Source organism: Salvelinus fontinalis, chromosome 29, assembly GCF_029448725.1.
Source record: "Salvelinus fontinalis isolate EN_2023a chromosome 29, ASM2944872v1, whole genome shotgun sequence".
In the NCBI taxonomy this organism is placed as follows: domain Eukaryota; kingdom Metazoa; phylum Chordata; class Actinopteri; order Salmoniformes; family Salmonidae; genus Salvelinus; species Salvelinus fontinalis.
Window position 1 is genome coordinate 17,009,255 of NC_074693.1, and position 60,948 is coordinate 17,070,202.

The 60,948-nt window shown below is 45.5% G+C and overlaps 3 protein-coding genes across 7 annotated transcripts in view; all 3 read left to right on the forward strand.

Moving 5' to 3' along the window:
- Positions 1-1,063, forward strand: part of lcp2b (lymphocyte cytosolic protein 2b) — an 8,706-nt gene extending 7,643 nt beyond the window's left edge. The window contains exon 16 of one of the 2 annotated variants that reach the window (XM_055888387.1): positions 376-1,063. In XM_055888387.1, the coding sequence (XP_055744362.1) occupies positions 376-624 (249 nt within the window). In that variant the 3' untranslated portion in view covers positions 625-1,063. The remainder of the gene's footprint in view (positions 1-375) is intronic. The other variant, XM_055888388.1, reaches the window with a different exon arrangement.
- Positions 1,064-27,350: 26,287 nt separating this feature from the next.
- Positions 27,351-38,842, forward strand: LOC129827489 (MORC family CW-type zinc finger protein 3-like). 4 transcript variants are annotated; one of them, XM_055888389.1, is made up of 16 exons: positions 27,351-27,554; positions 27,702-27,774; positions 30,171-30,303; positions 30,706-30,926; positions 31,178-31,325; positions 31,749-31,911; positions 32,194-32,322; positions 32,541-32,660; positions 32,976-33,079; positions 33,200-33,331; positions 33,552-33,668; positions 34,032-34,109; positions 35,853-36,317; positions 36,914-37,439; positions 37,658-37,827; positions 37,950-38,842. In XM_055888389.1, the coding sequence occupies exons 1-16, from the start codon at positions 27,516-27,518 to the stop codon at positions 38,107-38,109; spliced, it is 2,778 nt and encodes a 925-aa protein (XP_055744364.1). In that variant the 5' UTR covers positions 27,351-27,515; the 3' UTR covers positions 38,110-38,842. The 4 variants fall into 4 exon arrangements, with proteins under 4 accessions (XP_055744364.1, XP_055744367.1, XP_055744368.1 ...); XM_055888392.1 differs by having other exon boundaries at positions 35,853-36,272; XM_055888393.1 differs by having other exon boundaries at positions 35,853-36,272; positions 36,917-37,439.
- Positions 38,843-38,943: 101 nt separating this feature from the next.
- On the forward strand, positions 38,944-60,677 carry LOC129827491 (coagulation factor VIII-like). The gene is made up of 26 exons (XM_055888395.1): positions 38,944-39,490; positions 39,727-39,827; positions 40,525-40,647; positions 44,719-44,931; positions 46,003-46,179; positions 46,303-46,406; positions 46,595-46,715; positions 46,941-47,202; positions 48,167-48,332; positions 48,427-48,514; positions 48,789-49,006; positions 49,261-49,411; positions 49,532-49,741; positions 49,931-51,350; positions 51,836-52,001; positions 52,307-52,537; positions 52,724-52,952; positions 53,124-53,306; positions 53,625-53,741; positions 54,662-54,733; positions 55,143-55,228; positions 55,411-55,572; positions 55,910-56,054; positions 56,319-56,467; positions 59,583-59,765; positions 60,006-60,677. The coding sequence occupies exons 1-26, from the start codon at positions 39,327-39,329 to the stop codon at positions 60,159-60,161; spliced, it is 5,397 nt and encodes a 1,798-aa protein (XP_055744370.1). The 5' UTR covers positions 38,944-39,326; the 3' UTR covers positions 60,162-60,677.
- The last annotated feature ends 271 nt before the right edge of the window (positions 60,678-60,948 follow it).

Here is a 60,948-nt window from a genome sequence, read left to right on the forward strand (position 1 = left end):
TCTGGATAAGAGCGTCTGATAAATGACTAAAATGTAAATGTAAAAAAATATGGAGATAAAACGCTGTATTGGATCTTGAACACATCGCAGGTTGACGTTTATTGTCATGAATCTTGTCTTGGAGGCAGAACAGAGTATTTTCCTCTAGATAGGGTAGCTGCAAAGTCAAAATTGGCTATATCATAGAATGTTATGATACATTTTGTATTTTTTGGGGTCTTAATTTAAGGTTAGGGTTAGGCATTTGGGTTAGCAGTGTGACTACTCTGCCAAGCTGCCTCCAGGGAATGATTCATGACAATAAATGCCAATACATCATAAACTAACCAATGGGCCTTTCCATTCTATGCTGTTGCTGCTGTGTTGATCATGCAGTTTCCCAGGAGTGAAGATGATAGAACACCACACACACACCCCTCTGTTGCTCATAGACATGGAGAGAGGACCTGGAGCACAGAGCCAGTGCTGCCTGCTGCACCCTGCACCACTCTGACCAGAACCAGCAGCACAGGAGACACTGTGTGTGTTCTCAATGACTCTCAAAGAAAACAAGTGTATAAAGTAGCTGGTAGAGATTTGATTTTTGATTTGATTTGGATAAAATTTAGTCACCATTTGGACTAATCTTCCAAGAGTCCTTAAACATTACAATACAATTTATAATACGAACACAGTTTCACATATAACACACTATTACAAACATACATAATATACTAACATAATGACCCAATAAATACTCAATCTAAAAATAGTGATTATTCATCTACTATAGCCCCCAACATTTCTATGTATTATATTTAAATAGTTTTAAAATAATGTTTACATTTATATATTGACAGGTTTCTAGTTTGCTCAGTTAATTTATTCCATTTCTTTATTGCTCTAAATCGAAATGTTATTTTGCCTATTTCTCTTTTCTGTCTGGATAACGCATAGATGGTGGACAATCTATTCCTAGTATTTACGGAATGTCTGTCTCTTACCAACTGAACACCGTTGTGAATAGAACTTGGCCGTTTTAAATTATGTATATTATGAAATAAAATAAGCATGTTTTTTTCAATTATCTTGTCGATTCATGACCAACCAAGAACACTGCGCATGACTGCAACAGAAGAACCATATCTCCACCTTAAGCATGGGAAAAACAATCCTTGCTGCTTTGTTCTGTGCATTCTGCAGCCTCCTAACTTCACTTAATGATGCATTTCCCCAGACCACAGAACAGTAGTTCACCTGACTCTCAATTCATGCTTGTGTTATTTGCTGAAGAATTTTTCCTGGTAAATATTTAGCTATCCTTCTGATTATGCATGCTGTTTTAATATTTTTTATTTTTTATTTTTTTTTACATAGATTCGTTATTTGAGACGACCATGATAAGCAGTTGTCTAGCTGCACTCCCAATAGTTTGGTTTCTGCCACTTATTCAATTTGTACTCCTCCCATACTTAATTGTATCCCATGCTGTTTTGGCCTTTTCCTAGTTGAACAGACCAACATAACTTTGGTTTTTTTGGTGTTTAAAACAAGTTTGTTTTGGCAAACCCACTCCCTGATATTCTCCAAATCTCCTTGTAAAGCTTGCTGTACCTGTTGAACCGATTGTCTTTCTGCATAAATTGTAGTATCATCTGCAAATATAGTAGCTTGAGTTTCAGCTAAGGTATAGGGAAGGTCATTGGTATATATTAAATAAAGAAGTGGCCCAAGGCACATTCCACAGTTTAACACATGAGGGGAAGAAAATGAACCATTGATATAGGTGGACTGTTTCCTGTCAGTTAGATATGACCGTACCCAATTCAATGCTACCTCCTTAAAACCATAATGCATTAATTTTGTCAAGAATATTTCATGATCCACTAAATCAAATGCTGCACTGAAATGTAAAAATAGTACACCCACAAACTTGCCATTATCCATAGCATTGAGCCACTGGTCAGTCATGTCAACCAATGCAGTGGTAGTGGAATGGTTTTTGCGATAAGCATGCTGATTGGCTGTAATCAGATCATTCTTTTCCATGTACTCCCACATTTGTCTACTCACAATACCCTCCAATATCTTACTGAGTGTAGGGAGTAGACTAATTGGTCGACTATTGGCAGGAGTAATGGGTTCTTTGCATTTTCGCATGCTTCCATACATTTGCAAACATCCCCTTTTCCAGTGACCAATTAAATATGTATCTCAGTGGAACTGCAATCTGGGGAGCAGCACAGCGAAGCAAAAAAATTGTCCATAAGATCATAACCTGTAGATTTACCATCAGGTAATGACTTCAATAGGTTTAACACCTCCTCCACTGACACCGTTTGCAGACTAAAAGAGCAGATCTTGTTGCTCATAATATGATCATCAATCCATTGGACAATAGCTTGTTTGGAAGAATGTATGTTTACATTATTGCTCAGTAATTTAATTTTCTTTGTAAAAAAATCTGCAAAATGATTGGCTATCACCTGGTTTTGTTATTATTCTCCCGTCAACCTCCACACTAGATGGGCATGATGAGATAGATGTACCAACCTCCACACTAGATGGGCATGATGAGATAGATGTACCAACCTCCACACTAGATGGGCATGATGAGATAGATGTACCAATCTCCACACTAGATGGGCATGATGAGATAGATGTACCAAGTAAGCCCTTAACTGTGTTCCATACCTTTTAATAATCATTTTTACAATCAATAAAAGCATTGTTGTAAAATAACTTTATTTTCTTTCGATTCAATTTAACTGCATAATTACGTAATGTTCTATAATTCTGTTAATCAATTTCTAATTTTGACTTTTGCCATATTTCTTTGAGAAAAAGCCTCACTCAGTTCATCATCAATCCATGGAGATGGACGGGCACCAACTATACTCTTTCTTATAGGGGCATAATGGTCCATTACCTCAGTGAGAAAATCAATAAAACATTCTGTAGCATGATTTAAATCATCCTCTAGATAAATCAGCTCCCAGGGTACAGCAGCCAAATCATTTAGAAATAGCTCATGATTAAATGTTTTAAAATGTATTTTGACCACAATCCTAGGGGGTTTCTTTGGAACCTTGGTGTTCATGGTTATGGTCACAATATTATGGTCTGTCCAGCCCACTGTTATTGATCTGGCTTTTAAGCATTGCAAAGGTATATTACAGAAAATCAGATCAATGCATGTGTCTGAACGATGACCCAACTTAATTGATGATCTAGTAGTATCATTAACCATTTGTTTCAAACCACAGTTCTTGGCATATCTCGTCAATTTTGTTCTATTAGAATTATTGTGATCCTTACAATTTATATTAAAATCACCACTATAAATACATCTCTGTTGCTATCTGTGGCCTGGTCAAACCCAGTACATAAGTCATTTCAGAGAGAATAGAAGAGAGGAAAATAGATTTTTATTAGGAAGCCCATTCACAATGGAGGGTTTATTATATGTTGCATGTCGTAAGTTAAACGTAGTGAAGATGTATGTATTATACTGGTATTCTCCTGTCAAGTGTTTGATTACAAGTGTGAATATGTGGACTATTGTTGGTCCCTATCCAGTTCTATAACTCATTGGCTCTATGCTTTCCACACACTTCCACCTTTCCTCTCTATCCTCTCCTTCTTCACCTTCATTTCCTCTCCTTTTCCTCCTCCCACACTCCTCACCCTGAGGTCATGTTTGGCCAGGTCACCCCGTTCCACTGTTCAGAAAGGCCATCTTGTCTGGGTGGCTGAAGTCACACAATCAGGACACACTGTCTCAGCTGGGACCACACTGTGAACAGAAGAAAAAACGAACAAAATAAACACATTGTAAAATAAACTTCAAGTCAAAAGAAGTGCACTATATATGAAACAGTAGGGTACCATTTGGGGCGCACCAGCTGTCCCCGAGGCTGTTGAGTGTCAAAACATTATGGGGTCCTTGTGATATTATGTTGTAAATCTGTGTATCTCTGCCCTCTGCTGGGAGATACCCAGACACCTCACCCAATTTAAACTTATCCAGGACCATGTGGAAGAATTAGAAAAAGTTAGCAGTGTGACAAAGTTGGCCTAGCTCTGAGCACTTTTTGAAAGGGGTTCAAAATCAAAAGAACTGAGTCTACCAAAATGTAGGATGTACTATTAAGAACAGTTAATTAATTTAACCGAGTGTGGCACTGCAGTACTAGAACAACAATGTGGACTGTCTGAAGGTTCCCTAGGTAGGAGAGGGTTGGGGACACTGTAGTGGATAAAGGAGAGGGTTGGGAACACTAGTAGATAAAGGAGAGGGTTGGGGGACACCGTAGTAGATAAAGGAGAGGGTTGGGGAACACTGTAGTAGATAAAGGAGAGGGTTGGGAACACTGTAGTAGATAAAGGAGAGGGTTGGGGAATACTGTAGTAGATAAAGGAGAGGGTTGGGGACACTGTAGTAGATAAAGGAGAGGGTTGGGGAACACTGTAGTAGATAAAGGAGAGGGTTGGGGAACACTGTAGTAGATAAAGGAGAGGGTTGGGGAACACTGTAGTAGATAAAGGAGAGGGTTGGGGACACTGTAGTGGATAAAGGAGAAGGTTGGGGGATACTGTAGTAGATAAAGGAGAGGGTTGGGGAATACTGTAGTAGATAAAGGAGAGGGTTGGGGAATACTGTAGTAGATAAAGGAGAGGGTTGGGGAATACTGTAGTAGATAAAGGAGAGGGTTGGGGAACACTGTAGTAGATAAAGGAGAGGGTTGGGGAACACTGTAGTAGATAAAGGAGAGGGTTGGGGAACACTGTAGTAGATAAAGGAGAGGGTTGGGGAACACTGTAGTAGATAAAGGAGAGGGTTGGGGACACTGTAGTAGATAAAGGAGAGGGTTGGGGAACACTGTAGTAGATAAAGGAGAGGGTTGGGGACACTGTAGTAGATAAAGGAGAGGGTTGGGGACACTGTAGTAGATAAAGGAGAGGGTTGGGGAATACTGTAGTAGATAAAGGAGAGGGTTGGGGACACTGTAGTAGATAAAGGAGAGGGTTGGGGACACTGTAGTAGATAAAGGAGAGGGTTGGGGAACACTGTAGTAGATAAAGGGGAGGGTTGGGGAATACTGTAGTAGATAAAGGAGAGGGTTGGGGAATACTGTAGTAGATAAAGGAGAGGGTTGGGGAACACTGTAGTAGATAAAGAGAGAGTTGGGGACACTGTAGTAGATAAAGGAGAGGGTTGGGGGACACTGTAGTAGATAAAGGAGAGGGTTGGGGGACACTGTAGTAGATAAAGGAGAGGGTTGGGGGACACTGTAGTAGATAAAGGAGAGGGTTGGGGAACACTGTAGTAGATAAAGAGAGGGTTGGGGACACTGTAGTAGATAAAGGAGAGGGTTGGGGGACACTGTAGTAGATAAAGGAGAGGGTTGGGGAATACTGTAGTAGATAAAGGAGAGGGTTGGGGAACACTGTAGTAGATAAAGGAGAGGGTTGGGGAACATTGTAGTGGATAAAGGAGAGGGTTGGGAACACTGTAGTACATAAAGGAGAGGGTTGGGGAACACTGTAGTAGATAAAGGAGAGGGTTGGGAACACTGTAGTACATAAAGGAGAGGGTTGGGAACACTAGTAGATAAAGGAGAGGGTTGGGGGACACCGTAGTAGATAAAGGAGAGGGTTGGGGAACACTGTAGTAGATGAAGGAGAGGGTTGGGAACACTGTAGTAGATAAAGGAGAGGGTTGGGGAATACTGTAGTAGATAAAGGAGAGGGTTGGGGAACACTGTAGTAGATAAAGGAGAGGGTTGGGGAATACTGTAGTAGATAAAGGAGAGGGTTGGGGAATACTGTAGTAGATAAAGGAGAGGGTTGGGGAACACTGTAGTGGATAAAGGAGAGGGTTGGGGAATATTGTAGTAGATAAAGGAGAGGGTTGGGGGATACTGTAGTAGATAAAGGAGAGGGTTGGGGAATACTGTAGTAGATAAAGGAGAGGGTTGGGGAACACTGTAGTAGATAAAGGAGAGGGTTGGGGGATACTGTAGTAGATAAAGGAGAGGGTTGGGGACACTGTAGTAGATAAAGGAGAGGGTTGGGGAACACTGTAGTAGATAAAGGAGAGGGTTGGGGAACACTGTAGTAGATAAAGGAGAGGGTTGGGGAATACTGTAGTGGATAAAGGAGAGGGTTGGGGAACACTGTAGTAGATAAAGGAGAGGGTTGGGGAACACTGTAGTAGATAAAGGAGAGGGTTGGGGACACTGTAGTAGATAAAGGAGAGGGTTGGGGAACATTGTAGTAGATAAAGGAGAGGGTTGGGGAATACTGTAGTAGATAAAGGAGAGGGTTGGGGAATACTGTAGTAGATAAAGGAGAGGGTTGGGGGACACTGTAGTAGATAAAGGAGAGGGTTGGGGAATACTGTAGTAGATAAAGGAGAGGGTTGGGGAACACTGTAGTAGATAAAGGAGAGGGTTGGGGAACATTGTAGTGGATAAAGGAGAGGGTTGGGAACACTGTAGTACATAAAGGAGAGGGTTGGGGAACACTGTAGTAGATAAAGGAGAGGGTTGGGAACACTGTAGTACATAAAGGAGAGGGTTGGGAACACTAGTAGATAAAGGAGAGGGTTGGGGGACACCGTAGTAGATAAAGGAGAGGGTTGGGGAACACCGTAGTAGATAAAGGAGAGGGTTGGGGAACACTGTAGTAGATGAAGGAGAGGGTTGGGAACACTGTAGTAGATAAAGGAGAGGGTTGGGGAATACTGTAGTAGATAAAGGAGAGGGTTGGGGAACACTGTAGTAGATAAAGGAGAGGGTTGGGGAATACTGTAGTAGATAAAGGAGAGGGTTGGGGAATACTGTAGTAGATAAAGGAGAGGGTTGGGGAACACTGTAGTGGATAAAGGAGAGGGTTGGGGAATATTGTAGTAGATAAAGGAGAGGGTTGGGGGATACTGTAGTAGATAAAGGAGAGGGTTGGGGAATACTGTAGTAGATAAAGGAGAGGGTTGGGGAACACTGTAGTAGATAAAGGAGAGGGTTGGGGGATACTGTAGTAGATAAAGGAGAGGGTTGGGGACACTGTAGTAGATAAAGGAGAGGGTTGGGGAACACTGTAGTAGATACAGGAGAGGGTTGGGGAATACTGTAGTGGATAAAGGAGAGGGTTGGGGAATACTGTAGTGGATAAAGGAGAGGGTTGGGGAACACTGTAGTAGATAAAGGAGAGGGTTGGGGAACACTGTAGTAGATAAAGGAGAGGGTTGGGGACACTGTAGTAGATAAAGGAGAGGGTTGGGGAACATTGTAGTAGATAAAGGAGAGGGTTGGGGAATACTGTAGTAGATAAAGGAGAGGGTTGGGGAATACTGTAGTAGATAAAGGAGAGGGTTGGGGAACACTGTAGTGGATAAAGGAGAGGGTTGGGGAATATTGTAGTAGATAAAGGAGAGGGTTGGGGGACACTGTATTAGATAAAGGAGAGGGTTGGGGAACACTGTAGTAGATAAAGGAGAGGGTTGGGGAATACTGTATTAGATAAAGGAGAGGGTTGGGGACACTGTAGTAGATAAAGGAGAGGGTTGGGGAATATTGTAGTAGATAAAGGAGAGGGTTGGGGGACACCGTAGTAGATAAAGGGGAGGGTTGGGGAACACTGTAGTAGATGAAGGAGAGGGTTGGGAACACTGTAGTAGATAAAGGAGAGGGTTGGGGAACACTGTAGTAGATAAAGGAGAGGGTTGGGGAATACTGTAGTAGATAAAGGAGAGGGTTGGGGAACACTGTAGTAGATAAAGGAGAGGGTTGGGGGATACTGTAGTAGATAAAGGAGAGGGTTGGGGAATACTGTAGTAGATAAAGGAGAGGGTTGGGGAACACTGTAGTAGATAAAGGAGAGGGTTGGGGGATACTGTAGTAGATAAAGGAGAGGGTTGGGGACACTGTAGTAGATAAAGGAGAGGGTTGGGGAACACTGTAGTAGATAAAGGAGAGGGTTGGGGAATACTGTAGTGGATAAAGGAGAGGGTTGGGGAATACTGTAGTGGATAAAGGAGAGGGTTGTGGAACACTGTAGTAGATAAAGGAGAGGGTTGGGGAACACTGTAGTAGATAAAGGAGAGGGTTGGGGACACTGTAGTAGATAAAGGAGAGGGTTGGGGAACATTGTAGTAGATAAAGGAGAGGGTTGGGGAACACTGTAGTAGATAAAGGAGAGGGTTGGGGAATACTGTATTAGATAAAGGAGAGGGTTGGGGAATATTGTAGTAGATAAAGGAGAGGGTTGGGGGACACTGTATTAGATAAAGGGGAGGGTTGGGGAACACTGTAGTAGATAAAGGAGAGGGTTGGGGACACTGTAGTAGATAAAGGAGAGGGTTGGGGAATACTGTAGTAGATAAAGGAGAGGGTTGGGGAATACTGTAGTAGATAAATGAGAGGGTTGGGGAATACTGTAGTAGATAAAGGAGAGGGTTGGGGAACACTGTAGTAGATAAAGGAGAGGGTTGGGGAACACTGTAGTAGATAAAGAGAGGGTTGGGGACACTGTAGTAGATAAAGGAGAGGGTTGGGGACACTGTAGTAGATAAAGGAGAGGGTTGGGGGACACTGTAGTAGATAAAGGAGAGGGTTGGGGAATACTGTAGTAGATAAAGAGAGGGTTGGGGACACTGTAGTAGATAAAGAAGATGGTTGGAGAATACTGTAGTAGATAAAGGAGAGGGTTGGGAACACTGTGGTAGATAAAGGAGAGTGTTATGGGACACTGTAGTATATAAATGAAGAGGTTGGGTAACACTGTAGTAGATACATGAAGGGGATGTAGTGTCCCCAACCCTCAATTTATCTACTACAGTGATCCCCAACCCTCTCCTTTATCTACTACAGTGTCCCCAACTCTCTCCTTTATCTACTACAGTGTCCCCCAACCCTCTTCTTTATCTACTAGTGTTCCCAACCCTCTCCTTTATCTACTACAGTGTAGTGTTGTGTTGTAATAGGAATAGAGGAGGACCAAGGCGCAGCGTGAAAAGTATCCATTTTAATAGAATACGTTAAACAAACAAACAAAATAACGAGAAACGAGAATAACACGAAACGAAACCGTTCTGTCTGGTGCAGACACACAAAGACTGAAAATAACCACCCACAAAACCCAACAGAAAACAGGCTACCTAAATATGGTTCCCAATCAGGGACAACGATTGACAGCTGCCTCTGATTGAGAACCATATCAGGCCAAACACAGAAAACCAACACAGAAATAGAAAACATAGATTACCCACCCAACTCACGCCCTGACCACACTAAAACAAAGAAAATACAAAAGAACTATGGTCAGAACGTGACAGTATCAAGCTTGGTTTAAATAACACAATTTAGAGTACCTTAATAAAATCGCATTTCGCATTTCGCTTCGCTCCACAGGTAGTATTACATTTCATTTCATTTCATTTCATTACAGTACAACGGTTTGATTTGTTTGATCTTAGCAATTTTTTCTTAGCTAGCTACATAGCCGTCTTTGTATCAAAGATAATTGTGTAGTTTAGAGTAATTATCGAGGTTAGCTAGCCAGCTATTTTTGTCCTTCTAACGTAGTCCACACTGCTAGCTAGCCAGCTAGCCAACTTCTACCGAAACATTACAACGGAACGATTTGATTAGTGTAGTGTTAGCTAGCTACATAGTTGTCTTTGCTGTCTTTGTATCTAAGATAATTGTGTAGTTTAGAGTAATTATCGAGGTTATCGAGGTTACCTAGCCAGTTATCGAGGTTACCTAGCCAGCTACACTTTCAAACAAAGTCAGCTAGCCAGCTATTTTCGTCCTTCTAACGTAGTCAACACTGCTAGCTAGCCAGCTAGCCAACTTCTACGAAACATTACAACGGAACGATTTGATTAGTGTAGTGTTATTTTTTATTTTTTTTTATTTTTTTCTTCACCTTTATTTAACCAGGTAGGCTAGTTGAGAACAAGTTCTCATTTGCAACTGCGACCTGGCCAAGATAAAGCATAGCAGTGTGAACAGACAACAACACAGAGTTACACATGGAGTAAACAATAAACAAGTCAATAACATGGTAGAAAAAAAAGAGAATCTATATACAATGTGTGCAAAAGGCATGAGGTAGGCAATAAATCGAGTAATTACAATTTAGCAGATTAACACTGGAGTGATAAATCATCAGATGATCATGTGCAAGAAGAGATACTGGTGTGCAAAAGAGCAGAAAAGTAAATAAATAAAAGCAGTATGGGGGGTGAGGTAGGTAAATTGGGTGGGTAGTTTACAGATGGACTATGTACAGCTGCAGCGATCGGTTAGCTGCTCGGATAGCAGATTTTTAAAGTTGTTGAGGGAGATAAAAGTCTCCAACTTCAGAGATTTTTGCAATTCGTTCCAGTCGCAGGCAGCAGAGAACTGGAAGGAAAGGCGTCCAAATGAGGTTTTGGCTTTAGGGATGATCAGTGAGATACACCTGCTGGAGCGCGTGCTACGGGTGGGTGTAGCCATCGTGACCAGTGAACTGAGATAAGGCGGCACTTTACCTAGTATAGCCTTGTAGATGACCTGGAGCCAGTGGGTCTGACGACGAACATGTAGCGAGGGCCAGCCGACTAGGGCATACAGGTCGCAGTGGTGGGTCGTATAAGGTGCTTTAGTAACAAAACGGATGGCACTGTGATAAACTGCATCCAGTTTGCTGAGTAGAGTATTGGAAGCTATTTTGTAGATGACATCGCCGAAGTCGAGGATCGGTAGGATAGTCAGTTTTACTAGGGTAAGTTTGGGGGCGTGAGTGAAGGAGGCTTTGTTGCGGAATAGAAAGCCGACTCTAGATTTGATTTTGGATTGGAGATGTTTGATATGAGTCTGGAAGGAGAGTTTGCAGTCTAGCCAGACACCTAGGTACTTATAGATGTCCACATATTCTAGGTCGGAACCGTCCAGGGTGGTGATGCTAGTCGGGCGTGCGGGTGCAGGCAGCGAACGGTTGAAAAGCATGCATTTGGTTTTACTAGCGTTTAAGAGGAGTTGGAGGCCACGGAAGGAGTGTTGTATGGCATTGAAGCTCGTTTGGAGGTTAGATAGCACAGTGTCCAAGGAAGGGCCGGAAGTATACAGAATGGTGTCGTCTGTGTAGAGGTGGATCAGGGAATCGCCCGCAGCAAGAACAACATCCTTGATGTATACAGAGAAAAGAGTCGGCCCGAGAATTGAACCCTGTGGTACCCCCATAGAGACTGCCAGAGGACCGGACAACATGCCCTCCGATTTGACACACTGAACTCTGTCTGCAAAGTAGTTGGTGAACCAGGCAAGGCAGTCATTAGAAAAACCGAGGCTACTGAGTCTGCCGATAAGAATATGGTGATTGACAGAGTCGAAAGCCTTGGCCAGGTCGATGAAGACGGCTGCACAGTAATGTCTTTTATCGATGGCGGTTATGACATCGTTTAGTACCTTGAGCATGGCTGAGGTGCACCCGTGACCGGCTCGGAAACCGGATTGCACAGCGGAGAAGGTACGGTGGGATTCGAGATGGTCAGTGATCTGTTTGTTGACTTGGCTTTCGAAGACCTTAGATAGGCAGGGCAGGATGGATATAGGTCTGTAACAGTTTGGGTCCAGGGTGTCTCCCCCTTTGAAGAGGGGGATGACCGCGGCAGCTTTCCAATCCTTGGGGATCTCAGATGATACGAAGGAGAGGTTGAACAGGCTGGTAATAGGGGGTGCGACAATGGCGGCGGACAGTTTCAGAAATAGGGGGTCCAGATTGTCAAGCCCAGCTGATTTGTATGGGTCCAGGTTTTCCAGCTCTTTCAGAACATCTGCTATCTGGATATGGGTAAAGGAGAAGCTGGGGAGGCTTGGGCGAGTAGCAGCGGGGGGGGCGGGGCTGTTGGCCAAGGTTGGAGTCGCCAGGAGGAAGGCATGGCCAGCCATTGAGAAATGTTTGTTGAAGTTTTCGATTATCACGGACTTATCAGTGATGACCGTGTTACCTAGCCTCAGTGCAGTGGGCAGCTGGGAGGAGGTGCTCTTGTTTTCCATGGACTTTACAGTATCCCAGAACTTTTTGGAGTTAGAGCTACAGGATGCAAATTTCTGCTTGAAAAAGCTGGCCTTTGCTTTCCTGACTGACTGCGTGTATTGGTTCCTGACTTCCCTGAACAGTTGCATATCGCGGGGGCTCTTCAATGCTATTGCAGTTCACCACAGGATGTTTTTGTGCTGGTCGAGGGCAGTCAGGTCTGGAGTGAACCAAGGGCTATATCTGTTCTTGGTTCTGCATTTTTTGAACGGAGCATGCTTGTCTAATATGGTGAGGAAGTAACTTTTAAAGAATGACCAGGCATCCTCAACTGACGGGATGAGGTCAATATCCTTCCAGGGTACCCGGGCCAGGTCGATTAGAAAGGCCTGCTCGCAGAAGTGTTTTAGGGAGCGTTTGACAGTGATGAGGGGTGGTCGTTTGGCCGCGGACCCGTGGCGGATACAGGCAATGAGGCAGTGATCGCTGAGATCTTGATTGAAGACAGCAGAGGTGTATTTGGAGGGCAAGTTGGTCAGGATAATGTCTATTAGGGTGCCCATGTTTACGGATTTAGGGTTGTACCTGGTGGGTTCCTTGATGATTTGTGTGAGATTGAGGGCATCAAGCTTAGATTGTAGGACTGCCGGGGTGTTAAGCATATCCCAGTTTAGGTCACCTAACAGAACAAACTCTGAAGCTAGATGGGGAGCGATCAATTCACAGATGGTGTCCAGGGCACAGCTGGGAGCTGAGGGGGTCGGTAGCAGGCGGCAACAGTGAGAGACTTATTTCTGGAGAGATTCATTTTTAAAATTAGAAGTTCGAACTGTTTGGGCATAGACCTGGAAAGTATGACAGAACTTTGCTGGCTATCTCTGCAGTAGATTGCAACTCCTCCCCCTTTGGCAGTTCTATCTTGACGGAAAGTGTTATAGTTGGGTATGGAAATCTCAGAATTTTTTGTGGCCTTCCTAAGCCAGGATTCGGACACGGCAAGGACATTAGGGTTGGCAGAGTGTCCTAAAGCGGTGAGTAAGGCAAACTTAGGGAGGAGGCTTCTGATGTTGACATGCATGAGGCCAAGGCTTTTTCGATCACAGAAGTCAACAAATGAGGGTGACTGGGGACATGCAGGGCCTGGGTTTACCTCCACATCACCCGAGGAACAGAGGAGTAGTAGGATGAGGGTGCGGCTAAAGGCTATCAAAACTGGTCGCCTAGAGCGTTGGGGACAAGGAATAAAAGGAGCAGATTTATGGGCGTGGTAGAATAGATTCTGGGCATAATGTGCAGACCAGGGTATGGTGGGGCACGGGTACAGCGGAGGCAAGCCCAGGCACTGGGTGATGATAAGAGAGGTTGTATCTCTGGACATGCTGGTCTCAATGGGTGAGGTCACCGCATGTGTGGGGGGTGGGACAAAGGAGGTATCAGAGGTACGGAGAGTGAAACTACTACGGGGTCCATTGCAAACCAAAACAATGATAACTAGCCTGAACAACAGTATGCAAGGCATATTGATATTTGAGAGAGACATACAATAAGGCATAAAGTGATTGCAGGTCTTGATTTAGCTAAAACAACAGGTGAGATAACAGCAGCTAGTCAGCTAACACAGCAACAGCAGGTAAAAATGGCGACGACTAGGCAGAGAGGGTCGGATTAACTACACACAGATCCTGAGTTAAAGCACAGAGCCGACAGATAAAACACAAATAAACGGAATGGAGTACCGTGAATTAATGGACAGTCAAGCAGGCATCAGCTATGTAGCCAAGTGATCATAGTGTCCAGGGGCAGCCGTAGATGGAGCAGGGAGGCCTCCACTAAGCTAGCCCGCGGCGTTTAAAGTTAGTAGCCCGGGGGGTGGTCTGCTCAGACGGAGGGGGTCTGCTCAGACGGAGGCCGGTTGAGGGCACAGCGGATGGGGTATTCGTCTGCAGACCAGACGTGGTCGTGTCGACAGAGAATCCAAGCCGGATGGCGATGGCGAAAGAGAGGTTGTGAATTGTAGAATTGTGTTTGCTAACTGGTGCTAGCTTCGTGATTCAGACAGCTAGTCATGGGTAGCAAGCTAGCAGAAGATGGAGGTCTGTTTTTAGCCACGCCGTGCATTTCCGTCGGTAGATTAGTGGGGTTCCGTGTGGTAGAGGGGACCAATCCAATTGTCAAAATAGTTATAGTGGCCTAAGAAGATTGTTCGATAGACCTGTTCAGATAGCAGCCAATATGCTCAAGACAGCTAACGATTAGCGGGCCGCAGTTAGCAGATGGGCGTTCAGGTTACGTCGCGATGGAGGGGCCAGTTGAATAACTCCCTCGGGCAGATAACGTCGGTATCCCAGTCGTGAAGGCCCGGTGGGGCTCCGCATCGGCAGTAAAACGGGTCCGGATAGGTGATTGTAGCCCAGGAGTGGCTGATGGAACTCTTCAGCTGGCTAGCTCCGGGATAATTGGTGTTTGCTCCGGAATTGATGTTAGCCAATAGTCACTCGGATAGCAGCTAGTTAGCTGCAAGATCCAGGTGTAAATGTCCAGAGCTTGCGGTAAAAATCCGGGGATATGGAGAGAAAATAGGTCTGGTATGCTCTGGTCTGAGTCGCGTTGTACAAAACTGGCAATAGTTTTCCGAGCTAAAGGATAGCTGATGAGCGCTAGCTGTGGTTAGCTGAACTACTAACGTTAGCTAGTGAGCTGGCTAACTTCTGGCTAGCTTCTGTTGTAGATTTCGGATACGAGGTGAATAATACTTTTGAGGAAAAAAAACTGATCCGCACCACATTTGGTGAGGTGGGTTGCAGGAGAGTGTTTTGAAGTTGAGTTTTTAAGAAGAAAAAATATATATAAAAAGATATGCGAAGAAAAATATATAAAATATATATACACGGGACAAGACGAGGACAAAGGACGTCTGACTGCTACGCCATCTTGGATTGAGATGCTAGCTACATAGTTGTCTTTGCTGTCTTTGTATCTAAGATAATTGTGTAGTTTAGAGTAATTATCGAGGTTATCGAGGTTACCTAGCCAGTTATCGAGGTTACTTAGCCAGCTACACTTTCAAACACAGTCAACAACGCAGCCACTGCTAGCTAGCCTACTTCACCAGCCAGCAGTACTGTATCATTTTAATCATTTTAGTCAATAAGATTTTTGCAACGTAAGCTTAACTTTCTGAACATTCGAGACGTGTAGTCCAGTTGTCATTCAAATCTCCTTTGCATTAGCGTAGCCTCTTCTGTAGCCTGTCAACTATGTGTCTGTCTATCCCTGTTCTCTCCTCTCTGCACAGACCATACAAACGCTTCACACCGCGTGGCCGCTGCCACTCTAACCTGGTGGTCCCAGCGCGCACGACCCACGTGGAGTTCCAGGTCTCCGGCAGCCTCTGGAACTGCCGATCTGCGGCCAACAAGGCAGAGTTCATCTCAGCCTATGCTTCCCTCCAGTCCCTCGACTTCTTGGCACTGACGGAAACATGGATTACCACAGATAACACTGCTACTCCTACTGCTCTCTCCTCGTCTTCCCACGTGTTCTCGCACACCCCGAGAGCTTCTGGTCAGCGGGGTGGTGGCACTGGGATCCTCATCTCTCCCAAGTGGACATTCTCTCTTTCTCCCCTGACCCATCTGTCTATCGCCTCCTTTGAAATCCATGCTGTCACTGTTACCAGCCCTTTCAAGCTTAACATCCTTATAATTTATCGCCCTCCAGGTTCCCTTGGAGAGTTCATCAATGAGCTTGACGCCTTGATAAGTTCCTTTCCTGAGGATGGCTCACCTCTCACAGTTCTGGGTGACTTTAACCTCCCCGCGTCTACCTTTGACTCATTCCTCTCTGCCTCCTTCTTTCCACTCCTCTCCTCTTTTGACCACACCCTCTCACCTTCCCCCCCTACTCACAAGGCAGGCAATACGCTTGACCTCATCTTTACTAGATGCTGTTCTTCCACTAATCTCATTGCAACTCCCCTCCAAGTCTCCGACCACTACCTTGTATCCTTTTCCCTCTCGCTCTCATCCAACACTTCCCACACTGCCCCTACTCGGATGGTATCGCGCCGTCCCAACCTTCGCTCTCCCTCCCCCGCTACTCTCTCCTCTTCCATCCTGTCATCTCTTCCCTCTGCTCAAACCTTCTCCAACCTATCGCCTGATTCTGCCTCCTCAACCCTCCTTTCCTCCCTTTCTGCATCCTTTGACTCTCTATGTCCCCTATCCTCCAGGCCGGCTCGGTCCTCCCCTCCTGCTCTGTGGCTCGACGACTCATTGCGAGCTCACAGAACAGGGCTCCGGGCAGCCGAGCGGAAATTGAGGAAAACTCGCCTCCCTGCGGACCTGGCATCCTTTCATTCCCTCCTCTCTACATTTTCCTCTTCTGTCTCTGCTGCTAAAGCCACTTTCTAACACTCTAAATTCCAAGCATCTGCCTCTAACCCTAGGAAGCTCTTTGCCACCTTCTCCTCCCTCCTGAATCCTCCTCCCCCTCCCCTCCCCCCTCCTCCCTCTCTGCGGATGACTTCGTCAATCATTTTGAAAAGAAGGTCGACGACATCCGATCCTCGTTTGCTAAGTCAAACGACAACGCTGGTTCTGCTCACACTGCCCTACCCTGTGCTTTGACCTCTTTCTCCCCTCTCTCTCCAGATGAAATCTCGCGTCTTGTGACGGCCGGCCGCCCAACAACCTGCCCGCTTGACCCTATCCCCTCCTCTCTTCTCCAGACCATTTCCGGAGACCTTCTCCCTTACCTCACCTCGCTCATCAACTCATCCTTTACCGCTGGCTACGTCCCTTCCGTCTTCAAGAGAGCGAGAGTTGCACCCCTTCTGAAAAAACCTACACTCGATCCCTCCGATGTCAACAACTACAGACCAGTATCCCTTCTTTCTTTTCTCTCCAAAACTCTTGAACGTGCCGTTCTTGGCCAGCTCTCCTGCTATCTCTCTCAGAATGACCTTCTTGATCCAAATCAGTCAGGTTTCAAGACTAGTCATTCAACTGAGACTGCTCTTCTCTGTGTCACGGAGGCGCTCCGCACTGCTAAAGCTAACTCTCTCTCCTCTGCTCTCATCCTTCTAGACCTATCGGCTGCCTTTGATACTGTGAACCATCAGATCCTCCTCTCCACCCTCTCCAAGTTGGGCATCTCCGGCGCGGCCCACGCTTGGATTGCGTCCTACCTGACAGGTCGCTCCTACCAGGTGGCGTGGCGAGAATCTGTCTCCGCACCACGTGCTCTCACCACTGGTGTCCCCCAGGGCTCTGTTCTAGGCCCTCTCCTATTCTCGCTATACACCAAGTCACTTGGCTCTGTCATATCCTCACATGGTCTCTCCTATCATTACTATGCAGACAACACACAATTAATCTTCTCCTTTCCCCCTTCTGATAACCAGGTGGCGAATCGCATCTCTGCATGTCTGGCAGACATATCAGTGTGGATGACGGATCACCACCTCAAGCTGAACCTCGGCAAGACGGAGCTGCTCTTCCTCCCGGGGAAGGACTGCCCGTTCCATGATCTCGCCATCACGGTTGACAACTCCATTGTGTCCTCCTCCCAGAGCGCTAAGAACCTTGGCGTGATCCTGGACAACACCCTGTCGTTCTCAACTAACATCAAGGCGGTGACCCGTTCCTGTAGGTTCATGCTCTACAACATTCGCAGAGCACGACCCTGCCTCACACAGGAAGCGGTGCAGGTCCTAATCCAGGCACTTGTCATCTCCCGTCTGGATTACTGCAACTCGCTGTTGGCTGGGCTCCCTGCCTGTGCCATTAAACCCCTACAACTCATCCAGAACGCCGCAGCCCGTCTGGTGTTCAACCTTCCCAAGTTCTCTCACGTCACCCCGCTCCTCCGCTCTCTCCACTGGCTTCCAGTTGAAGCTCGCATCCGCTACAAGACCATGGTGCTTGCCTACGGAGCTGTGAGGGGAACGGCACCTCCGTACCTTCAGGCTCTGATCAGGCCCTACACCCAAACAAGGGCACTGCGTTCATCCACCTCTGGCCTGCTCGCCTCCCTACCTCTGAGGAAGTACAGTTCCCGCTCAGCCCAGTCAAAACTGTTCGCTGCTCTGGCACCCCAATGGTGGAACAAACTCCCTCACAACGCCAGGTCAGCGGAGTCAATCACCACCTTCCGGAGACACCTGAAACCCCACCTCTTTAAGGAATACCTAGGATAGGATAAAGTAATCCTTCAAACCCCCCCCCCCCTTAAAAGATTTAGATGCACTATTGTAAAGTGGTTGTTCCACTGGATATCATAAGGTGAATGCACCAATTTGTAAGTCGCTCTGGATAAGAGCTTAAAATGACTTAAATGTAAAATGTAAATGTAAAATAAGCACCTTCTTATTTATGAATATTTAAAAGTGAAGGAAATAATACTTAGGATGCTCTAGCTAGCAGTCTCTTCATTTTATCTTGGTAAATTGTTTGTTAGCAGAAAGTGCACGAATACTGAGGAACACATCTGTGGCTCGTAGAGCCAATAAAGCAAATTGAAGTTGAATTAAAATGAGAGAGTAGTGTAGCAAAGGAGTGGAGCAATTCCAAGGTAACGGAATTATGCTGAGACTCTTAACAAACCATACAACTCTGTGCACAATGATTACTTCGAACAATTTACACATTTACTGGAAAAACTGCAGACATGTGTAACAGTCCTGACCTGTTTTATGTTGTTTTTATGTGTTTATGGTCAGGGCATGTGTTTTGGGTGGGCAGTCTATGTTATTCGTTTCTATGTTGGTTTTGGTTTGCCTGGTATGGCTCTTGATTAGAGGCAGGTGGTTTGCATTTTCCTCTAATCAAGAGTCATATTTAGGTAGGGCATTCACACTGTTTGTTTGTGGGTGGTTGTCTCCTGTGTCTGTGTCTATGTTTGCACCATACGGGACTGTATACGGTTTGTTCATTTCGTTCTTCACGTTGTATGTAAGTTCGTCGTTCAGGTCTGTCTACTTTCGTTTTGTTATTTTGTTAGTTTATAGTAAGTTCGTGTTTTCGTCTTATGTTTAATAAATCATTATGTCTTCACAATCCGCTGCGCCTTGGTTCCCTCAATACTCCTCCTTCTCCGAAAATGGAGAGGAGGAGGAAAATCGTTACAGAACCACCCACCAACCCAGAGCCAAGCAGCGGAGTCAAAGGAGAAAGGGACAGGAGAAGAAGGAGCAATGGACATGGGACGATGTGTTGGATGGAAAGGGTGTTTACACATGGGAGGAGATCCTAGCTGGTAGAGATCGCCTCCCATGGGAACAGCTGGAGGCACTGCGGAGAGCAGAGGCTACCGGAGAGAGGAACCGGAGCTATGAGGGAACGCGTCTGGCACGGAAGCCGAAAAAGCCCGTGAGTAACTCCCAAAAATTTCTTGGGGGGGGGCTAAAGGGTAGTGGGCCAAGGGCAGGTAGGAGACCTGCGCCCACTTCCCGGGCTTACCGTGGAGAGCGGGAGTACGGGCAGGCGCCGTGTTACGCAGTAGAGCGCACGGTGTCTCCTGTACGAGTGCATAGCCCGGTGCGGGTTATTCCACCTCCCCGCACTGGGAGGGCTAGATTGGGCATTGAGCCAGGTGTCATGAGGCCGGCTCAACGCGTCTGGTCTCCAGTGCGTCTCCTCGGGCCGGCATACATGGCACCTGCATTACGCATGGTTTCCCCGGTTCGCCTACATAGGCCGGTGCGGGTTATTCCACCTCCCCGCACTGGTCGGGCAACCGGGAGCATTCAACCAGGTAAGGTTGGGCAGGTTCAATGCTCAAGAGTGCCAGTACGCCTCCACGGTCCGGTATTTCCGGCACCACCTCCCCGCCCCAGCCTAGTACCTACAGTGTCTACACTATGCACTAGGCTACCAGTGCGTATCCTGAGCCCTGTTCCTCCTCCACGCACTCTCCCTGTGGTGCGTGTATTTAGCCCGGTGCCTCCAGTTCCGGCCCCACGCACTAAGCTACCAGTGCGTCTCCAGAGCCCTGAACCCACTGTATCTTCTCCCCCTACTAATCCTGATGTGCTTGTCCTCAGCCCGGCGTCACCAGTGCCGGTACCACGCATCAGGGATAGAGTAGGCTTTGAGAATACAGTGTGCCCTGTCCCTGCTCCCCGCACTAGTAGGAAGGTGCTTGTCATTAGCACGGTGCCTCCAGTTCCGGCACCACGCACCAGGTCTACAGTGCGCCATATCCGGCCAGAGCCATCCGTCTCCCCAGCGCCATCTGAGCCATCCGTCTCTCCAGCGCCATCTGAGCCATCCGTCTCTCCAGCGCCATCTGAGCCATCCGTCTCCCCAGCGCCATCTGAGCCATCCGTCTCCCCAGCGCCATCTGAGCCATCCGTCTCCCCAGCGCCATCTGAGCCATCCGTCTGCCAGGAGCCTGCAAAGCCGCCCGTCTGCCATGAGCCTGCAAAGCCGCCCGTCTGCCATGAGCCTACAGAGCCGTCAGCCAGACAGGAGCCGCTAGAGCCATCAGCCAGACAGGAGCCGCTAGAGCCGTCAGCCAGACAGGATCTGCCAGAGCCGCCAACCAGACAGGATCTGCCAGAGCCGCCAACCAGACAGGATCTGCCAGAGCCGCCAACCAGACAGGATCTGCCAGAGCCGCCAACCAGACAGGATCTGCCAGAGCCGCCAACCAGACAGGATCTGCCAGAGCCGCCAACCAGACAGGATCTGCCAGAGCCGCCAACCAGACAGGATCTGCCAGAGCCGCCAGCGAGCCATGAGCAGCCAGAGCAGTCAGAGAGCCATGAGCAGCCAGAGCCGTCAGAGAGCCATGAGCAGCCAGAGCCGTCAGAGAGCCATGAGCAGCCAGAGCCGTCAGAGAGCCATGAGCAGCCAGAGCCGTCAGAGAGCCATGAGCAGCCAGAGCCGTCAGAGCGCCATGAGCGTCGAGAGCCGTCAGCCTGCCATGAGCGTCGAGAGCCGTCAGCCTGCCATGAGCGTCGAGAGCCGTCAGCCTGCCATGAGCGTCGAGAGCCGTCAGCCTGCCATGAGCGTCGAGAGCCGTCAGCCTGCCATGAGCGTAGAGAGCCGTCAGTCTGCCATGAGCGTAGAGAGCCGTCAGTCTGCCATGAGCGTCGAGAGCCGTCAGCCAGCATGGACCTGCCAGAGCCGTCCAAACAGGACCTGCCAGAGTCCTTCAGCCGGGATCTGCCCCTTGTCCCGGTGTTGCCCCTTGTCCCGGTGCTGCCCCTTGTCCCGGTGCTGCCCCTTGTCCCGGTGCTGCCCCTTGTCCCGGTGCTGCCCCTTGTCCCGGTGCTGCCCCTTGTCCTGGTGCTGCCCCTTATCCTGGTGCTGCCCCTTGTTCCGGTGCTGCCCCTTGTCCCGGTGCTGCCCCTTGTCCCGGTGCTGCCCCTTGTTCCGGTGTTGGCCGTTTATTTAGGGGAAAGTGGTTTTAGGGTGGTCATTAGAAGGGGTAGACAGAAGAGGGGAGTGACTAAGGTGGTAAGGGGACAGCGTCCTGAGCCGGAACCACCACCGTGGTCAACTGCCCACCCGGACCCTCCCCTGGACTTTGTGCTTGTGCGCCCGGCGTGCGCATCTTGAGGGGGGGGTACTGTAACAGTCCTGACCTGTTTTATGTTGTTTTTATGTGTTTATGGTCAGGGCATGTGTTTTGGGTGGGCAGTCTATGTTATTCGTTTCTATGTTGGTTTTGGTTTGCCTGGTATGGCTCTTGATTAGAGGCAGGTGGTTTGCATTTTCCTCTAATCAAGAGTCATATTTAGGTAGGGCATTCACACTGTTTGTTTGTGGGTGGTTGTCTCCTGTGTCTGTGTCTATGTTTGCACCATACGGGACTGTATACGGTTTGTTCATTTCGTTCTTCACGTTGTATGTAAGTTCGTCGTTCAGGTCTGTCTACTTTCGTTTTGTTATTTTGTTAGTTTATAGTAAGTTCGTGTTTTCGTCTTATGTTTAATAAATCATTATGTCTTCACAATCCGCTGCGCCTTGGTTCCCTCAATACTCCTCCTTCTCCGAAAATGGAGAGGAGGAGGAAAATCGTTACAACATGCAAAGTTTTGTAACAGAATTGCAATAAAATCTCCCTTAAATGTCATGATGTGTGTTTTGTCCTATATTTATATATATATATTTTTATCCCAGCCCCCGTCCCTGCAGGAGGCCTTTTGCCTTTTGGTAGGCTGTCATTGTAAATAAGAATTTGTTCTTCACTGGTTTGCCTAGTTAAATAAAGGTTCAATCAAAAATAAAGAAATAAATCAAATGTTATTCTGTGAAAATTGTTTAAAGTAGTCCTTGTGCATAGGGTTCTATGGGTTGTTAAACTTCGAAATCAATAGTTTTTGTTTGGTATACCTTTAAGTGACAAATGAATCTAAGCATAATTCTGTTACAATGGAATTGCCCAGAACCAGTGTCGGACCCAGCATGTCCTGGCATTTGAGAGTGGATCATCTCTCATCTTAGCCCAAAAGAAAATACTATATGGGTTGTTCCACCTCAAAAAGCACAAGAAAGAGGATTTCGACACCAACCATCTCAGATTGTTTGGAAATCATTTCTGTAGTTACTAACAGATACGATTAGCATTCCTGAAACATTATTTTGTTGAAATATAATTTGATCTCTGATAAACTAAGCTAATTGATTGCACTCAGGTTGGCTATTTTAATTTATAGGATTCAGAAAATATTCAATAAACATAAATAAATAAATACCCAACATCTGATTTGGACCAAACGTATTCCTACCAATGAGTAAGACACGAAGGAGTCCCCCAAAAATATCAACAACTCACCCACCGACACCCCACACTCGATGCCAATCCCACCCCAACAACCAGTAAACAGTATCAGTTGGCTCTCTATGTTTGACAAGTAGCATGAAGCTGTGGATTGTAGTGTTGCTTTTCCATACAATGTAATGTATTCCCTGTGAATCTGGAAATGTTTTTTCTCCTTGTTCAGAGAAATTAGTAATTGAAGTTGATTGCATTATTAACCCATAAAGTAGTGTGAAAGTATCAGGTTTTGACCACTAGATGCCACTGTTCTGGCTCCTTTCTAACTTTGGTTAGAAAACCAATCGATTTGGCTCATGATGAAAATAAATTGTGTGGTCATCCTCACTATTGAGGATTGACCAATCAGCGACTAAGGGTAGTAGACTTTGGTTACCGAACTTCAACTGCCGGAAAAAACCTTCCAAACACCAAAACAAACAAAAACATCACAAAATGTAATCATAATATATGTGCAAACTGTTTTGACTGGGAAGCATGCGTGGTTTGCTTGTTCACCAAAAATGAGCCAACAGTAACTAATCCAGACCTTTTTTGAAGGGAATAAATTACACACGGGGGGGGGGGGGGGGGGGGGGGGGGTTGTTCTTGGACACAGATGAAGCATAAAAGAAGGACAAACTGAATTGCCTTCATGGAGGACTGGCTTGAGGATGACCACACAATTTATTTTCATCATGAGCCAAATCTAGTTGCAAAGTAAATCCATTTAATAAACACAAGAGACCAGGACAACGTTTTCCAAAAAAGCATAATCTTAAGGCTAAATTCATCATTAGAACCATAGGATCGTATGGTTATAAGATGAACTTAGCCTTAAGACGCTATTGGGAAACCGGGCCCAGCAAAACGGATGAAAGACTGTGGCGGTATAGCAAGAACAGTGAACAGTGGTCAAAACGTGGTACTTTCACACTACTTCATGGTAAATAACGCAAGTGATTTCAATTACTTATTTCTTTGAACAGGGGGGGACAAAACATTACCAGATTCACAGAGAATACATTATATAGTATGGAGAAGCTATATTCCAAGCCGCAGCTTCATAATACTTGTCAAAAATAGAGAACCTATACTGTGTATTGGTTGTTGGGGTTGGATTGGCATGGGGCGTAGGGGGTCCGTGGGTGGCTTTTTACCATTTTTTGGGGATTCCTCATACTCCTTGGTAGGAAGAAGTTTGGTCCAAATTGGATGTTAGAACTATATATATTTTATATTACCTGAATCCTATAAATTAAAATGACCAATTTGGGAGCAATAAAATAGCTTAATTGCTTGCCTACGGAGCTGTGAGGGGAACGGCACCTCCGTACCTTCAGGCTCTGATCAGGCCCTACACCCAAACAAGGGCACTGCGTTCATCCACCTCTGGCCTGCTCGCCTCCCTACCTCTGAGGAAGTACAGTTCCCGCTCAGCCCAGTCAAAACTGTTCGCTGCTCTGGCACCCCAATGGTGGAACAAACTCCCTTACGACGCCAGGTCAGCGGAGTCAATCACCACCTTTCGGAGACACCTGAAACCCCACCTCTTTAAGAAATACCTAGGATAGGATAAAGTAATCCTTTCTAACCCCCCCCCCCCCCCTTAAAAGAGTTAGATGCACTATTGTAAAGTGGTTGTTCCACTGGATATCATAAGGTGAATGCACCAATTTGTAAGTCGCTCTGGATAAGAGCGTCTGCTAAATGACTTAAATGTAAATGTAAATGTAATTTCCCCAGAGATCAAAATAGATTTCAACAAAATACATTTTCAGGAATGCCAACCTTACCTGTTTCTAACTTCAGAACAATCTGAGTGTCATGACTTGCTGAAATGACATGGAATGACTCATATATGTTTAACAGTTTTGCTTCCTCTCCTCGCCCCTACCTGGGCTCGAACCATGGACCTTCTGCACACATCAACAACTGCCTCCCAAGAAGCATAGTTATCCATCGCTCCACAAAAGCCGCGGCCATTACAGAGCAAGAAACAACTACTTCAAGGTTTCAGAACGAGTGACGTCGCCGATTGAAACGCTATTAGTGCGCACCCCACTAACTAGCTAACCATTTCACACCGGTTACATATGCAATTGCCCAATGTTTTAACGTCTGTCAAACAGTTATTCAATTAAATGTGAGATATTTTGGCCTTACTGCTATTATTTCAGTGTTCGCTTTATCCAGAAACCCTGCTTTTTCAGGGACTCCCCGAAACGTATCTGAGGCCCCTGGGGGTCCTATAGTGGGTCCCGACTTGTTGTGCAAATCACTGGACTAGAGGAAGTTGATTGGCTGAATAGTGCAACATTCTGTGGTCTGTTTCAATACCCAGGAGATAAGCCTGCCTGTAAGGTCAAGGCAAGGCGAAGGTTCAATGTACACTAGACTAGAACACACAGTCCTGCTTTTTGTTTTTTCAAACAGGCAGAGAAATAAGCTACTTCTGGGGCTATTGTGGCGTTTCCTTTACTACACTATGAGTTTTAGACCATAGCAGCACTTCCTACTTTGGCACTCTCATTGTCGATAGAAGTTGTTGTTCTGCGAAATGGCAGCCACTAAAGGTTTCTCTGAACGTTGAAACCACAGGTTCACCAACTTGCAACTCCCACTCCAAAACAATCGATTCCTCGACTCCTTGCCCGTCGACTCCCATTTCTGTGTGTCAAGCTTCTCGACTCCTAAAATTCGGCATTTTTGCAACGGAGGAAACTAGTTTTCGTAGGCTACTTCCGAGAACACATTCTCATGTATTTCACAGCAAAGAGCGAGCTAGCGAGAGAGAGACTTGAGATAGGGGAGGAGTACAGTCAGGGATGTTGTCCACCAGGCAGACAGTTAGAACTGCATCGGTAATCAAAATATGTGTAGGCTATCGCAGTGCTGTATTTTATACTTTTGGTTAATTTACGAGGCAGATTACCAAAGATATAGCCAACTGTCTGCCTGCCCTGATCCACTCACTCCCTCGCATGCTTTTTCTCTTCGCTATGAAAAACGCTAGTGTGTGTTTGGTCTTCGGTCCGCTGCGAGTAGAAAATATCGGCCTACTTCTTTGACTGACTCCCACTCCTAGGCTGGCTGTTGATGTCCTAGGCAGTGGCGGTTCTAACTTGTATGGCTCCCTGGGCGAAACCCCCTTACCCCCGCCAACAACAACAAAAAAGCACCACTCTGCACTAATTGTCATTTGTATTCAGATATTTGGAACAGCACAAATAAATAATCATAACGTTTAAAAATATATTTTAAAAAAAGACTCATAAATATAAAAAAGTAACTAAGACAAATATAAACATATGTGTGTTGACACTCGAGCATCAATACATTACCCATCCCCCAACACCGTCAACCAAGAGCCAAGACTAAACCAATTCACCTTGGTGCTGTGCAGACTGGTTTTATATTATTCTTAACGATTTCGCACGAACCAGAAAAAAATGCAACAATATGTCTGTGAAACTATATTTTCACAGTATTGTGAATGAATTGTGGTTTATTTGGTAGCATTTCGTAGTGTGACTCATTCGACTAATTGCAGTAGTACTGTACAAAATTAGAGGTGCACTATTTGATAGATCCCCCTGCTCACCCTACCCCGGGATCTCAAGCAGCAGCTCAAATCATCAGGATGTGGGATGTTGTTATTAGGAAGGATGTCTACCACGGATAGCTCAAATAATTATTATGATCACACTTCATCAATTTAAATATTATGGGGACACCTATACATTTGGCAGTCCAGCACGAGTTATTAGTGTAGCATATTATTGTCTAGACATGACATTGAAATATCTTCACGCCTAGAATACAAACCTCCAGCCTTCCGTCATAAGATTCAATTGCATTTGAAAAATAAAGAATTACAGGGGGACACTTTGGGAAAACGAATCCTGTGTGAATCGTCCTCAGAAATACCCACATGCCTGAATAATAATTGCATAATCAACGTCTCTAGTAATACACGCCCGAATAGGGCTATAACATGGAAAATAACAGGTTTAGCCATTTAGAATGCGCCCCATAATCCCATGGGATCCGTCATGGATGCACACAGCATAAATATGACGCTAACATTATAGTTCCTACACATCACCTTCTATATCCAAACCAAATAGGTTTTTATAGGTTACATTGATAAGCAAATTAGCAGCATCATGCTCATGTTAGTCCTCTAGAACGCAAGTGTAGTCTTCCTTGTATGAGTCTGAAACAATGAGGTGGTGTGTACGTGTGCGCGCATCCGTTTCAGCGTGTTTGGGAGCTTTCGACTCAAACCACCGGAGTCGGAGTCTACTCCAAAAACCATGGAGTCGTGCGCCACTAGGGGTTAGCAGTGTGGTTACGGTTAGAGTTTGTTTAACATAATAAATAAATTGTAGAAATGGGCGGGGTTTGTGACTGTCGTATATAAACTAGTGACGACCTCCTCGGGGGGGGGGGGGGGGGGGGGGCTGAGCAGATGCTGCGTTTAAGTACTAGTCGGAACTAGGAAACTCTGAAATATCGGACTCGCTAACTGGTCGATCGCGTCACGTGTATAACTAGGCTACAACCATTTAGCAAGTCGGACATTTCAGAGTTTCCTAGTTTTGACTAACGCATGAACGTGGCAAAACAGACCTACGCTAGTGGCCTGTTGCTATTCACTACGTAGACACAGAGTTCAAGCTCTGTACTGTCTTTGACGTAGGTGTCGTTTGCCTGCTAGTGGCTTTCACTGTAAAAACATGGCGAGGTTTAGCGAGCATGGGATTCGCCTCAGTTCCGTATGTATTTTTCAAATAAGTTATTTATTGTGTGTTGTAAGCTATTTCGTTTGTAATTTGCATTCGTTCTTATATGCTAAATATGTTGTTGACGTTTTGTTTTTATTATAAAGGAAAATAGTAAATATCGAAGTTGTTTTTTTGCAGATGAGTCCGTCTTTCCTGAATAGTAATTCAACAAGTCATACGTGGCCTTTCAGCGCAGTTGCAGAACTAATAGGTAACCAGTCAACTTTCATTTTGATATTCTGTGTTTTCATTTCCCCTTCCGCTGAAGGCAGGAAAGTTGCAAATGTTTGTGCCTGAAAATGTACTAGTGGCATGGCTTCCGCATAATAAAATACAATAGACGCCTTGTCTGTGTGTGTTGGCCGCTCTTCACCGACAGTCTACCATCCACCTGTTCTTTTCTCATGGCAATATGTGTCACATGTGACAGTATAAGTTATACTTTAGTTATAACATGTTAATATAATCAAATGAAGTTCCATAATTTACACAGGAGAAAAGGTTATGCCTACAGTAACTTCATTATGACGTCGCTTGCCAGGCATGCACAGCATATTTTTCTCGCGCTACTAAGGTTTTTTTTTAGGTGGAATTTAGTTCCTCATTCATATCAACGCAGTAACACTACTTGCGATGCGCGTAAAATATGTTTTATATTCATGTTCGTTGTTTATTCTCATCTAAATTCGGTATATATGTTTCAAGTTGTCAGAGTTGAGAAGCCTCCGCTCTGTGCATGCATAGGTCCTGGAAGTAAGGGTGCTGATCGAGAGTGCTTCAGCACCCCCTGAAAAATGAAAAATCTGAATAAAAAAAATTATATTTTATTATTATTATTTTAATGTAGTGCACTGGGCCTTTAATAGTCCTGTATTAGAGGACAATCTGCAGCTCGGGCAAACCCCCGCAACAAAACAATTGCAGCACCTCCACCCCCAAACTACTTCCCGCAGCTATGTGTGCATGATTATTGGTTGGAATAGACCAGTTGGTTCGTGCTGTGTGCATTGTCTGTTGGTCACCTTCAAATTTGTGAAAGCCTGCGATTTGCATACTTGGAATAACCCCGAGTGTGGTGCACACTGTAGACTTGCATTTGGTTAAGATACGCATTGCTTGACTTGGGCAGGAACTCACCTTAGCTGAGTACCAGCATCCTAAATGTTCTACTACTTGAGCTCCTGTTCCTCTTACAGAATATTAACTCAAAAGTATTATGGAGTTCCTGCACCTAAATATAAACAGTACCTGCACCCAACATGAGTACCAGCACCTATTTTAGTCCAAGTCAAGCACTGAAGATACATACTGGGTGCGTTCGAGCTAATCACTTTTGTCAAGGTGGTGACCTTACAAAGTGTGCTGCATTATGGGGATAAAAATTGTCCGACTTGCGCCTACGTGACAACTGCATGAACTTTACAAAAACCATGTGATCAAAGGTCATGAAGTTTTGACAAATTTCTGAAGTTGCTATTCACCAACTTCATCCTGCAGCCATCACTGCATTGTGGCAGGCTGTCAACCAATCGTAGGGTGTTTTTGTTTGCCCCACGTGAACGTGACCAAAGATGTGACTAAAACAGAAACCAACTTTTCTGCAGTTCATGTACAATTGAATGTGATATTTGAGGCTCTCTTTCACCAATTGATAGTACAATGTACACACCTATATTGACAACTTGTGACTGTGTGATATGGGGGTTGGAGACATGTTTATTTTTACATAACAAATACACTTTTATAAACAATGGCAACACTGCCATGTTGCACTGAGCGTTCCTGTAGGAAAACAACATTCATGTCCGGCTTTCGGCTGTCGCAGATGCACCTCCCCCGACTTCACTCCTGGACTCAAACAAGACCATTGTTTTGTAACTTTGTTTAAAGGCCCAATGCAGACATTTTATATCAATTTCAAATCCTTTCTGGGTAACAGTACCTTACTGTGATAGATTTTCATTAAAATGGGCAAAATAGATTTATAGAAAAAAACCTACTTTTCAAGCAAGAATTTTGCTAGGACTGTGTGGTAGTGAAAACTGAAAACTAGCTGTTATTGGCAGAGGTTTGGAGCACAATTTGTTATTGGTCTATTAACGAATTTACCGCATGGTGATGTCACCATGGAAAGCCTAAACTCCAGTCCATGCAAACCTGCTGATTAGAAGATCCTGTGTAGATTTTATTTTCAAACGGCAACTATCAGGAAATAACACTGATCAAGTTTTTTAACACTTTTACGGTGTTAGTTTCCTCAACTGTTGTACAATATGATATAAAACACAGGACATAGTTTAGAAACCCGGGGCAATTTTTCAATTGAGCAGACATTTGGTCTGAAAAAACATCTGTTCAAACCAGTCCAGTTAATCTCACGTGTGCTAGTCTGTCACAAGAGTCCACTTTTACATTATGCAGGATAAGTTGGTCAACTGATTTTAATAATTACAGTACACCCCCTGTCTAGACACGGTTACTGTGAAGCACTGTGTGACTTTTTCAACTTGTTCTACATTAGGTTTTACAACAATTTTTCATGTAAAAATGGCTTTATAGATTCATTTAATGATTGATTGATTGATTGACTGACTTTGTGCTGTGTAGATAATGCGTCAGACCCGGGCGTGACAGCCAGGCAGATCTGGATAGATGTGGTGGAGGAGCAACAGCAGCTCTGTCTGGCCTTCACTGACAACGGCAGCGGAATGACCCCCAACAAACTGCACAAGATGCTCAGGTGAGAAATACACGCTTACGTACGTTTGGCTACACACACACTGCTGTTTGATCATCCATGTTGCAGCCTCTACACACACACACACTGCTATGTGAAAGGTTATACTGTAATTACCCATACATAAACAACTGAGTTGAGTTACTAACATTTTGTCTTTGTTCCACACCCTTTTTTTCTCACTCATGCGGACATGCCCACTCTCTCTCTCACGTAAACACATGTGAACACACACACAATCGCTCTCTTTTCTCCCCCTCATTCTCACATACACACAAACACACATCCTACACACAAACTATCTCTCTGCACACAAATACAGACCCACTTCTCTCACTTCCACACTAGTACAGACACATGTCTCCAACTAACGCTGCAATCTCACCCCACTCTTTCTCTGTTCAGTTTTGGTTTCACAGAGAAAGGTTCTGGTAAGGGCAGCCACCAGGCCATCGGTGTCTATGGAAACGGCTTTAAGTCTGGCTCCATGCGCCTGGGTCGTGACGCTCTGATCTTCACTAAGAACGGAGGCTGTCTGACCGTCGGCATGCTGTCTCAGAGCTACCTACAGGCTGTAAAGGCACAGGCTGTCATCGTCCCCATAGTGCCCTTCAATCAACAGACCAATATCCTTACACAGAGAGAGGGGGAGAGGGGACCTCTATGCAGTATCATTGATGCTTTGGAAATGTTTCCTAAATGTTTGTCATGCCAATAAAGCAATTGAATTTGAGAGAGAGGAATACAGACAGAGAGGAAGACAAGAGTACATGCATGTGTGTTTTCGAAGGATTGATTGAAAATCTGTGTGTGTGTGTGTGCGGCCGTATGCTTGCCTGTACGTGTATCCTGGTTGCTCTCCTTAACCATGTCTTACAGGTGCTGGTAGTGACTGAGGACTCTGAGGCCAGTCTGAATGCCATCCTGACCCACTCTCTGATCCACACCCAGAAGGAGCTGCTGCAGCACTTTGACTCCATCCTCTCCAAGAAGGGCACCAAGATCCTCATCTGGAACATACGCAGGTCAGGAAACACCCACGTAATCGATGTGAGATGGCTAGCTAGATTGCGGTGCGCGCTATTAGTGTTTCCATCGGTGACGTCTCTCGCTCTGAGACCTCAAAATATAAGTTTCCTTTGCTCTGCAAGGGCCGCGGCTTTTGTGGAGCGATAGGTAATGGATGCTTTGAGGGTGACTGTTGTCGATGTTTTCAAAGGGTCCCTGATTCGAGCCCAGGTTGGGGCAAGGAGAGGGACGGAAGCAAAACTGTTACACACAAACACATTCTGCTTATTTGTTAGTAATGACACAGTATTGGGTATCATCTCTGAAAGCAGAAAGGATCAGGGGCCCAGTAATGATTCATTACAGGTAAGTGGGATATTTTATCATTCTATGAAGAATGATGCTGACACGAGTAATGAGTTCTACAATATCACGTACAGGAACAAAGATGGTAAGCCGGAGCTGGATTTCGAGACAGATGAGTTTGACATCCGGATGCCAGAGATCCACTCAGAGGAGACCAAGACTAGAGGCAGGAAGAAGAGCTTCCCTGGACCTCAGAGGACTGACCACACCATCCCAGAGATGGACTACTCCCTGAGAGTGAGTGATAAAAAAGATGAGTGATGATGTGTTACAATGAGAGTGAGTGTTGAGTGAGTGATGAGAGACATGTCAGGGTGGTTAAGAAAAAGTTCACTGTAAACGTTTCAGTCACTGTGGAACTCTATTCAACAACTTTATTCACCAGAGGATTGTGACCTTGAATGCAGCATAGCCAAACAGAGTGATAAAGGAAGGTGCGAAGGTCTGATGGTTTGAATAGGATTCTGAACAGGAAGTCCCCTCCCCCATAAAGTCTCATTCATTCACATTCTCTCACAGGCCTACCTCAGCATCTTGTACCTGAAGCCTCGGACGCAGATCATCCTGCGACAGAAGAAGGTTCAGACCAAGCTGGTCGCCAAGAGCCTGTCGCAGATTGAGAACGATGTTTATAAACCCCAATTCAATGTATCCTTCTGTAGAACTAGAATCTGTTTGTCCATTCATTTCTATCCAAAAACGATTATTGCGTTTATCAAAAGTATTCTGTAAGTAATAGAACTTAACCTTAACATACCTTAACCTAACTTAACTTACATAGCGACGATGCAAAGTACTGTGGTCACTTGTACAGGCTTCAGTCTCGGCGTATGCCCAGAACACTTAACCTTAACCATTTCTATCAGAAAGACAGAGTTAAGGTCACCTTTGGGTTCAACCGTAAGAACAAAGACCACTATGGCATCATGATGTACCACAAGAACCGCCTCATCAAGTCCTATGAGAAGGTTGGCTACCAGATCAAGGTACATATTAATTAAAGACTGTAATGTTGAGTTTATCTGTCAACAGCTGGGGCCACAAACAAGATATATGATATGAGACATTGTGTGAGGTTTTGGTGTAATAGTTATACTGTAGACAATAATGTGCTCTCTTCTCTCTTTCTCCTCTCTCCCTTTAAATCACTCTCTCCTCCTCCATCTCTATTCCCTTCTCTCCCTCTAAATCTCCATCTCTCACTCCTTCTATATTTACCTCACTCTCTTCCCACATCTCCCTCTACTTCTCCTTTACCTCTATATCTCTCTCTTCTTCTTTTTCCCCCTTCCCTGTTTCAGTCGTCAGGTCAGAGGGCAGGGGTTGGGGTTATTGGAGTCATTGAGTGCAACTTCCTGAAGCCGGCTCACAACAAGCAAGACTTTGAATACACCAAAGAGTACAGGTACAACACACACAAATGAATCAGTATTATCGTGAACCAGATGAGCAGATGATCAGATTGACATGCTATTTATAGTTCTGGATGTGAACCTCCTCTCTGTATTTGTGTGGTTTGAAACAGGCTGACCCTGTCGTCCCTGGGACTGAAGCTCAACGACTACTGGAATGAAATGATGGAAAAAAAGGCGAGAGAACGAGAGTTCCTGGCAGCGGAGAAGAAGAATGAAGAGGAAGAGGAGGAGGAAGAGGAGGAGTGAGTTTTTATGTTTGTTTAGTTTAATTTATTTTGGATGATTGTTGCTACAGACTGTCAAATATTACCATGACATCACAGTGCAAGTACAGGGCTAACATGGATGGCTTGTGGTTAAGAAACAGGAAATGAAAAGTGTCTGTTTTGTTTAACTTGTGTGCCCACAACAAAATATACCTGGTGTGTGTGTATGTGTGCGTGTGTTTGTACATGTGTGTAGGAGTCCAGTGTGGCTGCAGTGTGAGGACTGTCTGAGGTGGAGGCGTGTCCCAGAAGGCCACTACAGCTCCACCCCTGAACACTGGAACTGCAGCCAGAACCCCAACACCATGCTCAGGTACCAGAGAGAGACAGAGAGAGAGGGCTCTATTTTAACTAACCTGGCGTTAGGGCTGGAAAATGTCAGTGCGCTGGTTTTTACATGACGCCTTAGCGCCGCCTTAACGCCAGACAAAAATAGAGCCAAGAGAGAGAGTAAGAAAGAGAGAGAGACAGCAAGTGTGCATGCATTAAAGCTTTCAGGAGTGTATTTGCATGTCAGGTGGTCTTTGTTCTCATCAACTGTACTTAATCATCGGACCTGTGGTGTGTATTTCAGGACTTTCTCATCTGACCTGTGGTGTGTATTTCAGGACTTTCTCATCTGACCTGTGGTGTGTATTTCAGGAGTTCCTCATCTGACCTGTGGTGTGTATTTCAGGAGCTGCTCTTTGCCAGAGGAAGCAGAGGAGAGTGAAGAAGAGTTAACGCCAAGCTACCAGAAGAAGACCTACAAGAAGTAAATATACCACCACCCACCTCTACTCTCACCTCCACCCTACTTTCACTCCCTCTCACCTCCACCCCACTCTCCTTCTCTCCTCCACCCTACTCTCACCTCCACCCCACTCTCCTTCTCTCCTCCACCCTACTCTCACTCCCTCTCACCTCCACCCCACTCTCCTTCTCTCCTCCACCCTACTCTCACCTCCACCCTACTCTCACTCCCTCTCACCTCCACCCCACTCTCCTTCTCTCCTCCACCCTACTCTCTCTTTCCACCCTACTCTCACTCCCTCTCTCCTCCACCCTACTCTCACCTCCACCCCACTCTCCTTCTCTCCTCCACCCTACTCTCACTCCCTCTCACCTCCACCCCACTCTCCTTCTCTCCTCCACCCTACTCTCACCTCCACCCTACTCTCACTGCCTCTCACCTCCACCCCACTCTCACTCCCTCTCTCCTCCACCCTACTCTCACCTCCACCCCACTCTCTCTCCCTCTCTCCTCCACCCTACTCTCTCCTCCACCCTACTCTCACCTCCACCCCACTCTCACTACCTCTCTCCTCCACCCTACTCTCACTCCCTCTCTCCTCCAACCTACTCTCACTACCTCTCTCCTCCACCCTTCTCTCACTCCCTCTCTCCTCCACCCCACTCTCTCCTCCACCCTACTCTCACTCCCTCTCTCCGCCACCCTACTCTCACTCCCTCTCTCCTCCACCCTACTCTCACCTCCACCCCACTCTCCCTCTCTCATCCACCCCACTCTCATTCCCTCTCTCCTCCACCCTACTCTCACCTCCACCCCACTCTCACCTCCACCCTACTCTCTCCTCCACCCTACTCTCACCTCCACCCCACTCTTACTCCCTCTCTCCTCCACCCTACTATCTCCTCTACCCTACTCTCACCTCTACCCCACTCTCACCTACTCTCACCACCCTACTCTCTCCTCCACCCTACTCTCACCTCCACCTCCACCCCACTCTCACCTACTCTCACCACCCTACTCTCACCTCCACCCTACTCTCTCCTCCACCCTACTCTCACCTCCACCCCACTCTCACTTCCTCTCTCCTCCACCCTACTCTCTCCTCCACCCTACTCTCACTCCCTCTCTCCTCCACCCTACTCTCACTCCCTCTCTCCTCCACCCTACTCTCTCCTCCACTCTACTCTCACCTACTCTCACCTCCACCCTACTCTCTCCTCCACCCTACTCTCACCTCCACCCTACTCTGCTCTTCATGTACGCCAGATGCACAGCAAATTAATATCTGTACTGGCACTTTGTTTGATGTGTGTGTGCATGGCTGTGTGTGTCTATTGGCTACGCATGTGTGCATGCCTGGGTCTGCGTGTGCGTGTGTGTGTGTGTGTGTGTGTGTGTGTGTGTGTGTGTGTGTGTGTGTGTGTGTGTGTGTGTGTGTGTGTGTGTGTGTGTGTGTGTGTGTGTGTGTGTGTGTGTGTGTGTGTGTGTGTGTGTGTGTGTGTGTGTGTGTGTGTGTGTGCAATGCCATGTATTTGCACTCTCTGTGTGCATGTGTCAGTTTGTGGTTTGCCGCCTGTGAGTTTTACGCTGTTATTCTCAGTATAAACCACAGTGTCAGAGCAAACCTGACTTCCTCCTTCCTTCGGTTGAATATTTTCTTCATATTTATACTTTAGGCCTACTCTACTATGCTTATCTATACTGTACTGAGCCATGTATCTCGGTTGTTCCATTCACTGCTGTTTCCATCCTGTGTCTAAAAAGGGACCAAGGCCTGGTCAGGAAACGAGGCCGCCCGCGGAAGCACCATGTCCTCCCCCAAGGCCTGTCTGAGCCGGTCCTCCTCCGCCCTCTGCCCCGTGATGCCCCCCTCCCTCTGTCTGAGCCGGTCCTCCTCCGCCCTCTGCCCCGTGATGCCCCCCTCCCTCTGTCTGAGCCGGTCCTCCTCCGCCCCCTACCCCCTGATGCCCCCCTGCCTCTGACTGAACCGGTCCTCCTCCGCCCCCTACCCCCTGATGCCCCCCTGCCGCTGACTGAACCGGTCCTCCTCCGCCCCCTACCCCCTGATGCCCCCCTCCATCTGCTCACAGAGGAGACTGAGAACAGCGAGCTGAATAAGACAGTGGCTCCACTGGTGGCCACTTTAGAGGATGACGAGGACAGCATGGCACAGTCCAAGTCTGGGTCAGACACATGCGCACCCACACGCGCATGCAAACGCTCATACAGGTAACTGCCAAAATAAAGGAAACACCAACATAAAGCGTCTTAATATGGCGTTGGACCTCCACGAGCCAGAACAGCTTCAATGCACCTTGGCATAGATTCTACAAGTGTCTGGAACTCTAGTGGAGGGATGCGACACCATTGTTCTACGTGAAATGACCATTATTTGGTGTTTTGTTGGTGTTGGAAAATGCATTTTCGGGCACCGCTCCAGAATCTTCCATAATTTGGGTTGAGATCTGGTGACTGAGACACACACACACACCCTTTAAACTCTCTATGCTCCTTTGAGACCCCTCTTTCAAAGTCACTGCGATCTCTTCTAGCCATGATAACCAAAATTATGGGCAACTGGGCATTTTTATACACCCTACACATGATGCTATTGCTTAATTAATTCAGGAACCACACCTGTGTGGAAGTTCAATATATTTTGTATCCCTCGTTTACTCAAGTGTTTCCTTTATTTTGGCAGTTACCTGTACATATACACTCACGCTTACTCGAACACACACACTCTTACACACACACGCACACACAAATGCACATATAGATAGATATACACACAAACACACACTCAGTCTTTCTCTCTGTCTCAGCAGAAACAAGCGGAAGTCAATATGGCCGCCCAGGGACATGGAAAAGAGACCACAACCATGGGCGGGGCCACACCCGTTCGCTGACGAGATCCAAGATGTGCAACAACCTGGGAAAGCTGGCAACGAACCACAGACACTGACTGGGCAGACAGAGAAGACCAAGGGGGAAAAGGCACCACTCGGGGCCACCAGAGGAGGCCTTTCCCAGCCCAGCTCCAGCCTTGCCTGGCCTCCCTCCCTCACTTCAGCCCAGACGGTGGTGGTGTCCCCCCTGAGCCGTCCGGAGGGCCCTTGGCCCCGGGCTCTGACCCTGGAGGGGGCAGGTTCAGAAAGGGGAGCCCTGGTCCAGAGACTGGCTGGACTGGAGAAGGAGGCTCAGAGGCTGAGGAGGATACTGGGTTCCAACGCACCCCCAGCAACACAGGACACTGTGGTGATGACAGAGGCTGCCTCTGGGGATAAGGAATCTGGCGGGGCGGGGGCAGAGACAACGGTGGCCATGGTAACCAAACAGGACCAAAAGGAGGTAAGTAGGGTTAACTGTGAATTTAGTAAAGGTCTGAATGTTTTTCAAGATTTGTGAAATCAAAAGACCTACTATCCCCATTAGGATACATGAAGAACATTATAAAATGGTTAGTTCCAAGCCTTGTTATTAGTTAAAACTGGTATTCTAGCTGTCAATTCTTCTGAATTTAAACTTTTATAGAGAAATGTATCCCATTACCTCTTTTCTCACTACAGTGTGAGAGCTCAGCGTCCCCTGGCATACCAGTGGTTCCAGGACTGGCTGTGGAGGGCGTCCAGCCCCAGAGAGAGCAGCCTGAGCTGGGCAGGCTGAGGAGGGAGAAGGCTGACCCCCAGAGCAGGCTGAGACAGACTGACAGCCCAGTGACCAGGGACCAGAGCTCCCGGTATGTTTACCCACACAGAGACAGAAACATACCCACAGACAGAAATACACACACACCCTATAATCCATCGGTCCTTTAGATTTGCATTCTCTCTATAACTTTCTGCTCTCTGTATTTCCCAGCATTGTGCAGGAGAACCTCTATAAAATCCGAGGGAATGTGGTGGCTCTGCTGTCAGCCATCCTGCCCCACCTGGACCTGCAGGGCATCAGCCTGGATACACCAGACGTAGACAGCATCCTGCAGCAGATCATAGACGCCAACTCACTGTCTCCACTCTAGAGACAACTCACTGTCTCCACTCTAGAGACAACTCACTGTCTCCACTCTAGGGACAACTCACTGTCTCCACTCTAGAACCCACTCTCAGTGCTCTAGAACCCACTCTCACCGCTCTAGAACTTACTCTCACCACTAGTACTTATGCTCACCACTCTACTGTAGGTAACATATTGTTTATTTTTTCATACCAACCTGGAACCCATATGGCTCTGGTTCAATGTCCACAACACATTATCCACACACGGACTCACATTGTAATGGCTGACCATCTTAATAGCCCGACTGACTGTCACACTGTAAATACTTTATCCCCAATTGACCCTGCCTAAGTTCAGATGCGTTATACTGTACTCGTTGAGTGTGAGATGTTGTTGAAAAGTTGTAATACTGTTCTCAGATGAGCTTGCTATGCTGTATGTTTTACCTTCACCATATGTAAAGGATCCACAAGTAACCAGCAGTCTCTGCTTCATTTATCATCATGTGTTGTTACTTGTCAATCAGAGACCCTGGCTTGTGTGAGAGAAGCTGAGAAGCCTATTACTGTTTGCTTTTCATCATTGCTACTGTTTTTAATACGTTTGTTAATTATTTTGTCATTTTAATATATGAAAATGTTCCTTGAAAAATTCTAAATACTGTAAGGGCTGGACTTAAACAACCCTGTCATTACAATGTGTTATAGTTTTACCGTTTGTTTGCTTGCATATCTTTTTAAAGAAAATCAACCAGGTATCATGATTTTGTGATCTTTTGTCTGACTTGAGTTTAACAGACAACATTTTTGTTCTAAACACCCTACCCCTCGTCTTGTCTGAAGAATGTTGTTATGTGTGTTTGAGTTCAACCAATGAGAAATAGCTAACAAAAGTTTATAAAATTCAACAGTAGACAATTTTGACCACAGTGAGGCAGAGTGGCCATCATCATTTTCCTATATTTTACTGTGAGCAGCTCTGAAACAGACACGTCTAACTTCACTATTTCCAACTCACTCCAAGCCCTACACACACTCACTCCCCCTCTCTCACATTCATACACACTCTGTGTCTTTCTCTCTCCCCCTGTGACTATCTCTAGTTTTGAACTTTCCCTTTAAATATCCTCCCTAACGGGAAATAACGGTAGTAAGCTGCTTGCTACCGTCCGGTCAGGCTATCCGATTTCTCTACCATCAGTGAATTTACGTGCAGTCGGACAGGTGCTCGTGCTTTGCGATGAGAACGATGTTGATATCACTCCTCTGGGTCCTCGGCGGGGTGGAGGAGACCGTGGCAGTACCTGCCGTAGGTCTACCTGCCACGAGAGAGTTCTACATCGCCGCGGTTGAGATTGGTTGGGACTATCTCTACTGGGGCAGCGCTGACCCGTCGGAACAAAGGTGAAGTTCTATCAAGTCATTACCTAATATCTATCCCTTATTTGGGTTTTTTGCTTTGAAGACTAGGTTTTTTAAGTCTGTCGGGTTAAACGTCAATATTGTAGTAGACTTTTCTATTCAATTAAAAGTTGAAGATGTATATAACCTTGTAGGACATTTTATTTGTTTTCATGTTTAAATCATTGCATTATTTAAAAAAATATATGTAAATATCCATGTTGATTATGAACTTGTAGGAGGAGGACCAATGATCCCCCTCAGAAATACATAAAAGCTGTTTATAGAGAATACACTGATTCCACATATTCAGTCCCCAAGCCTACATCACCATGGGCAGGTAGGTGTACTCATTTTATGTATTAATTATGAATTACTTTAATTAGGTATATCTTTGAAATAAAATATATGCTACCACACACAGTGGTGTAAAGTACTTAAGTAAAACTACTTTAGAGTACTACTTAAGTAGTTTATTGGGCTATCTGTACTTTACTATTTATATTTATGCCAACTTTTACTTCACTACATTCTTAAAGAAAATTATGTCGTTTTTACTCCATACATTTTCCCTGACAGCAAAAAGTATTCGTTACATTTTGACGGGAAAATGGTCCAATTCACACACTTATCAAGAGAACATCCCTGGTCATCTCGACTGCCTCTGATCTGGCGAACTCACTAAACACAAATGCTTTGTTTGTAAATGATGTCTGAGTGTTGGAGTGTGCCCCTGGCTATCCGTCAATAAAAATAACAAAAATAAAATGGTGCCGTCTGGTTTGCTTAATAAACGGAATTTGAAATGGTTTATACTTTTACTTTTGATACTTAAGTATATTTTATCAATTCCATTTACTTTTGATACTTATATTTAAAACCAAATACTTTTAGACTTTTACTCAAGTAATATTTTACTTTTATTTGAGTAAATTTCAATTAAGGTATCTTTACTTTTACTCAAGTATGACAAGTGAGTACTTTTTCCACCACTGTCCACACACACACACAGAGAAACAGAGTGCGTTGTGTTGCAGGTATCCAGGGTCCGGTGATCCATGCCCAGGCCAGTGACAGGGTGGTGGTGCACTTTAAGAACCTGGCGTCCCAGCCCTACAGTATCAGCCCTGTGGGGGTCAGCTACTGGAAACAGTCTGAGGGTAATGTCTATATGTCTACCTACTAACTTACTACTGGAAACAGTCTGAGGGTAATGTCTATATGTCTACCTACTAGCTTACTACTGGAAACAGTCTGAGGGTAATGTCTATATGTCTACCTACTAACTTACTACTGGAAACAGTCTGAGGGTAATGTCTATATGTCTACCTACTAACTTACTACTGGAAACAGTCTGAGGGTAATGTCTATATGTCTACCTACTAACTTACTACTGGAAACAGTCTGAGGGTAATGTCTATATGTCTACCTACTAACTTACTACTGGAAACAGTCTGAGGGTAATGTCTATATGTCTACCTACTAGCTTACTACTGGAAACAGTCTGAGGGTAATGTCTATATGTTTACCTACTAACTTACTACTGGAAACAGTCTGAGGGTAATGTCTATATGTTTACCTACTAACTTACTACTGGAAACAGTCTGAGGGTAATGTCTATATGTTTACCTACTAGCTTACTACTGGAAACAGTCTGAGGGTAATGTCTATATGTTTACCTACTAACTTACTACTGGAAACAGTCTGAGGGTAATGTCTATATGTCTACCTACTAGCTTACTACTGGAAACAGTCTGAGGGTAATGTCTATATGTCTACCTACTAACTTACTACTGGAAACAGTCTGAGGGTAATGTCTATATGTCTACCTACTAACTTACTACTGGAAACAGTCTGAGGGTAATGTCTATATGTCTACCTACTAACTTACTACTGGAAACAGTCTGAGGGTAATGTCTATATGTCTACCTACTAACTTACTACTGGAAACAGTCTGAGGGTAATGTCTATATGTCTACCTACTAACTTACTACTGGAAACAGTCTGAGGGTAATGTCTATATGTTTACCTACTAACTTACTACTGGAAACAGTCTGAGGGTAATGTCTATATGTTTACCTACTAACTTACTACTGGAAACAGTCTGACGGTAATGTCTTTATGTTTACCTACTAACTTACTACTGGAAACAGTCTGAGGGTAATGTCTTTATGTCTACCTGCTAACTTACTACTGGAAACAGTCTGAGGTTAATGTCATTATGTCTACCTACTAACTTACCGTAAATACTAAATCTGTGTGTCTACCTACTAACTTACCGTAAATACTAAATCTGCGTGTCTACCTACTATCTTACCATAAATACTAAATCTGCGTGTCTACCTACTAACTTACCGTAAATACTAAATCTGCGTGTCTACCTACTAACTTACCGTAAATACTAAATCTGTGTGTCTACCTACTAACTTACCATAAATACTAAATCTGCGTGTCAACCTACTAACTTACCGTAAATACTAAATCTGCGCGTCTACCTACTAACTTACCGTAAATACTAAATCTGTGTGTCTACCTACTAACTTACCGTAAATACTAAATCTGTGTGTCTATCTACTAACTTACCGTAAATACTAAATCTGCATGTCTACCTACTAACTTACCATAAATACTAAATCTGTGTGTCTACCTACTAACTTACCGTAAATTGTAAGCCACTGTCACATCCTACAACTAGTGTTATAAAGTATACTGAACCCAATAAAGGGCTTCCCCACTGTTGTACACTTGAATTAAGTGTGTGTGTGTGTGTGTGTGTGTGTGTGTGTGTGTGTGTGTGTGTGTGTGTGTGTGTGTGTGTGTGTGTGTGCGTGCGTGCGTGCGTGCGTGCGTGCGTGCGTGCGTGCGTGCGTGCGTGCGTGCGTGCGTGCGTGTGTGTGCGTGCGTGTGTGTGTGTGCGCGCGTGCGCGCATCAAATCAAATTTTATTTGCCACATGCTCCGAATACAACAGGCTTACTTACAAGCCCTTAACCAACAATGCAGTTTTAAGAAAATACAACAAAAAGTAAGAGAAAAAAGTAACAAATAATTAAAGAGCAGCAGGAAAATAACAATAGTGGGGCTATATACAGGGGGTACCGGTACAGAATCAATGTGCGGGGGCACCGGTGTCGAGGCAATTGAGGTAATATGTACATGTAGGTAGAGTTATTAAAGTGACTATGCATAGATAATAACAGAGAGTAGCAGCAGTGTAGAAGGGGGGGGGGGGGGGGGGGGGGGGGCAATACAAATAGTCTGGGTAGCCATTTGATTAGATGTTCAGGAGTCTTATGGCTTGGGGGTAGAAGCTGTTTAAAAGCATCTTGGACCAAGACTTGGCGCTCCGGCACCGCTTGCTGTGAGGTAACAGAGAGAACAGTCTATGACTAGGGTGGCTGGAGTCTTTAACAATTTTTAGGGCCTTCCTCTGACACCGTCTGGTATAGAGGTCCTGGATGGCAGGAAGCTTGGCCCCAGTGATGTACTGGGCCGTACGCTCTACCCTCTGTAGTGCCTTGCGGTCGGAGGCCGAGCAGTTGCCATAGCAGGCAGTGATGCAACCCATCAGGATGTTCTCGATGGTGCAGCTGTAGAACCTTTTGAGGATCTGAGGACCTATGCCAAATTTTTTCAGTCACCTGAGGGGGAATAGGTTTTGTCGTGCCCTCTTGACGATTGTCTTGGTGTGTTTGGACCATGATTAGTTTGTTGGTGATGTGGACGTCTAGGAACTTGAAGCTCTCAACCTGCTCCACTACAGCCCGTCGATGAGAATGGGGGCGTGCTCGGTCCTCCTTTTCCTGTAGTCCACAATCATCTCCTTGTCTTGATCACTTTGAGGGAGAGGTTGTTGTCCTTGCACCACACGGCCAGGTCTTTGACCTCCTCCATATAGGCTGTCTCCTCGTTGTCAGTGATCAGGCTTACCACTGTTGTGTCATCGGCAAACTTGATGATGGTGTTGGAGTCGTGCCTGGCCGTGCAGTCATGAGTGAACAGAGAGTACAGGAGGGGATGAGCACACACCCCTGAGGGGCCCCCGTGTTGAGGATCAGCGTGGCGGATGTGTTGTTACCTACCCTTACCACCTGGGGCATCCCGTCAGGAAGTCCAGGATCCATTTGCAGAGGGAGGTGTTTAGTCCCAGGGTCCTTAGCTTAGTGATGAGCTTTGAGGGCACTATGGTGTTCAACACTGAGCTGTAGTCAATGAATAGCATTCTCACATAGGTGTTCCTTTTGTCCAGGTGTGAAAGAGCAGTGTGGAGTGCAATAGAGATTGCATCATCTGTGGATCTGTTGGGGTGGTATGCAAATTGGAGTGGGTCAAGGGTTTCTGGGATAATGGTGTTGATGTGAGCCATGACCAGCCTTTCAAAGCACTTCATGGCTACAGATGTGAGAGCCACTGGTCGGTAGTCATTTAGGCAGGTTACCTTAGTGTTCTTGGGCACAGGGACTATGGTGGTCTGCTTAAAACATGTTGGTATTACAGACTCGGTCAGGAGAAGGTTGAAAATGTCAGTGAAGACACTCTCCAGTTGGTCAGTGCATACTCCAAGTACACGTCCTGGAAATCCATCTGGCCCAGCGGCCTTGTGAATGTTGACCTGTTTAAAGGTCTTACTCACATCGGCTGAGGAGAGCGTGATTACAGAGTCACCCGGAACAGCTGACGCTCTCATGCATATTTTAGTGTTACTTGCCTCGAAGCGAGCATAGAAGTTATTGCGCTTGTCTTGTAGGCTTGTGTCTCTGGGCAGCTCTCGGCTGTGCATCCCTTTGTAGTCTGTAATAGTTTGCAAGCCCTGCCACATCTGACGAGCGTTGGAGCCGGTGTAGTACGATTCAATCCTAGTCCTGTATTGACGCTTTGCCTGTTTGATGGTTCGTCGGAGGGAATAGCGGGATTTCTTATAAGCTTCCGGGTTAGAGTCCCGCTCCTTGAAAAATGATTTGTTCAATTTGAGGTGAGTAATCGCTGTTCTGATGTCCAGAAGCTATTTTCGGTCATAAGAGACAGTAGCAGCAACATTATGTACAAAATAAGTTACAAACAACGCAAAAAAACAAACAAAACAGCACGGTTGGTTAAGAGCCAATAAAACAGCAACCATCCTCTCCGGCACCAAATGTATCAAATGTGTGTGTTCCCGCAAGCATGTATCTGCTATGTCAGTCTCTGTGTGTACACACGTATATTCCTTGCAATATATCTCTTTCTCTCTAGGGGCCGGATACGATGACGCCACGTCTAGCCAGGAGAAGGAGGATGATGCGGTTGCTCCAGGAGGATACTACAAGTACGTCTGGGACATCAACCCTAAAGACGGTCCGACCGTGGGAGACCCAGAATGCCTCACCTACTCCTACTCCTCCCAGGTGGACACTGTACAGGACTTCAACTCTGGGCTCATCGGGGCTCTGCTCATCTGCAAATCAAGTTAGAGACACAACTTTATTCCTGCTATGTTACTCCCTCACACCTTACGGCCAGATACACCACAACTTTATTCCTGCTGTGTTACTCCCACACACCTTATGGCCAGAGACACCACAACTTTATTCCTGCTGTGTTCCTCCCACATACCTTATGGCCAGATACACCACAACTTTATTCCTGCTATGTTACTCCCACATACCTTATGGCCAGATACACCACAACTTTATTCCTGCTATGTTACTCCCACATACCTTATGGTCAGATACACCACAACTTTATTCCTGCTATGTTACTCCCACACACCTTATGGTCAGATACACCACAACTTTATTCCTGCTATGTTACTCCCACATACCTTATGGTCAGATACACCACAACTTTATTCCTGCTATGTTCCTCCCACATACCTTATGGTCAGATACACCACAACTTTATTCCTGCTATGTTCCTCCCACATACCTTATGGTCAGATACACCACAACTTTATTCCTGCTATGTTACTCCCTCACACCTTCCACAACTTTCTCTCTACGTATCACACTCCCCTTAGAGTACAGTCAGACCCACTGTGACACATATTTGCCTGGTAAAGGAGGAAACGAATTTGGCTGCTGGACTCATAGCTGACTGGGACTTATTATGTGCTCTGTTCTCAGTCATACAGTGATCATATCCTACCTAATGGAAAGGCTATGTGAACAGAAGGAGGTTTGAATCACATAAACGCCGTACTAAGTATGGAATGTCAATAATTTACTGCACATGATGAAGTTTAATACCCAGACTACCACATGGCCTGACTATTAAACAAATGAGTAATCTGACCAAATGCATAATTTGAACAAATGAGTAATTTCACCAAATGCATAATTTCACCAAATTAGTAATTTCACCAAATGCATACTTTCACCAAATAAGTAATTTCACCAAATGCGCCAATTCACTAAATGAGTAATTTCACCAAATGTGTCAATTCACCAAATGCGTAAATTCACCAAATGTACCCTGTGATATTCAGAGCAATCAACTAATGTGTTACCTGTATTCTCTGCTTCCCTTGGGTTCTCCCAGCTGCATTTACAGATAATGGAGTTCGGAAAAACAGAGAGTTTATTCTGCTCTTTGCTGTTTTTGATGAGAGTAAGAGCTGGTACGGAGAGGTGGGGAGTTTCCGGGAAAGATTTAAGAAGGCCAGTGCAAGAAAACAGTACCACACTATCAATGGATACGTCAACTCAACTTTACCAGGTCAGGAGCTAGTTTAGCATGTTACTGTATAGAGTCAACAGTTCAGTCCTGTTGTCAACTATGTTCAAATAGAAAACTCAAAAAGATGTTTTTGTGTGGGTTGGTTGTTTGGAATGTGTGTAGTTCTGACGATGTGCCAGGGGCGAGATCATGTGTTCTGGCATCTCATTGGAATGGAAACGTCTCCAGGGATCCACTCCATACAGCTCCAGGATCACACTCTGCAGGTACATCAGATAATTCAAGTTCAAATCAGGGCTTACTTAAAGCTGTCAACAAATCATTACTAATGATCAACCAAGATTTTCCTTTTCAGAATGTTTTGACAATTAAGTTGTTATAAGTCATTTGTAAGACTGTCAAACCAGTTCAGCAGCATTTCAGTGTGAGCCTAACTCTATCCTTGTCATTCCAGGTGATGGCCCACCGTAAGGTTACTGTGGAGATGACCCCTATGACCTTTACCACAGCGGAGATGAAGCCCAGCACTCAGGGGAAGTTCCTCATCAGCTGTCAGATCCAAGCACACCGCCACGGTAAGAGTATGTTCTCTCAAAGTTGTGAAATAAAGTTTTGATCAATTTGAAAGTTCCCAATTTGATTTGAGACTCCTGTGTGAGGTAACAGAGTGAGACTTATACATTTGAGCCCGAGTTGCATGAATAATGATGTTGTTGAGAATGTGCTCTAAGGTGTTCATAAGGCATCTATAAGGTGTCTTATGAGGTGCTATAAGATGTCTTTGTATATCTTTGTTCCAGCGGGTATGAGTGCAGTCTTTGAGGTGGAGGACTGCCCAGAGCCTGTGACGGTGCCCGGTCCTGACGTGCGTCAGGTCAAGCAGTCTGAGAATGAGGAGGACTATGAATATGGAAATGACATGTTTGAGACATTTGTGTTTAAGCCTGTGAAAAGTCGTGCTGTGGGGCGCTCTCGAGGGGGGAAGAACAAAGTCTGGGTCCATTACATTGCTGCAGAGGAGATCAGTTGGGATTACGCACCCCACCTCAGCCAGGGAGACAGGTACGAAACCCCACTTTAAGGAAACAGGTACAAAACCCCACCTCAGTTAAGGAGACAGATACGAAACCCCACCTCAGTTAAGGAGACAGATACGAAACCCCACCTCAGTTAAGGAGACAGATACGAAACCCCACCTCAGTTAAGGAGACAGATACGAAACCCCACCTCAGTTAAGCAGACAGATACGAAACCCCACCTCAGTTAAGGAGACAGATACGAAACCCCACCTCAGTTAAGGAGACAGATACGAAACCCCACCTCAGTTAAGGAGACAGATACGAAACCCCACCTCAGTTAAGGAGACAGATACGAAACCCCACCTCAGTTAAGGAGACAGATACGAAACCCCACCTCAGTTAAGGAGACAAGTACAAAACCCCACCTCAGTTAAGCAGACAGATACGAAACCCCACCTCAGTTAAGGAGACAGGTACGAAACCCCACCTCAGTTAAGCAGACAGATACGAAACCCCACCTCAGTTAAGGAGACAGGTACGAAACCCCACCTCAGTTAAGGAGACAGATACGAAACCCCACCTCAGTTAAGGAGACAAGTACAAAACCCCACCTCAGTTAAGCAGACAGATACGAAACCCCACCTCAGTTAAGGAGACAGATACGAAACCCCACCTCAGTTAAGGAGACAGGTACAAAACCACACCTCAGCCAGGGTGACAGGTAGGAAACCCCACCTCAGCCAGGGTGACAGGTAGGAAACCCCACGTCAGCCAGGGTGACAGGTAGGAAAGAGGGTAAAGGGGCGACAGAGAGGGAGGGGGGGGGGGGGGGGGGGTGAGAGAAAGGAAGAGAGAGAGTTAAATGGAAAATAAGAGTTCAGATGGGCGGGAGGACCGGGAAAGGGAGAGGGTCAGAGAGAGTGTGTATAGCCAGAAAAAGACTAGGACAGGAAAGGGGGAGAGTTCATGATCCTAAAAATACTGATACTACTATCTCTGTGTTCCAGTCAACTGTTATCGGAATACTTCCCCAGGGGGCCTCATCAGCTGGGTCATGAATATAAGAAGGTGGTGTATGTAGAATACACTGACCAGACCTTCACCAAGAGGAAATCACCTGTTAAAAGACTGCTGGGACCACTGCTCAGAGGACAGGTGGACGAACACTTCCAGGTGTGTGTACCACAATCAACAAAACAAACAAACAAAAAAGATGTATCTGAATAGATAGCAAAGAAAGTAAAGATCACTCTAATTGTTTCTTCAGATAGTGTTCAAGAACCTGGCAAGTCGTCCTTTCAACATGTATCCAAAGGGCCTCACCAGGATTTCTCCACTGAGGAAAACAGGGAACGGTAAGAACTGGCATTATGATAAGATGAAGCAAGATAATATTACTGACTATGCATTTACATTTGGAATCATAATCATAAAAAATCCTTTATGGAATAGTCATCATATCCGGTGTGTTTATATGTTGAGGTCTGGAGAAACTCATAAAAAGTTTTATTGGTCTAATAGTCATTCTGTTAGACTAATAAAATATCTTAGTCTCTTAGTCATTCCTAAATCATTAGTCATCACTGTTCCCCCCGGTGTATATGTGTGTGTGTGTGTGTGTGTGTGTAGAGGGTGAAAAGGACCTACGCTCCCTGGCTGTACCCCCCAACGGGACATATGGGTATGTGTGGAAACTAACAGCAGAGGACGGGCCCCTGGAGAGAGACCCCCAGTGTCTGACCCGTCTGTACCAGAGTACCATCAACCCTGAGAGAGACCTGGCCACTGGCCTTGTAGGACCCCTCCTCATCTGCAAGAAGGACTCCATGGACACCAGGGGGCGGCTGGTGAGAATAGACACTTCATATGTCCATAATGACACATTGGGTTGGTTTTTCAGACACAGATTAAGTCTAGTCTTGGAATAAGAATAACTTTCATTGAAGAATCGAGATGTGTCCCTGAAACTGGCTCTATGATATGACATATCAGTGCATTGTCTCTCCTGCAGCTTGATCAAGTCATACACCGATAACTTAGATTTTGTTGTTTGTAGCAGTGTGAGAGGTTGTGATCATAACCTAAGATGTCCAACTTGCAGGTGGGCCCAGATAAAGTGAAGCAGTTGATGTTTGCTGTGTTTGATGAGAACAAGAGTTGGTACATCAATGACAACATTCAGAAGTACAGCAGAGACCCCTCCATGGTCAACCCTACAGACCCTGACTTCTACAACTCCAATGTCATCTACAGTACGTGGGGTTTTCCTGCCTGGTTATCTTGGTTCTTGATAAAAGTGGTGACACATGTCTGCTCTGTCACCCTTTTTGTGTGCTATGTTTTTTTAATCTTGATCTCGTTTTTGTTTACAGACGTGAACGGGATTATGTTCAATGAGCAGAGGGTCCAGGTGTGTAAGGATGACGTGACCTTCTGGCACCTGGCCAACGTGGGGACGCAGAGCGACTTCTTGTCCGTCTACTTCACAGGAAACCCCTTCATGAAGGACAACGTGTACGAGTCCGTCCTCACACTCTTCCCAATGTCCGGGGAGACCGTTACCATGGAGACTCAGCTAATCGGTAAGGTCAAATGATCCTACTGCAGTTGTATTCAGTAGGCATCAAATGGAAGAACATATTTTAAACAGGGAGGTGCTCCAGGTCCATTAAGAACACAGGTTTTCACTACGGTGCGTCCTACTAAAACCTGACCCTGACCTGAGAGGTGTTTTCTGCAGCGTTGTGAGCTGATGTTTTTTTCATCCTAAGGTGAGTGGGAAATCAGTGCGTTCGACGGCAGTCTGAAAAGCCGTGGCATGAGCGCCCGCTACTCCGTCCTGTCTTGTAACATTGAACTGCTGGTGGACAACGAAGACGTAGAGTACGGCCTGGAGGACGTCCTGCCTGATTACGTAGACAACTTCTTCAAACCCAGATCCCTCCACCCCCAGCCACAGAACAGGACCGTAGCTGTCAGAGTCTGCAGGAAGCAACCTGGCTTAAACCAGAACACAACAACACCGCAAACAGGAAATTACACAGATAACGAAGTCGCCATCGGAGAATCAGGGGACCACGGGTCTGATAACAATGTCACATTTAAGGCAGGGGACCAGAGGTCAATCTGTGAGGTCAGGTATGTGACGGTGTCATCTGCTGATGAGGAGGCCAACCTGCTTTCCCAGGGAGGGATCCCCACAGATGTTCTAGAGCAACTGGAGAAGGACGGGGAGTGGAAAGCTTCAGAGAACCAGGAGGGAGGGGACCTGGGTGGGGAGCAGGGGGGGAACGGGAGACAGAGACGCCAGGCCGAGTTGGAGGGTGGAGAGAATGGAGAGCGCAACAAGCTGGTGGAGAACTGTGAGGAAGAGGTGCTGAAGGAGTGGAAGGGTCGGGTGTATGGGGAGGCACTAGAGCAGGAGCAGAGAGAGGAGCAGAAGGTGGAGGTGTTGGATCAGCAGAAGGAGCAGGAGGCGCAGGGTGAGGGGTTCTTAAAGGTGCAGGAGCAGAGGGAGAGGCAAAAGGGGGAGCTGGATCGAGATTCACAACCCCTAACCACCAATCACGCAGATAAGGACCCTCTACTCTTGGAGTTAGACGGATGGATGGATCTAGACCCCTTGAACAAAACTTTGGAAGCTCTCCCGGACCAGCTGAAGGTGCAGCAGCAGAGGGAGGAGCAGAAGGTGGAGGCGTTGGATCAGCTGAAGGTGCAGCAGCAGAGGGAGGAGCAGAAGGTGGAGGTGTTGGATCAGCTGAAGGTGCAGCAGCAGAGGGAGGAGCAGAAGGTGGAGGTGTTGGATCAGCTGAAGGTGCAGCAGCAGAGGGAGGAGCAGAAGGTGGAGGTGTTGGATCAGCTGAAGGTGCAGCAGCAGAGGGAGGAGCAGAAAGCTGGGGATGTGCATCCCCTAAGCAACAACACTCACACAGAGCTGGACACCCCTCTACTGGATTTGTTGGATCTAGACTTCTCCAATGTCTCCAATGACAACAAGACGGCTCCCAGGAACGCAGTGTCTCTGGAGTATGATGACTATAGTGAAGAAGACACTGGGACAGCCTACATAGGGATAGAGGAAAACCTGGACCTGAGGACCACAGATGGACAATACCGCAGCTACTACATCGCTGCACAGGAGATCACATGGGACTATGGGATCAGGAAACCACATCAGCTCATAAAAACAAGGTAGTGTTTGGCTTTTGTAAGTATCTGGTTTCTTGGACACTTATGCTTAGTCTTTGGGGAGCACTTCAATGGAGAATCTCAATTGAATATGCTTTTTAGTCCAGAACTAGGCTTAATCTGTGTCTGGTCCCATCTGTTTGACAATTCATTTTTGATAGATTTCTAAATAAATCCTGTTTCTGATTGATCAGCTCAGTTTAAAAGGAAAGCTGCTCTCTAGTAGCTCCAATGCAATCATTTATTTACCAACGTTTCAACTGCAAGCTGTCTTTTATCAGGGTATTGATCAACCGCAAGCTGTCTTTTATCAGGGTATTGATCAACCGCAAGCTGTCTTTTATCAGGGTATTGATCAACCGCAAGCTGTCTTTTATCAGGGTATTGATCAACCGCAAGCTGTCTTTTATCAGGGTATTGATCAACGGCAAGCTGTCTTTTATTAGGGTATTGATCAGCTAATCAACTTTCAACTGTTCCATCCCCAGAGAGAGGCGTAGGGGAATGAGGAAGTTCCTGGTGGAATATAAGAAGGTGGTGTTCAGGGCCTACAGTGAGAGAGAATTCCAGATCCCCGTCACCAGAGGAGAGCTGCAGGAACATCTGGGACTCATGGGTCCTATCATTAAAGCTGAGGTCAACGACCTCCTTACCGTGAGTGGAGATCAATGATCATCTTATTCATTCACAGATGTTTCAAATCAATTCATATTTTAGTGGCTTTAGCTCAACTACTACTAACCTCATCAAGGTGTTTCGGAGTTCTTGGTGTAGTGGCTAAGATTCTGGACAGTTGCAGGAACCCTGGTTTGAATCCCGGTTGCGTTACCCCCTGAATTCACTGCAATATTATTTTCCTGGCATCTACTCAGATATCAGATTCTGTGTGTTCTGCTGTTAAACATTCACCTGATCTTAATCTTGATCCTGTTTGTTAATCTTGATCCTGATCTTGACAGGTGACCTTCAAGAACATGGCGTCCAGGCCGTACTCCCTGCACCTCCATGGGGTGTATGATAAGAGCCAGGGTGATGGTCAGTCCTCCGGGGCCGGGGTGGCGGGGGTCCCTGGGGAGGTGGTCCAGCCTGGGGAGGTCAGGGTCTACAGCTGGAGGATCACCAGGAAGCAGGGGCCCACCGCTGCAGAGTTTGACTGTAAGACCGGGGCCTACTACTCTACACAGAATAAGGCAGGTGTCACTGTCAACACTTACTGTACATTACAAAGCTAGCTCATAGTTAGGCCTCATAAGTGTCTTTTATTTTCCTTAGATAGCTTATCAGTGTTTTGACATGCTTTTCCCTGCATGCACGTATTGTTCTGGCGTGCGTATTTGACTGTGTGGCTTTGTGTTCTGTTCTCACCCCTGCAACAGGAGAAGGACCTCCACTCTGGTCTGATTGGCCCCTTAGTAATCTGTAAACCAGGCACCCTCCACCCCCAACTGAACCTACAGCCCAACCTACAGGAGTACGCCCTCCTCTTCCACACCTTCGACGAGACCAAGAGCTGGTACCTGGACGAGAACATCCGTCAGTACTGCATCCCACCCTGCCAGGTCCAGAAAGATGACCCCTGGTTTCAGCTCAGCAACAAGTTCGCAGGTACAGTAGAGTTATTCAGACTCCCTCCTAATGTCAATAATAGTTTCATAATAAATTAATAAAAATAGATTTCTAGTGAATTTCTCTGTTTGTTTAGGTTCATACTCATATCTGATCGATTGTTTGTGTTTGAGATTCATTTCTCTGGAAAATCTTTCCTTGTTACCGTAGCGATAAACGGCTACGTGGCAGAGACACTTCCTGGTCTGATGGTTGCCCAGCACCAGCAAGTCAGGTGGCACCTGCTGAACGTCGGGGGCGACGGGGAGTATCACACCGCCCACTTCCACGGTCTGCCCTTCAGCATTCACAAAGAGCAGGAGCATCGCATGGGGGTGTACAACCTCTATCCCGGTAAACACACAAACTAAGAAACACACACACACACACACACACACACACACACACAGCCACAGTTACCACACACACACAAACACACACACAGCCACAGTTACCACACACACACAACCACACGACCACAGTTACCACACACACACACACACACACACACACACACACACACACACACACACACACACACACACACACACACACACACACACACACACACACACACACACACACACACACACACACACATGCCCACACAATAAAATAATAGTAAATCAAGAATGTCACCTGTCCCACCTTGGTCTCTGCCCCCCTCTCCAGGTGTGTTTGGCACAGTGGAGATGAGGCCGGCCACGGTGGGGACCTGGATGGTGGAGTGTACAGTAGGAGAGCACCAGCTGGCCGGCATGAGGGCTAAACTACTGGTCTACAACCCACGTAAGTAGCCTACCACACCTCACAACCCATGTAGGTACCACACCTCACAACCCATGTAGGTACCACATCTCCCAACTTATGTAGGTACCACACCTCACAACCCATGTAGGTACCACACCTCACAACTTATGTAGGTACCACATCTCCCAACTTATGTAGGTACCACATCTCCCAACTTATGTAGGTACCACATCTCCCAACTTATGTAGATACCACATTTCCCAACTTATGTAGGTACCACACCTCCCAACTTATGTAGGTACCACACCTCCCAACTTATGTAGGTACCACACCTCCCAACTTATGTAGGTACCACACCTCCCAACTTATGTAGGTACCACATCTCCCAACTTATGTAGGTACCACACCTCCCAACTTATGTAGGTACCACATCTCCCAACTTATGTAGGTACCACATCTCCCAACTTATGTAGGTACCACATCTCCCAACTTATGTAGGTACCACATCTCCCAACTTATGTAGGTACCACACCTCCCAACTTATGTAGGTACCACATCTCCCAACTTATGTAGATACCACATTTCCCAACTTATGTAGGTACCACACCTCCCAACTTATGTAGGTACCACATCTCCCAACTTATGTAGGTACCACATCTCCCAACTTATGTAGGTACCACATCTCCCAACTTATGTAGATACCACATCTCCCAACTTATGTAGGTACCACATCTCCCAACTTATGTAGGTACCACACCTCCCAACTTATGTAGGTACCACATCTCCCAACTTATGTAGATACCACATCTCCCAACCTCACAACAGCCTTTCTCAGTAGACTGAGACAGAAGTGTGAAATATGTTCTTTGAAATGTCTTAGAATGGCATTGTTGGTTGTTCTTTTGTGAAATGTGGACAATACAAATAATAGAATGTAATTTCCTGTGATTGCCTGGCAGGATGCATCCAGCCTCTGGGGTTGAGGTCAGGAAGAATAGACAATTCCCAGATCACTGCATCAGACCACATAGGTAAGCAAGCTTCAGCAATGCAAGAATGTAACCACAAGAATGTTACTACACACCTCTCAATCATTATAGCTGATTTGTGGTGAGCGTTTTGACAGAAAAAAGGTTGCCATGCATTACCTTAGGGTGTTTCACATTGGTGGTAGAATAGGTGAGTTTCCCTCCTTACTATGTAAAAGCGCTTTGAGCACATGGAAAAGCGTTATGTAAATCCAATAAATTATTAATATGAATTATTAAGTTATTTCACGTCAGAAAGTAGGCTCGTACACCGTAAACGCATAAGTATGCCTCTAGAATGGAGAAATATTGCCGTGATGAATCAGTGACTTACTGTTTATGAAAACTTTACTCTGTGTTAGGCCTGCATAAAGTTAGCCAGTGTGATTGAATGCATATATGTGTTTTCCAGGTAACTGGGAGGCCAGGCTGGCGAGGCTGGAGCTATCTGGTTCTGTTAATGCCTGGATGGGCGCGGATCAGAAATCATGGATCCAGGTTCGACAATAAAATTCCTGTTCTCCTATGAAAGTTCTTGTAGATTGAAAGGCCCTCTGATTTAGCTGCCCAATTTTACTCATGAGAAAAATTGGAATTGGAATTTCAGTTCACTTCCTAAATTGACTGATTTGAAATGGAACTGGCCCCAACCCTGGTCTCCTGTTGTGTCTTATATGCAGGTGGACCTCCAAAGACCCACACTGATCCATGGGATCCAGACCCAGGGTGCAAGAGCCTCTCTGGGCCTGAAGGACTACTTCATCATGTACTTCACCCTCTCCTACAGCCTAGACCAGGAGACCTGGACTAACTACAGGGGGAACAGCACCAAGCCAGCCTACGTCAGTACCTTACATGTACCTTAACCATCTGAAATAGTACCTACTGGCTAGTACTGTAACCACAAAGCATGAGCTTAATTGTTTACCATACAAACCAGCAGTCAGAGAGATCAGGTGCATTTATCTTTTTGTTACTGTAAATGTCATCAATGCCTAAAATATTTCAGGGTAGTTCTATGCAATACTGTGGTGTCCGGTACTCTTACATTGTATGTTCTGTTTCAACCTCCTGTTACCTCTCTTAAAGGTGCACACACTCATTTAACATGTTCATCCCCCATACTACCATGCTACCTCTTGTACTTACTGTTAATGATATAACTTTTGTTTATTTCAGATATTTAACGGTAACCTGGATGGCTCCAAGGTGAAGGAGAACCATCTGTCTCCCCCCATCCTGGGTCGCTACATCAGACTGCAGCCTGTCACCATCCAGAGGAACCCTGCTCTTCGCATGGAGCTGCTGGGCTGTGACGTCAACAGTGAGTCCCTGTGGCAGTTAGGAACACCTTTGTAACAGTTTGTAACAGCTCAGATCACATTTAGTGGTGGTGTATGTTGTGATTAGATGATGTAGCTGAGGTTGAGGGGTACATCATCAGGTAGTCCGTGATCGGGGTCAGAGGTCAGGGGCCGGGGGAAGGGAGGAGTTGCAGGGACGGACATATCTCAGGTGCCGATGAATAGAATCCCTGAGAGAAAGAAGAAGGAAAATAAAAATGTCTGTGCGTGTGTGTCTGTCTCAGGCTGCTCCTTCCCCCTGGGTCTCCAGAGGAGGTCAGTTCCAGACAGCAGCTTCAGAGCCTCCTCCTTCCTGCAGACTTGGAGGCTCTCCTGGAGCCCCGCCCTCGCACGCCTCCGCCAGGATGGCAGCGCCAATGCATGGCGCCCCAAGGTACACGCACACACACAACAACACAGAAGCTCCCAAGAAACACACACACAAAGTCAAACTACACACACCATCACCTACCTCTGTTACCGGCACTTCTATTTTTCCATGATGTGTCAAGTCTCTCTCTCTCAATTCAATTAAATTCAAAGTGGCTTTATTGGGAAACGTGTTTACATTGCCAAAGCAATGAACAATAAACAAAGTGAGAAGAATTTAGCAGTAAATGTTGCACTCAAAAAGGTTTAAAAAAGATAGACAAGTATTATATTATCAGTTATAAACCAGATATTATCAGTTATATACCAGATATTATCAGTTAAATACCAGATATTATCAGTTAAATACCAGATATTATCAGTTATATACCAGATATTATCAGTTAAATACCAGATATTATCAGTTATATACCAGATATTATCAGTTAAATACCAGATATTATCAGTTATATACCAGATATTATCAGTTAAATACCAGATATTATCAGTTAAATACCAGATATTGTCAGTTAAATACCAGATATTATCAGTTAAATACCAGATATTATCAGTTATATACCAGATATTATCCGTTATATACCAGATATTATCAGTTATATACCAGATATTATCAGTTATATACCAGATATTATCAGTTATATACCAGATATTATCCGTTATATACCAGATATTATCCGTTATATACCAGATATTATCAGTTATATACCAGATATTATCAGTTATATACCAGATATTATCCGTTATATACCAGATATTATCAGTTATATACCAGATATTATCAGTTATATACCAGATATTATCAGTTATATACCAGATATTATCAGTTATATACCAGATATTATCAGTTATATTAGCTATGTTGGCTTCTTCAAAAGACTAGTGGACAGTTCATATCCTATCAATGTTTTAACACTTTGCAAATATTTGTGGTAGGAATACTATGGGAAGATAAATAAACAGATAAATATTGGTGGGATTTACAATGGTGTTTGTTCTTCACTGGTTGCCCTTTTCACATGGCAACAGGTCACAAATCTTGCTGCTGTGACGGCACACTGTGGTATTTTACCCATTAGAAATGGGAGTTTATCAATTTTTTATTTGTTTTCTAATTCTTTGTGGGTCTGTGTGATCTGTGGGAAATATGTGTCTCTAATGTGGTCGTACATTTGGTAGGAGGGTAGGAAATGCAGCTAAGTTTCAACCACATTTTGTGGGCATTGTGCACATAGCCTGTCTTCTCTGTTTTTGTAGAGAAACTTTTTGTGGAAGGTACTACACCACGCACAGACCCCCTCACGCACTCAATGTTTTCGAGATACATTGAGTTTCCTTGTAGGCCTATTTGGCAGGGAAACTGTGAAGCTCTACAGCCTGTTTCTGAATGAGCCTTTTATTAAAGAATGTGAAACAATGTTTCTGTTAGATCCTTTTCATGACATCATGCATAGCTGTTCTTTATATGGCCTAAAATAAATGTGTTCATATGGTCAGAATATGATCTATAGGTTTTAATGAAAAACAATAAACATACACATTTAATAACAGACTCAGGTATTCTGTCACTGTGTACTCTCTGTTTAGAGACAGATAGCATTCTAATTTGTTCTGTTTTTGGGTTGATTCTTTCCAGTGTGTTAAATAGTTAACTTTTTGCTTTCTCATAATTTGGTTGTGTCTAATTGTGTTGCTGTCCTGAGGCTCTGTGGGGTCTGTGTTTGTGAGGGGACTCTTCTCCAGGTTCATCTCTCTGTAGGTGAGGGCTTTGTGGTGGGATGTGTGGGCATCGCTTGCTTTTAGATGGTTGAAGGATTTAACAGCTCTTTTCTGGATGTTCATAACTAGCTAGTATAGTCTTAATTCTGATCTGCATTGTTTGGGGGTTTGCGTTCTACACAAAGTATATTTTTGCTGAATTCTGCATGCAGAGTATCAAGTAGGTGTTTATCATATTTTTTTAATTATTGGTTGGTGAGTGGACCCCAGACCTCACAACCATAGAGGGCAATGGATTCTAGAACTGATTCAAGTATTTTTAGCCAGATCCTAATTGGGATGTTGATATTCATGTTCCTTTTGATGGCGTAGAAGGCCCTTCTTGCCTTGTCCCTTAGATCGTTCACAGCCTTGTGGAAGTTACCTGTGGTGTTGATATTTAGGCCGAGGTAGGCGTGAATATTTGTGTGCTCTAGGGCAACAGTGTATAGATTGAATTTGTTGTCTTGGCTACTGGACCTTTTTTGCAACACCATTATTTTAGTCTTACTGAGATTTACTGTCAGGGCCCAGGTCTGACAGAATCTGTGCAGAAGATCTAGGTGCTGCTGTAGGCCCTCCTTGGTTGGGGACAGAAGCACCAGATCATCTGCAAACACTAGACATTTGATTTCTGAGTCCAGTACGGTGAAGCCGGGTGCTGCAGCCTGCAGCCATTTTAACATTTGTTCAGTACATTGTTTTCACTGAGGAAATGTTAGAGTCTGCTGTTAATGATAATGCAGAGGATTTTTCAGAGATTGGTTTTGACGCAGATTCCACTGTAATTATTGGGGTCAAATTTGTCTCCACTTTTATGGATTGGGTCCTTGGTTCCAAATATTGGGAAAGATGCCTGAGCTGAGGATGATGTTAAAGAGTTTAAGTATAGCTGTCAAGTGGTGCGTAACTGGTGGCATGGAAGTCAAACGCAGTAGAGCAGAACTTGGTAAATGGCTGGAGCCGTTTAATGCACATAACTCCCGGCTTACAAAAATAACAAAAAACACATGGGCACAAACCGTCTCGCACCAGTCACAAAAGGCACACGTACTTACAATGAACAATTCCCGACAAGGACATGCTTGAGGCGTCACTACCGACCCTGGTTGTATCCTGGGCTGTATCACAACCGGCCGTGATTGGGAGTCCCATAGGGCGGCGCACAATTGGCCCAGCGTCATCCAGCGCTAGGGTTTGGTCGGGGTAGGCCGTCATTGTAAATAAGAATTTGTTCTTAACTGACTTGCCTATTTAAATAAAGGTTAAATTAAAAATAAATGTAAAAAATGCTGTGCACAGGGTTTCTAATAATGTATTGCACCTCCTATAACCCAACCCCCCCTTCCTCCCTCCTCCCTCAGGCCAATAACCCCCATGAGTGGCTGCAGGTGGACTTCCTGGTTATGAAACGCATCACAGGGGTCGTCACTCAGGGGGCGTGGTCTATTCTGACTCAGATGATGGTGACAGAGTTCTCTGTAACCATTAGCGACACTGGCCACTCCTGGTCCAACGTGGTTGACGAGGGAACGCAAAGAGAGAAGGTATCACACACACATCACTCATTATCATCAGATTTATCACAGGCTACATTTCAGTACACACTTTCCTTAGCATGCAGGGGAAAATGTGATCTGAAACCTCAGAGAAAATGCAACCAAGCAGATTTACGAAACCTGATTTTGTAAAGAGCACGAACAGTGACAACGCTGTAACATCTTTAACTTTCCGAACTGGGTTTTGTGAGCCAGCTCTGTTTGACTCTGCCTCCTTCTTCCTCTCAGATGTTCTTGGGTAACAGTGAGCCAGATGAGGAGATGCTGAACCTCTTTGATCCTCCTCTGTTTGCCCGCTTCATACGGATCCACCCCAAAGGCTGGGTTAACGACATAGCCCTGCGCCTGGAGTTCCTGGGCTGTGACACCCAGCAGCGACCCTGAGAGACAGGGCAGGGGGCTCCACTGTGCAGCTCCACACTCAGGCCCACCTCATCTTTGTCTCTTCTATTTAATGAGCATAGCAGTGACGTGATGATCATGAAATAGTCATGTCATTGATGGATGAACAGAGTGAAGTTTAAAAGGTTTGTTTAGCTAGAATCAGAGTCATATATGATATGCTGTTGTAGTAAGTGTCTATTGATGAGCTTCAACTGAGAATAGTTCTTAGGTCTGGTCACTCCACTATCAACAGTATAACACATTACGTTAGTTTATGAAGACGGACTCTCACAGACGGTTTGTCTCATGTACAATATATACTACTACAAACACTATGACTTCAGACATTCCAGATGTGATCAAATACATGTAAATAGTACAGTATAACAATTATTTCTGTCTGGATGGGACTGCGACAGTAATCTGTACAGTACTGTATGTATATGCAATGTATCATATGCACTGAGGGGAGAGGGATAGAGTTTATATTGTTAAATAAAATTGGAATTATATCAAGCCTGGTCCCAGAGGTCAGTGTTGCGACACTCCCCTGCATGCACACACACGTCCTCCCATGCTTTCTCATCATGTCCTGTTCACCATCTCCCTTCCGTGACAGGATGCAGTTTTGTCTTTGCTTTTGTTCTGTTCCTTTGCTCCAGCAAGGGGGGTACTGGCAGTGGCTCGGTGTTTCTCTAGGATTAGGGAGGGCTGTTTCACCTTCACCTCATTCCTGTCTCTCCACACTGTTATTCAGTCTTATCCACTTCTCACAGTCTCTCAAGCC

Bases quoted from the DNA above. Each gene is read 5' to 3' on its own strand.
- LOC129827489 (XM_055888389.1), top strand. From the start codon at position 27,516: ATGGCGAGGTTTAGCGAGCATGGGATTCGCCTCAGTTCC. The intron at 30,927-31,177 runs ATATCCTTACAC...ACCATGTCTTAC, and splicing joins GCCCTTCAATCAACAGACCA to AGGTGCTGGTAGTGACTGAG. The intron at 34,110-35,852 runs GTAAATATACCA...GTGTCTAAAAAG, and splicing joins CAGAAGAAGACCTACAAGAA to GGACCAAGGCCTGGTCAGGA.
- LOC129827491 (XM_055888395.1), top strand. From the start codon at position 39,327: ATGAGAACGATGTTGATATCACTCCTCTGGGTCCTCGGCGGGGTGGAG. The intron at 47,203-48,166 runs GTACGAAACCCC...TCTGTGTTCCAG, and splicing joins CACCTCAGCCAGGGAGACAG to TCAACTGTTATCGGAATACT. The intron at 53,742-54,661 runs GTAAGTAGCCTA...ATTGCCTGGCAG, and splicing joins ACTACTGGTCTACAACCCAC to GATGCATCCAGCCTCTGGGG.